The following is a 72,089-nucleotide window of genomic DNA, read 5'->3' as shown; positions in this document are numbered from 1 at the left end:
ACTCCCCTAAACACCCTATACGGCTCCTTCCTCCCGCCGCCGTCAGGTTACCTCATCCCTATATGTCACCTAATACTGCCCTGGCTAGTGCAGTGGCCAGCAAGGAGCACTAGCCTCACCTCTGCAGATAATAAACACAGGGGGAAATGACAGACACCAAAGGGACAAGGTCACAAAAACACAACACTTAGCTTTTCTCTGTTGCAAAACACCGCACGGCAGGATAAAGGCACCAGACAAGCAAACTCAGCAGAAGCAACACAGCACCCAGAGAGCTCCTTACTCCAGCTTGGTCACTGCAGATTGCTCTAACACGGACAGTCTGCTGATGCATCAGGTGACCTTTTAAAGGATGGTGGGAGTGGTCACCACTCACATCAGCTGACCCAGCGGCGATGCAATTACACCAGCTTGCCAGTGGGGAAAAACTGACATTTAACCCCCATTGGCCTGAAAGGAAAAAAGTTTTAACTTAGTGGAGCCAGAGCTGCCAAAAATCCAAAAATGGATCGTGACAGCCTTCTTCCCATAGTGTATTCTGGTATAAAAGAAATGTGATTCATCAGTCCAAGCCACCTTCTTCTATTGTCCAGCTTTGATAACCCCATTTCCTTTGCATGTGCTTTCAGTCATGGAGAGGGGTCATTATGGGCACCGTGACTGGTCTACAGCTACACAGCCACATACAGTGGGGAAAAAAAGTATTTAGTCAGCCACCAATTGTGCAAGTTCTCCCACTTAAAAATTTGAGAGAGGCCTGTAATCTATTATACCAGCATAATAGGGTTTGTCCAAGTTGGCATGAAAGTCTGCAGTAACAATGTTTGACTGCAGACTTTTGAATCCTCACAGCACATGCACTGTACAGTGTCAGGATTCTCTGGTACTGGCGGCAAAAGTAGGCAGTCATACAACCGCATGAGTGCGTTTTGCGTACATGCTGTCACCTGCCGGCTAGACGTGCTTGGCCTCGCTCAATTCATTCATATTGAGCAAAGCTGCGAACGTCTAGTTGGAATGTGGCTAGAAGTATGAAGTCACATACTTGTGGTCACATGACGGCCCACTCTCATTGCTGGAACCAGTGACAGTGTGTGGTGTGCACACTCCGATGATTCAGAAGTCTGTAGTCACACTGAGTGGTTTCAGATTTTCATCCCAGACTTGAACCTCTCTGCTTGATTGTCCCGGAGTGACTAGCCTCTTTTCCTAATTTGCATCAATGAGCATTGGGCACCCGTGACCCTGTTGCGAGTTTACCACTTGTCCTTCCTAGGACCACTTGTATAGATACTAACACTCCACAAGACCTACTTTTTGAACTGATGTCACCTACTTATCTAGCCATTATAATGTGGCCTTTGTCAAAGTTATTTTGATTTTTTCTTTCCTATTTCCAACTCATCAAACTCAAGAACGGACTGTCCACTTACTGCCTTATATCTTGCACCCTATGACAGGTGCCATTGTCACACGATAACCAAAGCTATTCGCTTCACCTGTCAGTGGTTTTATTATTATAGCTGCTCTGTGTATATCCTCGCTATTATTAACTCTTAAGGTGCTGTCACACTTAGCGATGCACCAGCTATCCCGACAACGATATGACATGGTCAGGATCGCTGGTGCATCGCTAAGTGGTCGCTAGTGAGCTGCCAAACAGGCAGATCTCAACAGCGACATCGCAGGGGTCGGCGGTCGTTACTTACCTGTCAGACGAGGCGATGAAGACGTCCTCCCGCCCGCGTCCACACGTCGCTCGTCGCCACAGCAGGAAGCCCAGCAGGAAGCTGACGACGAGAAACGGCCCAGGCCGTTCTCGCGCGATCAGCAATAACCAGCAGGGGAGCGGTCGGAGGTAAGTATCAGACATAGCAATATCGCTAGCAATATCACTGCTACGTCACAAAAACCAGTGACGTTATAGCGATATTGCTAGCGATCTCGCTTAGTGTGACAGGCCCTTTACTGCTTATTCCAACCACTCCTCTTCTGCCCTAGTTACATGCGAGTCCACAGTTGCTGCCAGCGCCATAACATTTTTGGTTTTGTTGTGAAGTATCGCTAAGCAATTATTTCACACGTTTTATATGAAAGAGTTGAGCTTAGTATAGCTAAATACGCCAGGCAATATTAAGTAGGGGATTGAAAAAGATGGCAAGCCAAGCAAATTTCATTAAGATTTAAAGCAGATCTTGTCAATGTTTAATGCATTGCAACTTATAGATTTACTAGTTTTCCTTCAAAGGTTAGCGTTCCCCCAAAGATCAAAGTGGATATACTGGAATAAATTATAGAAATCTCTTCTGTGGGACTGAAATCTCGTATCAAAATCAGACACCTCCAAAGAATATTAAAATATTTTACTGCTGCTTTGCCCAATGCTAGGAGAGATTCATGTCCTGACAGAGCGTTAAATTTTCATGAAAGCAGAATAAATTAATGTTTAGTGACAGGCACAGCAAGTTTATTTGACTTTGGAATATTAATTACCAAACTTTATATTAAAAAAAAAAAATCTCATTTCTTTCAGACCAAACTGGTTCTGATTTTTTTTCTTGAAGGTTGCCATGATTTATAACAAATGAATTGTTAAAATGTTATATTTGAGAAATTACATCAATTATTCGCTCATTAACATTCTAATCTTTGCATTGTGAAAAGAGCCCACAGTTATCCAGAAGGGGGTCCAGAGACATAAGAATCTTGGGGACATCTACTAAACAAAACAAGTTTTCTAATGGAAACTTTTTTTCAGGAAACATTTCTTGTTTGAGAAGTTTATTTTTGTTCCTGAAGAGGCTTTGATGCGTTTTGGATGTTTTTGGACAATGTCTAGTTTGGAGGTTTGGAGGGTTTTCTATCCGGAGACCCTTTAGAGAAGTGAAGGGCACTTTTTTTCTCCCACCGGGTATTTTTCAAACCTGGAGTGGAAGTAAAATGCTCAACAGATTGAAAACAAAGTGATTTTACAATAGAAATGAATAGGAAGAATATGTCAAGTGTGTTCTTGATCTATATTTCAGACATTGTTTGGCACAAACTCGCTCGAAGACTCAAACAACTCCAAGTGCACATACCCTAAAGGGGTACACATTAGAATAAAGTCATCCGAACCCATCAATATCAGGAGATGGTCTACCTTTCTTAATAAAGGACCCCACACGAATTAGAAAGCTGTTGGCTAAATGACCTCTCGCACAAAACATAGCATTTCTACAATTGGGAACATTGCCTTAATCAGTACGTGACTTGCTGATTAGCACTGGTGTATGAATGTATGAATCCTATACTATAAGGACACAATCTGCATGAATGCTAGATGCCCTCTCATGTTTAGTTTTCTCTGGGTTCTCTGTTATCCATCTACATCTAAAAAAACACGCTCACATCTACATTGTCATTTCGACTTTTCTATTCTGGCATAAGAAAGGTTAACCAAAAAAGAATCAAGGAACACCAAAATGTGTCACAAACTGCCAAAAACAAGCACAACAGACCTCAGTGACTATAACAGGAGCCATTGGATTCGGTTATAGCATGTCACAGAGTTACCGAAACAGTGTGGAGCCAGAAGACTGCAGCGTCTGATTGCTTCTACTCCTGCGCTGTGAAGAAGCACTTCTTCTTCATTTTAAATGGTGTTAATTCCTTTTGGCAGAACAGGGGTTAATCGGCCATGTTGGAAAACTGTGAGCTCACAGCTGACCTCAGTTAACCACTCACTTCCTCTTTATAATATGGGCTCTGATGCAAAAATCCATGTCAGAGCTAGCATTTGCTGTATGACTTCAGGAGGAAGAGGTGTTCATTTGAGAAGGAGCGTTGGAGGAGTTATCTGTGACTGTTGAGTGGTTTATAAGTGTGGTAATTCCCTTCCCTTCTCTACTTTTGTTTATTCCACATCCTCCACACCCCAGTGTATTCCTATGTTACATATGAGTGAATATTTTTAATGCCTGGAGTTTTCTGTTAACTCTTGTTTGTGTAGTCTTGTTTGGTGTACTGCAGTACACAGTAGCGCCCCTCTTCCCTGGGTGGGGGAAGAGAACAGACGGAGGGCTAACACAGGAGATAAGGCAAGGGCTGAGGCCCCTGCATCTTCACCTTCAGAAGTATCCCGGGGAATAGAGTGAGCTAGGGCGCACCCTAGTGGCAGGGTCAGGGAAGGAGCCCCTGGTCCCGAGCCACCTGACAGCTGTATCATGACATAGCGCCTGTTGTTTCAGCTGAAAAATACAACTGCTTGTGATCAGAACCTGTTTGAGCTCTTATAAAACATTAAAAACTAGCACCTGTATGCTTGTCTGAAATAAAGACATTGGATTGTCAACCCCATCGGGGACCGCACTGTATATGAAGAGTCATCGGTGCGGCAGAACATGTTATTACTAAACAAGCAACAGGAAGAAACATGATCATTTACTGAAGAGATGTATAAGGTTTACCCACCGGCCTCGATATGAACAGCAGCCAATAAGAGATCAGCTTTTATTTTGTAAAATAGGCCAGTTTTTCCAATTTGGTTCCAGAGCAGTCATTCACACTGTCACGCCTGTCATGGCCCCCGTCGCGCCCGCACATACTCACCGGCTTGCTCCAGCACTGCAGCCTCTCTCCTCCTCCCGTCTGCTGCGGTGTCCTCCTCTGACCGGCCCGCGGCCTGTGACGTCACTACAGGCCTTGCGCATGCGCCATAGGCCGCGTCCGTGTCTCCCTGCATCTTGCTCCGGTGGTGCCCTGCTCCTGGGTATTTCAGGCCGCCCTCCCATAATGGAGGTGCCAGACCGTCGTGTTAACTCTTGCACGCTAGGCTCCCTGTCTGTCTGCTTCCATTACCTTCCTGATCCTGTTGCCCTCTCTCTTCCTGCAGCCCTGCTCCGTCCTGCTGTCCGTACCTGCATCCAGTTGTCCTACTCCGGTCCTGTGTCCTTGCTCCATCCTGCTGTCCGTACCTGCTTACAGTTGTCCTACTCCGGTCCTGTGTCCTTGCTCCGTCCTGCTGTCCGTACCTGCTTCCAGTCATCCTACTCCAGTCTCTCCAAGCCGGCCCATCTTGGTACCGGCTCCCGTGGCATCCGAACCCCTGGGCCTGCTCCTAACGGACCCTGTATAGGGGTCAGTTTCACCTGGCTGCTCACCCGGGGGCCCCTCGGTGCCACGGTCCAGAGGGTCCACTCCTGGAATCTTGCCTCGCCAAGCGGGCACGCTAACACACACTGCCTAGACTACACTGCCATTACTAACGTGCTGCTCAGCCATGCAAACAACAGGCCTATTATGACGCCAAGGAGGCACCAGCACCTGGTGAACTCAGGAAAGAGCCAGGGCCCAGTTTCCAGGAGGCCCACTTAGCCCTTTGTGTACTGTATGTATGGAACAGGCATTTAAGAGGATGGAAATAGGGTGCTAATGGTGTCATGGCAAACAGGGGCCTACTGAAACCTACGAGTGTATAAGTCAGGGATGGAGAACCTCAGGTCCCAGGGCCATTTACGGCCCTTGATGACCTTTTATCAGGCCCCCCGGGCAGATTCTCAGGGACCGCATTCTGGGGCAGGGAGCTGTATTTTGATTGCCACAAACTCATTAATTTCTTCTTGCTCTGTTAGCACGCAGTGTTCACTAATGAACACTGAAGGGCATGCAATGAAAGATTATGTCCTGACACCAGTGCCAGAGTCAGGATGTAATTTGTGGGCGGAGTTTGTACGGCCCCCGAAGGATGGTATAAATATCCAAATGGCCCTTGGCAGAAAAAAGATTCTCCACCCCTGGTATAAGTGATCATAGGTTCAAATCCCTTTAGGGGAAGTAAGAAGCAAAAAATAAATAAATAAAAAAATAAAATACTGGTATATAAACTTTTAAAATTACCCTATTTTCCTGGAATATTAATAAATTCTTTAAAAAAAAAAGGTCCCCTCTACCTTCTATAGTTTGGCTAGACTTAATTGATAGGTCTCACTCTGTGCACATATAAGGAGAAACCCGCGAATGAAATAGTACCAGGATGAGAGGTCATGGTTAGCAATGAGCGGACCTTTGGATATTCAGGTTGGACCAGACCTTCGAACACTAAAACAGACTTCCCGGAGAAGTCCGCGGATGGATTTCAGCACCGGACATTAGGTGACTAGTATGAACCCTGAAATTGACAGTTCAGGTTCACTCATCTCTAGTCATGGTAGAAAAGCTGCTCCAGCACACACTTCTTCCTGCTCCCAGTTCTTTCTTAATGTTAGGTCAAGGAAAAGTGTCAGAGGGTGCCATTTTCAAGGGTTTTTCCCGTCTCATAAATTGCAACAGCCTTCTACCTTCCGATCTCTGTAATCAGAAGAATTTCAATTCTATAATATCCAAGCAATTATTTTTACTAATCTTCTATCATTTCTATTTATCTGTCTGTAGTCATTCTCGCTGCCTAGAATAGAGCCAGGAAAGAGATATATATATATCTATGTACCGTGTTAGCCAGTAGATAGAAGAATATTTAGAATTGAGAGTCCTCTTGTGGCAGAAGTAAAGAATTACTTTCAACATTTGCAAACAGTTTATGTATCCATGTCAAAACCAATATCGATAAAAGGAACAGTCCAGGCTTTCGACAAAAGTCTGAAGACAACTCCATATGACTGCAAAGTTCCACGTGACTGCAAATATGCAAATGGCATACATGTGGTCATGTGACCGCCCGCTCCTATCAGAAATACAGGGAATCATAACAGTGTGCGCACTGCAGACTTCTGTCCAAAGCCTGTACAGCCCCTTTAAGTTACTGAAAAACGAAAGTGCTAAAAAGTCAATGTGCACCTAGAATTAATGAGTAAATGCAGTCCAGAGAGTCACTGATATCCAGTTATGAGCTTACAGAGGACAGCCAGGTTTAAAAGAAAATTCATTTTGCAGTGAGTCATAACACACTGAGTAATTTCCTCCATTTTCAGTACTTTTGAGGGTACAAAGCATACATGTGTCCTTCAACCAGTAATGAAGTGGGCCATTCCAGAAGCAGTGCAGCCATAATGACTGTGCAGCACTGCGTCTTCACATCCCTGGACTGTGCTGCCTTGTAAGGGTAACAGTATGTGTTGGTTGCAGCCCCCCAGCTGGCAATGTATTCGGGGGCATCTGGCGCTTACTGCTTTAACTAATTAAGTACATATAATATTTGCCAGTAATTGATGGCACACGTTTCTGGTGACTTTAAAATCCTAGCATGTAACTACAACTGCCAACATCCAACATCGCTGAAGATCTGTTCCCAATTACCTGCTATGGTAACGGTTAAACATTGGCGTAATTAAAGTTCGCTGCCTGATGTTCTAATGTAAAACGCTTTTTCTTTTTACCATAAATTGGAACTATTAATATATTTTTGAGTTTAGAAATGATTTCCTTTAACTTTTTGTATAGTTTATAGAGAAGATGCACAAAATGATGTAATTCTGACATAATCCTACGGCAAGATGTTCATCTTTTTCATTAGGAACAGCAAATGGAAGATACTTTTCATTGCACATGATCTTGTCTTATATTTTTATGACAGAGTAGGTAGATTAAGCCATCATTTTTGCAGGATAAAAGAACTATCTGAGGATTTTCATCCATAGGAAACTGATGCCGATTACTACTGTGTACAATGTATATCTAATATATAAAACTGAATGTGTGTGTGTGTATGTATGTGTGTATGTCCAGGATTGGCATCTGCACCGTCGCAGCTCCAACCACAAAATTTTGCACAGTCACACGTCTGGACCCCGAGAGCGTCATAGGCTATGTCGTGAGGCGAAATTTTAACCCCGCGTGTTTCAATTCACCAAACAATTTGGCCTATTATTCATATAATTTCTATGGTGTTATTGTCCTTCTGTAAAGCTGGAAATAACACAATTTATTACCATGCCAACACAGACCACCCTCTGCCACAGACTGCAGGGGGAGCCCAGTATCACACAGGATAGGATTAGATACACAGCTCAGCAGTCAGTATCACACAGGATAGGATTAGATACACAGCTCAGCAGTCCATATCACACAGGATAGGAATAGATACACGGCTCAGCAGACAGTATCACACAGGATAGGATTAGATACTATTCTGTGTGCTGAGCTGTGTATCTAATCCTATCCTGTGTGATACTGTCTGCTGAGCCGTGTATCTATTCCTATCCTGTGTGATATGGACTGCTGAGCCGTGTATCTAATACTATTCTGTGTGCTGAGCTGTGTATTAGATACACGGCTCAGCAGACAATATCACACAGGATAGGATTAGATACACGGCTCAGCAGTCAGTATCACACAGGATAGGATTAGATACACGGCTCAGCAGTCAGTATCACACAAGATAAGATTAGATACAAGGCTGAGCAGTCAGTAACACACAATAGGATTAGGTACACAGCTCAGCAGTCAGTATCACACAGGATAGGGTTAGATACACGGCTCAGCATACGGTATCACACCGGATAGGATTAGATACACAACTCAGCAGTCAGTATCACACAGGATAGCATTAGAAACAAAGCTCAGCAGTCCATATCACACAGGATAGGAATAGATACACGGCTCAGCAGACAGTATCACACAGGATAGGATTAGATACACAGCTCAGCAGTCAGTATCACACAGGATAGGATTAGATACACGGCTGAGCAGTCAGTAACACACGATAGGATTAGATACACAGCTCAGCAGAAAGTATCACACAGGAGAGGATTAGGTACACAGCTCGGCAGACATTATCACACAGGATAGGATTAGATACACAGCTCAGAAACAGGATGTGCCAAAGGAGAGGACATTTTCATTCCCAGAATTCCACTCATTCCATCTGATTTGTTTTTTTTATTTTAAACGCCTCCAGTTTCCAGTTCAACTGCTACTTACAATGTTCATTAACAAGGCTCACGGACAGTCCTTGAAAGTAGTAGGGATCGATTTGCAATCTCCATGCTTTTCTCATGGTCAACTTTACGTGGTCTGTTCAAGAGTTGAAACTGCCAAAAATCTGTTCATCTTTGCACCGAAAGGAAAAACCAAAAATCTTGAATGAGTTGAAAATAAAATACTATCAATACTTGGGTAATCGTTTAGTTAATTTGTGTTGCAAATCTGTAGTGTTGAATATATGATGTGAAATGTTTTTATGTGCAATATAATCATTATAATTTGTTATAACTAACCACAGTTGGTTACTATGCCCAGGCAACGCCGGGCTCTTCAGCTAGTACCGTATAAAGCATGTCCTGCTGGTCTGTTCCCTGAGAGACAAGTGAGCTACATGCACAATGGATTATTTATTGGTCTCAACTAGTGATGAGCCAACGTGCTCAGAGAAGGTGTTTAAGGGCACGCTCAGGTGCTAACCAAGCGTCTTCGGTGTGCTTGAAAAATATGTCTCATGGCTGTTAGGCAGCCGCAACACACGCCGAAAACACAGCACAGGAACACCTTATCTGAGCACATTCGTTCATCACTAGTCTCAATCACACAGGTGACTTATTTCTAAACTTGCACTAGAAAAATAAATACAAAATCTGATTGCCTGTTCAAAGAGGTTGTACAGACTTTTAACCTCTTTATCCCCCAAGCTTCTTTTCACCTTCCTGACCAGGCCAATTTTATCAATTCTGGCCAGTGTCACTTTACGTGGTAATAACTCTGAAAACGCTTCGACATATTCCAGTGATTCGGAGATGTTTTTTTTCGTGACACATTGTACTTCATTTTAATGGTAAATTTTGGTCGATATGTATTGTGTTTATTTATGATAATACTAGCTGAAGAGCCCGGCACTGCCCAGGCATAGTAATTAACTGTGGTTAGTTATAACAAATTATAATTATCCTCATCCCATAGTCCCGTACCCATATACCCATCACACAAATCCTCCATCCCATAGTCCCGTGCCCATATACCCATCATACATATCCTCCATGCCATAGTCGAGCGCCCATATACCCCTCATACATATCCTCAATCCCATAGTCGAGTGCCCATATACCCCTCACACATCGTCCATCCCATAGTCCCATGCCCATAGACCCATCATACATATTCGCCATCCCATAGTCGAGTGCCCATATACCCATCACACATCCTTCATCTCATAGTCCCATGCCCATATACCCATCATACACATCCTCCATGCTATAGTCCCATGCCCATATACCCATCATACATATCCGCCATCCCATAGTCCCATGCCCATATACCCAGCATACATATCCTCCATCCCATAGTCAACCATTATGACATCATAATGAGTGGCGGGGCTTGCAACCTATGACGACATCAGCGTCGCCACGGCAACCATTATGACATCATAATGAGGGGCGGGGCTTGATACAGAAACTTTTTCCCCATTATGTAGATAGGGGCAAAATTGTTTGGTGAATTGGAACGCGCAGGGTTAAAATTTCGCCTCACAACATAGCTTAGGACACTCTCGGTGTCCAGACGTGTGACTGTGCCAACTTTTGTGGCTGTAGCTGCGACGGTGCGGATGCCAATCTCGGACATACACACATTGAGCTTTATATATTAGATTGAAAATTGACACAAAATTTGAAAATGTTGCAATTTTCAAACTTTGAATTTTATGCCCTGTGACAGAGTCACTGGTAATGTAATAGAGGGGAGATATGTTTCACTACGCCTAATAGCTTCAGTGATATAAAATCCAGAGTTTTAGCACAGTAAGTGTTGCAAGGGTTAAGTTAATGTATGTTGTGGGCTGCTTTTTAGGGGGACATTCATACAATGGGTGAGAGAGTGTCCCCCCATATCTCCACGTACAGAGCTGGCACCACTGTGTGCTGACAGGACCTTGGTGATGTCACAGTCATGTGATCAGTCACATGGTTGAGGAGTCACATGGTCTAGGCTTAAATGGCTGAAGGGAAAACTCTCAGTGTTCAGTGTTTGCCTGGAGAAGGAGCACTGCAGGAGAGTGCTGCATGGACTAGTGAACCTGTACAGTGTGTGTTCTGACAGCCGTGAGCAGGAGGAACCCCGCACACAGCAGGACTGTGTTTGTTCTGCCACCATTTTGTTTTGTTTTTCTGCGTTGCCCAGAGGGCTGTATTTTCCTTACTACACCTTGGTTTACGCTGCCTACAATAACCCAAAGGAAGTTCTTAAAGCTGCAGTGTACCCGTGTCTACCTCCGTGTGCAGCTGAGTGAGCCACTCTACCACAGCCCTTAAACCAGAGTGTTATGTCACACAAAATAGTTAAAAAATAACATTTACCACATGTCTACTTTACATCTTCATTTTTTAAACTTTTTTTTTGTTAGGAAGTTAGAAGGGTTATCATCAATTTCTTATTTTTCAAACAAAATTCACAAAGCCCATTTTTTTAGGGACTACATAACATTTGAAGTCACTCTGAGGGGCCTATGTGACAGAAAATACCGACGTGACACCATTCTTAAAACTGCAGCCGTCAAAGTGCTCAAAACCACATTTAAGTTATTATTAACCTTTCAGGTGCTTCACAGGAATTGGAACAAATGTGGAAGAAAATATTTAACATTTAATTTTTTTTTCACTAAAATTTTACTTTAGATCCAAATGCAATGTTGAAAGAAAAAAAATTAACGTTTTTCTTTTTCCCACAAAAATGTTGCATAAGCCCCAAATTTTGCATTTTCAAAAGGTAACAGGAGAAAATGAATTGTATAATTTGTTGTGCAATTTCTCCTGAGTACATCGATGCTCCATGTGGTGGAAAACGACTGTTTAGGCACATGTCATGGTTTGGAAGGGAAGGAGCGCCACTTGACTTTTGGAGCACAAAGTTTCCGGGAAAAGATAGCAGACGCCATGTTGCAAAGCCCTTGATGTGCCAACACATAGGCAACCCCCACAAGTGCTCCCATTTTCGAAACTACACTTCTTGATTTATTCAACTAGGGGAGTAGTAGTGAGCTTTCATGGGGATAGTGACAGAGAGGGGCCAAAAGATCACAGTATATGGTTACACAAACTCCTCCACTAATTAGAACTACTTCACCATCCAATTAAACAGTGCTCGTTTTTCCTTGCTCTGTCATCGCAAGGGTTATCCAGTTCGGTTGATCTCCTGGCGCTCTCCATCCTGAATTGTCTCAGCTGTTCTGTTGGCCATGCTCCCCTGGTATATATGCTCACCTCTTGCACTTGGGAATTGCCAATGATCGTTCACACTTCCTGATTTGTTGAAGGAGAGAAGTTCAATGTTTGGAGTTGGCAGTTACACAGTTGTTCAGGAGATTTCTGCGTGGTGTTGGTTTGCAAGTTTATCCTCATCCTCTCACATTTGGTTTCTCCTTCCTATTGTGCCCATTTCCCACTCTGTTTTGTTAGTGTATTTGTATGATTGCAGTTTTCTTTTATCCCTGTCTGGTTAGTGTTATCCTATACTCCTATACACTTCAGCCTCACACTTCCCTGGGTAGGGGAGGGAACAGATAAAGGTTAAGATAGGCGCATTGCAAGGCACGAGACCCCAACATCTCCACCTTCTGGGATTATCTGGGGAACAGGGTAAGCCGAGGGTGCCCCTTAGTTTGAGGTAGATGCCCACAGTAACTATGACATAAGCATTTTTAACCCTCAGGCGGGTCACAGAATTGTATAGCATTGGGCTGAGTCATCAGAAAATTACCATTCTTTTCCACTAAAATGTAGCTTTGGCCCTACGCTTTCAATTTTCAGAAGGGATAATAGGAAAAAATGGACCATACAATTTAATACGCAATTTCTCCCAAGTATGCTAATACCCAGTGGTCAAAAACTACTTTTGAAATATAGTGCAAAGCTCAGAAGGTAAAAAAGTGCGATATTGGAGTTCAGATTTTGCTGAAATGGTTTGAAGGTGCCATATTACATTGGTAAAGCCCCTGAGGAGCCAGAACAGCAGAATCCCTCCAGAAGTGACAACATTTTTCAAAGTACATCTTTCAATTAATTAATCTAAGGGTGCAGTGATCATAGTGACAAGACAGGTGTGTCACAATTTTTTACCATTGTGCAGTAAAAAAAAGAAAATGATATTTTTACCACAAAAATTTAGCTTTAGCCCCAGATTTTATATTTTCACTTGGGAAAAATGTCACTAAAATTCGTCAAACAATTCCTTAGTGATAACTTAGTGACTCAGTGGAATACAGTAGCAGCACCGTGGATGAGATCTGAACAAATGTCATGAACAAGATGTGAAAACTTTCCAAGCAAAAATTAACCAGCAACATTGTTGGTTAATTTTTTTTTTTTTTAATACACAGCCTGTCGATTCCAGATTTGTGTTGCCTGTTCGGGCACTGTCACAGAAATGCTCTTCTGGTCCTCTGCACATTGAGATCACAGGCTGTAGATATCAAAAGGTGTACAGAGATCTGAAGGTGACCAGAGAAGTCATCTCCGCGACAGGAGATGCACATATATTTGTATTTAGCACAAATATAATATACAAATATTTGTATATTATTATTTTACTTTTCCCCATGTTCGGCTGTGGAGTGTTTTTGCATTTCTGCAGCAGTTTCCCCATGTGTAAATACATTTGTAAGTCTGGGTTCACTTCTCGAAAATCTAGAAGTCTACAACATGCAACTTTGGTATATTTTTAGTTGGACAAGATAGCACAGTCTACTACCAAAAAAAAAAACAACAACAAGATTTTGAATGAATGAGTCTTCAACCTCCAATTTTTACTTTGTTCTTCCAAAATAAAGGACCAGAACTATACTACAAGAAAAGAAACACTGTTCAACAAGAACAACAAGCTTTATTATTTTCATAAAGCATAGAACTATATTGCATACACTTTTTAGTATTAATGCCATAAACAAGGAACAATCAGTAATACTGTTCTATGAAAGAACAAATAAAGATTCACAAAACATCTTGTCATTCAGACCGCCAACAAGCGGGAAGAGAGGAGCAGAGAAATCAATGGCACTCTCCATTAATGGTTGTGGAAGACTTAGGAACGAACATACGGACACACATCTGCCTCTGATGATCCATGTACTCCTTGTAATAACTGTAAAACATAAGATAAATATTACCTATCAAGCTTGTCGTGTGCTCCCTCACCATATTATGTACATTGGTGGTGATGGGCCATGGATACCTGGTACACATATGGTAAGTACGCCACTTAGGGTCTTTGTCTGTAGATCCTACAGTATATAATGTTCTTCATTGATGTTTCCTGGTCTCTTATTGGATCTTATCTGCTGCTATTCCAAATCAAGCTCAAATTTTGCTCTATTTGCACTTCAAAGCCATGGTAAGCCTTGATAAAATTCAATCTTGGCATACAAATTCCTTATATTCTAAAATGAGAATTAATACCTTGACAACCTCTTCAGTTCACTGTTGATTTCCAGATTATACGGTTCCAACTTTTGAGCCCTCAGAAGGAAGGTCCGTGCCTTCTCATACTCTCTCAACTCAAGACAAGCCTACGAGAGAACGAGAGCTAAACATTAATCCTCAGGTCATTGAAAAATACAGAGCAGAGTCAGGTAACTGCAGCAAGGAAAATCACTTCTGGTGATGTAACTTCCCATTTTAAAAGAGCAGCTAAATGTTTGGAGAACTTTTTATATGTTGTAGGCCCTTTAAACAGAAACTAATATTTTTTGGATAATATCAAAATATCCTTCAGCATAAAAAAATGTTATGACACTTTGCAAATCATGTTTGGCAATTTCCTTTCATTCCGGTAAAAAAAAAAAAAATTAAACATTTTGCATGCTAAATGGCTTCCGCACCCTGCTTTTTCCCAGTCTATTTACCTACCACGAGCTGCATTGATATCAAAGTATACTCATTTGGAGTACAGATAATTGCAGTGAAAGGCTCACCATCCAAGTATCGCTAAAGGGCCTGTCACACTACGGGATATCGCTAGCAATATAGATATGTCACTGGTTTTGTGACGCAGCAGCGATATCGCTATGTGTGATACTTACCTCCGACCGGCTCCCCCGCTGGTTATCGCTGATCGCACGAGAATGTCCTAGGCTGTTTCTCGTCGTCAGCTTCCTGCTGTGGCGACGAGCGACGCGTGGACGTCTTCATCGCCTCGTCTGATAAGCAGAGCACTCAAGGAGGAGGCAGGGGCTGACAGAATTTGCCATAAGCATCTGATACATACGGGTTTCACTATTATGCATGTTGTTAGGAACAGAGAGGTGGCCGTGCATGACTCTTTCACTTGCTCTCTACGTCTTCATTTTTGAGATCGATGTGGGTCCTAGCTTTGTACCTGTATATATCAGACATTTATGGCATAAACATCCCAGACGGTATAATCCCTTTGAAGGATATCCGTAAACCTGTTGACACCATGGTGGACAGCAGGTGCAGTTAACCCCTTGTAAAAACCCTGCAACAGAGGGTTGGGTGTGTCAGTTTGGTTTTACAAGTGTGCAAAGCAGGAGGCTCTGCAGAGCTTCACCTGTGTGAAGCAACACAAGGCCAAGCAGAGCCAAAAGGCCAGGCACCCCTCAGCATACACGGCGGTGCAGTCGCCCACGGCAACAAATCTCGGATGTGGACTGTCTTGTTTCCCGACTGTGATCCGGAAGATATCATGTGCTGTTTATTTCTGCGAGTTGAACATTAAATACGTTTTGCTTTGAACTTTCCTGGGTCACTGCCTCATCACTGCACAGTGTGGACACTACTGCACTACATATGGTTGGAGAATGCACGCAGTGTGAACTGACACATACCCCAAAGTGTGCTGCATGTCAGTGATCAAGCCTGCAACGCTACAGCTCAAGCCTGCTGGAAAAATGTAGGAGCTTTTGAGGCAGTCGTTTCTCACTCAGCAGCGGCAACAGGAGTAGCAGCTACAGTTTCAGCTGCAGCAGCAAGAGGCACTGCATTTGCAGTAGCAGCAGCAAGAGCTACTGTATCAGCAGCAGCAAAAAAGGAATGAGTTGATCTCGTATCAGATTGTGGCCCTGTGAGACACGCCCTCAACAGCAACCCTGAACTGTTCTGAGGCCCGGTACAAAGTCTGGACAGCGCTGAGGAAGAGGAGTCCTGAGGACGATATGGAAGCGTTCATCACGGTGTTTGAGCGCACAGCAGAGTGGGAGAGCCTGCCAGTGTCACAGTGGGCTGAAGTGGTGGCCCCTTTTCCTGACAGGAGATGCCCAGATGGCCTATGTGGACCTTGGTCGGGAGAATGGCCTGGACTATGAAAAGCTGAGAGATGAGATCCTTGCCCGAATGGGAGTTAATACGTATGTGCGGACTCAGCCGGTGTATCAATGGTCCTTTGCAGTCTCGACCCGCCAAGTCTCAGGCCTATGACATGTTGCAGCTGGTAAGGAGATGGTATCAGCCTGAGACCTTGACCCCGGCCCAGATGGTTGAGAGGGTGGTGGTCAACCGGCTCTACCAGCAGCCATACAGCGTTGGGTGGGACAAGGGGACCTGGGCACTCTGGACTAGGTGGCTGGACTAGTTGAGCAGTATATAGCCACTCAGGACTTTGTATGGGACACAGCTCCATTTCGGCTGTCACGTTGGTCCTCGCCAGCTCAAGAGCCTGGGAAAAGTCCACAAATCTCTGTTGGGGCTAACCAGGACTGAGCCAGTAATGAGGGGTTAACCCGAAGTAAGGTTGACAAAGGTCCCGTTTCCCCTAAAGTGGCCCCAAAGTATAGTTGTGCTGGCAGCGTAAAGGGCCTAGACATGTGGCTGCCAACTTCCCCCTTGACATGAGAACCCAAGGGCTGGGGGTATACTCGCCGTGTGTCTATGTATGCCCAGCCAGTTTGTACCGCCACTACAGGCACTGCCGGCAGCGAACCCCGTCTGTGCTAGGTGCTCATCAACGGGTACCAAACGGAGGCTCTCTTGGACTCGGGGAGCTTAGTGACTTTGGTCCATGGGTCCCTTGTTACCGGGACAACCAAAAAGGACAGAAAGTGGAGATGATGGGTATACATAGGGAACTCCGGGAGTACTCGACCGGAGGAGGTAACTTTTTCCACACCATGTGGAGACATTAGACATGTGGTGAGGACCATTCCATATGGAACTGTGTTGGGAAGAAACATGCCCTTGTTCTGGTCCCTGTGGGAAACCAGGGTTAACCCTCCCAAGGTAAATGTTCCGGGCGCATAACCCGAAGATCCCGAGTCAGGGATACCTGCCGGGGGGGGGTCGCCAACCTAGGGAAAGAGTGTAACCCCAATAGGTTTCCCTAGAGGTAATGGCAGGAGAGGTCGAGAGACCCCACCGATCCCTGCACGTATAAAAAAAAGCCTGGAGGAACTGGGAATGTGTGGACACAGTGGCGACTCCGGTCATACCAACGAGGAACACTCTGGCACCAGCCAAGGACACAGCCGAGGGTCAGGTTTAGATAGAGCTCTCATGAAGCGGCAGCAATGGGTTCTGGTGCAGCAGAATACGGAGGTATTCTCGGAGATGCTGGGGCAAATCGCAGTGATCCAGCATGACATAGTCATCGAGGAATCCGTACCGAGTGCCAGAAACCCGGTGCTTGGGTTACAGGCTAGGCCGCGGGGTTATCAAACCTCAAATAAACAAGGTCGTTGCCATCCAAAACTGGCCCAAATCTGCTGTCAGTCAGGAAAGTGGGTGTGTCTTCTGCAACGGAGAACGGGGAGGTGGTTAGTCACGTAACAAAGCGTGGAAGAGAAAAGCAAAGGGGAGGAATGCGCAAGTCACCCGATGATTCCGGACCCTACAAAACTTCTCAGTGGAGCATCGGGCAGGGAAGTCACAGGGACATGCGGATGCCCGGTCACAGGCCCCGTGTATGGTGACAAATGTTCAACCCCACAAGTTTGAACAGGAGGGGGGGGGTATGTGAGGCAGTGACTGGTGTCATATGCGAGGGTCGCTATGTGTCCCCCAGGATGCGCACAGAAGCGTATTGAGGCCGCGGGAGTGCATTGCAGTCACAGGCATACCTGTGACTGCAATGTAAAATAAAAGTAAGTGTTAGTCTTGGGCAAGCTATTTGTCCTAGACAGATTTAGGAAATCCTGCCATGGGCTTTTCATTTTTAAACGGACTACAGTATGGTAGTGGGGCGGTCCGTTTACATCCCGGCCAGGTTTTCCATGTGGCCTACGGCCACAGGTTCCTTGTAAGAAGCCCTGCAACTGAGAGTTGGGTGTGTCAGTTTGGTTTCGCAAGTGTGCAGAGCAGGAGTCTCTGCAGAGCTCCACCTATGTGAGACAACACAGGGCCAAGCGGAGCCAAAAGGCCTGGCACCCCTAGGCGTACACGGCAGTGCAGTCGACCAAGACAACCGGTCCCGGATGTGGACTGTCTTGTTTCCTGGCTGCGATCCTGAGGATATAATGTGCTGTTTATTTCTGTGAGTTGGATATTAAATACGTTTTGCTTTGAACTTTGCTGGGTCACTGCCTCATCACTGCACAGTGTGGACACCGCTGCACTACAGGTGGCATACGAAAGTTGTGTAGAGTGCACCAGATGCACTCTACACAACTTATGCATGTGAATCAGGTTGGCATACACGAGTAGTGTAGAGTTCATCAGGTTGACATAAGTGAGTAGTGTAGAGTGCATCAAGTTAACATATGCAAGTTGTGTACACTGCATCAGGTTGGCTTACATAAGTTGTGTAGAGTGCATCAGGTTGGCAAATCTGAGTTGTGTAAGTTAGAAATAAATTTAGTTGTCCATGGATGAGAGGTAGACTCTGAAACAGTCTTTCATACACAGACCAGGTTTTTGGGGCAGGTGTCACACTGATAAGTGGTGTCCTTTCTTATCCCCCTTCTGCAACACTTACACCTTTTTTGCAACCTTCGTCTCTTTTCAGTTTGAGGGACCTCACGGGGGAAAATGTTGCCCTGGTACAACATGGTCACCTTCAGTTCCGGAAGTACTGGAGTCTGCTCCTTCCTGACTTCCAAATATTACGGCCTTGATCACTACCTCCTGGAACTGAAAGACGGTCCCTGTCTGGCCTGTACATCGTGATAGCACAAAAGCGTTATACAATGCCATCTGTACGATTTGCACGGCGAGCTTCTTGTACCACACCTTAGCTTTTTTTATGGCACTGTATGGCTGGAGGACTTGATTAGAGAGATCAACTCCCCCCATATTCTTGTTGCACCCCGGGACACAGTCTGGTTTGGGGACCTGTGTAGAGGTACCTCATACAGTGTTGGTGGTGTTGCCATGACCATGTATAGTAGTCAACAAAAGGACATCCCTCTTGTCCTTGTACTTGACCACCAGCATGTTGTTGGTACATTGGGTTCTGCTATCATCCTTTCTGAGTAGTTGCACAATTAGCGTCCTAGGGAGGCCTCTTTGATATGTGCGCACAGTATAGCAAGCTGCAGTAGCTCGTACAGAGGGACTTGAAAAGTGGGATGCGGATATAAAAATTATCTACGTAGTGGTGATAACCTTGATCCAGCAGTGGGTGCAATAATTCCCACACAATTGCCCAACTCACTCCCAGGACAGAGGGGCATTCAGGGGGGCTGAATCCAGGTGTCCTTTCCTTTATAAACCGTAAACCCGTGTATTCCCTGAGGTACTCTCACGCAGCTTGTAGAGTTTAATTCTGTACCTGGCCGTCTTACTGGGCAGATATTCACTAAATTTGAGCCTCCCTTTGAAATGTATTAGGGACACATTCATGTAGATGTCCAGTACGTACACCTCAGGAAACTTGTTGCTGAAGTGCTCAATTACCAGCCGAACTTTGAAAAGTCGGTCAAAGTTGGGGGTCATTTCGGGGAGGACATTGTGCATTATCATTGTAAAGCAAAAATTTGTGGATGGCCTCAACGAACGTCTGAGGCATAGTCTTGTGGAACAGCAGAGTGTTGTATAAAACATCAACACTCCAATATTGCAGAATTTCTATGTGAAGAACAAGGCATGAAAACTTCATAATTTCTACGGCGTATACAGGGCTCCAGTTGGCAAATGATGAAGTGAGATTTTGGGATAAAAATTGTTGCGTGTACAAATTTGTCTGAGACACCATGATATCTACAAAGCTGTCAGAGAAAGACTTTGAAAAAATCGTAGTTCCTTACCGATAATGGTATTTCTCTGATCCCATGACGGCACCACGGGACAGGAAACCTACAGGTGAAAAAGGCGGTACCTCTCTCCCACATCAGTTGGTTTACAGAGCATTACACAGAACTTTCAGCTGCAACTCAAATGGTTATAAAAATCCAAAATGAATCAAATTACTCAACTTAAGCTTAATAGAGGCACCGTGTGGCTAAGTACTAAAGCTAACTAACTCACTCTAATGTGCACACCTGTGTGTGAAAAGGGAGGGGATGTACGGGTGCCGTCATGGGATCAGAGAAATACCGTTATCGGTAAGTACAGTAACTACGATTTTCTCTTTCCCCCCCATGACAGCACCACGGAGAGAATTACAAAGGTGAGGTCTGAAGAGGAGGTCAAGTCTAGACGGTAATGTTTGAAAAATGTAGAGGGGGAAGACCAAGTGGCCGCTCTACATATCTGGTCTATTGAAGCGCCGGCTTTCTCCGCCCAGGAGGATGCCACTGCCCTGGTTGAATGGGCCCTTACGTCCTCCGGGATGGCCGCCCCGCAGGAGAAGTAGGATAGGGTAATGGCCTCTCTTATCCACCTCGCCAGTGTGGCCTTCGATGCTTTTTGACCCTTCCGAGGACCCTGAAAACAGACAAACAGAGCCCAATCCTTCCTAAACTCCCTCGTGGTTGTTAAATATTGGACCAGGCATCTTTTTACGTCTATAGTGTGCAACACCTCTTCTGTTTTGTTTTTGGGATTGGGGCAGAAGGAGGGTAGGGAGATTTCCTGGGTCCTATGAAACTGTGAAGACACTTTGGGGAGATATGCTGGGTCGGTTTTAAGGATTACCCTATCCTCCAGAATTTGCGTGAAGGGTGCGTGGGCAGACAGAGCTTGCATGTCACTAATGCGGCGGGCCGAAGTTAAGGCTACTAGGAGGGAAGTCTTAAGCGACAATATTTTTAAGGGAGCCTTCTCTAGGGTTTCGAAGGGACATTCGGTTAGTGCGTTTAGCACCAGATTTAGATCCCAGGGTGGGGTGGTGTGTAGAGGGATCGGCCTGGACCTACTTGAGGCTCTAATGAATCTCCTAACCCATCTATTTTGGGCTAAGTCATGGTTATACAAAGCTCCCAAGGCCGCCACTTGTACTTTTAGGGTGCTGGTAGCTAACCCCTTTTCCAACCCCCTCTGTAGGAATTCTAGAATCTTGGCTACAGGGATTTCGCCCATTGGGTAAGAGCCTGACACTGACATGAACTTCTTCCACACTTTGCCATACGCTTTAGTGGTTACTGGCTTTCTACGTTTTAGTAGTGTGGATACCAAGTTTGACGAGAAGCCCTTGTTACTTAGGAGCTCCCTCTCAAAAGCCAAGCTGTCATATGTAGGTTTTTTATGTGGGGGTGATGCACTGGTCCCTGGGATAGCAGGTCTGGAGTTTCTGGTAGCACCCAGGGATCCGTTACGGACATTCTTCTCAGCCAGGAGAACCATATTCTCCGTGGCCAGAAGGGCGCTATTACCACTACCGTTGCCTTGTCTTCCCGTATTTTCCTCAGTACTAAGGGAATGAGAGATATTGGGGGGAAGGCGTAGGCCAGATGATAATCCCAGGGTATCGTGAAAGCGTCTAGCGCTACTGGGCCCCCCCGGTGATCGATCGAGCAGAAGGTTTCCAGCTTCCGGTTCTGACTGTTCGCAAATAAGTCTATTTGTGGCCGGCCCCAGAGTTTCACAATCTGATTGAAGATTAACTGGCTTAGTTCCCACTCCCCGTTTTGACGTGTCCTGCTTAAAAAGTCCGCTGTTTGATTTTCTGCGCCTTTTACGTGAAGGGCTGTCAGGGATTGTAGATTGTGCTCTGCCAGGTGGAAGATGGATTTTGTTACCTCCATCAGTGGTCAAGATCTGGTGCCCCCCTGGTGGTTTAGGTATGCCACCACTACCTGGTTATCTGAGAAGACCCTTGTGTGATGGGAACGAACGGAGTCCAGAAAATGAATGAGAGCTAGTTTTACTGCCAGCAGCTCCCTCATATTTGAGGAAGCGGACTTTCTTCCCTGGTACCAGGCCCCTTGTGCCACTTGGTTGTCTAGATGTGCACCCCACCCCCAGGGGCTTGCGCCTGTGGTTAGGATCTTTGTTGCTGGCAATGTCCAAGGAACCCCCTTGACTAGGATGGCTGGATCTGTCCACCACTTCAAGGAATGTTTTGTCTCTGGTGAGATGTTTAACTGCATGTCTAAATTCCCATGCAAGGAAGTGTTTGCGTCTAGTATTTCCCATTGTAAGTCCCGAGTATGGCTCTGAGCCCACTGAACTGCTGGCATGCAGGCTGTCATGGATCCTAACAGTGACATCGCCTTTCTTAGAGTAGTGTTTGGGGAGGTTATCATTTGGGACGTCATTTGTGTCATTTTTTGAACCTTTGTCTGCGGCAGGTAACATTTCTGTTCGATTGAATTTAGTGTTATCCCCAAATACTCCTGTACCTGACCTGGTATGAGTTTGGACTTGGGCAAGTTCAGCATCCACCCTAGGCTCAGTAGGGACATCATTACTATGTCCAATTGTTGTTTGCAGTGTTGAGAGGTAACCCCTATTATTAAGAGATCGTCCAGGTATGGGACTATCAGAATGTTTTGTTCCCTTATGTGGGCCATTACTTCCGACATTACCTTTGTAAATACCCTTGGAGCAATGGCTAGCCCGAAGGGGAGGGCTCTGAACTGATAATGTTTTAACTCCCCCTGAATCGTTACTGCCACTCTGAGGTATTTCCTGTGGTCTCTGTGAATAGGCACATGATAATATGCGTCCCTCAAGTCCAATACGGCCATGAAGCAAACTGGGGGAAGCATTTTTATACAAGATTTTATCGCCTCCATTTTGAAGTGATGGATTTCTAGAAATTTGTTCAGCCTTTTCAGATTTATGATCACCCTGTATGAACCGTCTGGTTTCTTGCGAAGGAAAAGAGGGGAGTAGAAGCCTTTGCCCCTGTCTTGGTAGGGGACTTCCTGTAATACGTTTTTCTCCTTTAGGTTCGCTATTTCTTGTTGTAGAGCCAGCTGCTCTTGTGACGACCTTTGAGGGGTTATTATGAAAGAGTTGTTTGGAAGGGAGATGAATTTTAGCCTCAGGCCTTCCTTTATTATGTCCAGTATCCAAGAACTTGCGGATATCTTCTCCCTGGCCTGGAGAAAGTATGATAATCTTCCCCCGACACGGGGAATACCTTCATTGTGGTTTCTTGCTGTCGGGATTTTTGTTAAACATATATCCCTTACTCTTGCTCCTTCTGTCCTCCCAACCTTCTTTGTTCCCTTTTGGGGGCTTCCGCTGCATAAACCTCCTGTTCCGAAAGGGACGTTTGTATGACTGGCTGGGGAACCCGGGAAAGGATTTTTTCTTGTCCCCGGCCTTGTCTAAGATGTCGTCCAGTGTTGGGCCAAACAAGAATTCCCCCTCGCATGGGATTGCGCACAATTTGGCTTTTGTCTGCAAATCTCCCGGCCAGCATTTCAGCCATAAGGCGCGTCTTGCGGCATTTGAAAAGGCCGCCAGTCTGGTTGAGTCTACCGACGCATCCGCCAGAAATGCTGCTGCTCCCTTCATTACAGAAACTGACCTCTGTATCGTTTCTCTCGGGACCTTCTCCTTTATTTGAGAATCTAAATGGTCCAGCCATACCATCAGGGCCCGTGCTGTACATGTGGCTGCTATGGCTGGCTTTAGCCCCCCTCCTGCTGCTTCCCAAGCGGTTTTTAAAAAGGTTTCAGCCTTCTTGTCCATTGGGTCCTTCAGGGTGCCCATGTCTTCGAAGGGCAGGGCAAACTTTTTAGAGGCCTTTGCGACTGCTATGTCTAACTTAGGAGCTTTGCTCCAAAAGGAGCAGGCCGGGTTGTCAAAGGGGTATTTCCTCTTTGGTGTTAGGAGGACTTTTTTGTCTGTTTTTTTCCACTCTCGCTTGATGAGGGAGTGGATTTTCTCATTAAATCGGGAAAGCCCTCCGTTTCTTTTGCTCTAGCCCTCCGAACATTATTTCTTGGGCCGGTCGTCTACCAGCCCCATAGTTGTCCTCACCGCCTTTACCAGGGCGTCAGTATCCTCAATGGGAAAGCAGCTGCGTCCCCCTTCTGATGAAGAGGATTATGAATCACTTGAGTCAGATAGTTCGTTTTCCGACTCACTGGTGCTCGACTCTGGGGATCTATGCCTGGACCGGCGTTTCTTTTTTGAGGTCCTGGCCCCCTTAAGGGTGTCTTCGACCTGAGTTTTCATTAACGTTCTGAGGTCTAAGGCAAATCCTGGGGATTCTTCCTGTATTGTCTGCTCTATGCAAGCCGCACAGAGCTTTTTCTCCCATTTAGGGGGTAGTTCCTCCATGCATTTAGCACATACCACATGTTTAGATTTGGTTGTGCATTTACGCCCCGTCTCAGGCGTAGGGATTATCTCCAATGCTGCATCCACTTCTGGCTGCGCCGCCATGGTGGAGCTTTGGCTGCGCCGCGATCTCGTGTGACCGCTGCTGCTGCGCTGCTGGGAAGAGTCACGCTGGCGCTGTTGGTGTTGGCGCTGTTCTTGCATTTGTTGAGGTCCCTGCTTCGGTCTGGATCGGTACCCGGATCCTGCGACGACTCCAGGTACGCGCTGTAGGTTCCCCGTCAGGGACAGGAAACCAACTGATGTGGGAGAGAGGTACCACCTTTTTCACCTGTAGGTTTCCTGTCCCTGAGGGCGGATCCCTCTCTCTCCGTGGTGCCGTCATGGGGGAAAGAGAAAGTCAATTTCTGTGAGGCCTGTGGTGTCAAACTGTCTTCCTGATTGCGCAACAAAACTAGGAATCTATGGCTCATAATTTTCCGAAGGAGAGGTCCATAGGGGGGACATCAACGGTGGGCACTAGGTCATTTTCTGCCCTTGGGCGTCTGCGTGGTGGTTTGGTATCACTTGAGAAAGAGGAGGAGGAAAAATAAAGGAAGGTGGCATCCTCTCCCTCATTATCAGTCTTGGAGACAAGGCAGGCGTGTCTCCTCAGCTGAATACTGTATTTGGGACTAGTGGGACTATTTTTCATGTGCGTGTACCAAATTTTATTTAAGTGTTTGGGTTCAGTGTTTGGTGTAACTTTAATTAAATTTAAAAAAGGAAAAATAAAATCATCCGATCGCACCAATCAGTGCTGGGGCTGGTGATGCTGCCGTTACCTACCACCAGCTTATGATCAATGGTATTACAGCACCGATCATAAGCTGGTTTCATTGCCTGAAACTGCTGTGAATTTAACAGCCAATCACAGCAATTGTTGTTGCCGACAACCCCCCTCCCCCCATTGTGGCATCGAGTCCTGGTGCCCTGCTGTCAGAAACAAAAAGCACCATCAAGTGATCACCGTTCGGTAAGTTATGGTGGTCACATGAACGCCATGACGTATATATATTTCATTGGTAGGGAAGTCCTTGCCTTGCATGATGTATAGATATTTCTAAAGTTGAAGGGGTTAAAGAAGATCTGTTAGGCTACTTTCAGACTTGCGTTAGGAGGCGCAGCGCAGGGCCGCCGCTAAGCTCCGCCCCCACCTCCTCCGGTCAGCTCCTCTTCTAGGCGCATGATGCCACATGCGACCGGCGTACCCTATATTTAGTGTTAGGTACGCTGGCCGTGTGCTGGTATGTTTTTGCCGGCGCATGCGCCTTTTGCGCTGCGCTGAGCGCACAAAAATGCAACACGGTGCGTTTGGCACACGTTGGCGTAGCGCAAAAAGGGCGCATGCGCCGGCAAAAACATACCAGCGCACGGCCAGCGTACCCAACGCTAAATATAGGGTACGCCGGTCGCATGCAGCGTCATGCGCCCAGAGGAGGAACTGACCAGAGGAGGCGTGGCCGGGGGGCGGAGGTTAGCGGCGGCCCTGCGCCTCCTAACGCAAGTCTGAAAGCAGCCTTACCAGGTCAAAAGTTTTTGCCCTTTTTAGATTCCCACTGCTCCTGAGCATTCGTTTTGTATTTTTCTTTTTAACATCCACCATGCGGTTCCAGAGATATGAGCCTTTATAGTTAGTACTAATTTTTATGGTCTTCACAAGGAGTCGGTGCTCACAGGATTCTTTGGGGCCTGTCTTTAGGCTGCTCTGCGTTATTTCCCTGTGAGCCACACCCACTTGTAAAGATTACAAAAAAGCACAAAGTAAACAGGCCTATATGTCTGAAAACGTAGGGCAGATGTAAAACAAAAACAAACAAAAAAAAAACGGCATTGGTTAGCCTTTTTGGTCCCAACACCACTCCGTAGCCTCTGTGACGTCACATGCGACCAGGCACTGTTAGTCATTTTTTTCCCTTCTACTGGTATCCAGGGACGCCACCGGCTGGGGCGCCCCTGGCTCTGTGCGGCTTCTCCGTACTCTTGTAATATCGCTGGCTGCAGGAACACATTCCGCCAGCCCATCCCAATCCACACGCTCGGACGGAACTCTGCAGTTCACAATCGGTGGCTTACCAGAATCAGGGCGAGTTATTGGCCGCATGGGCTTAAGTATACCTTTCATATACCCATACCTTGGGCATCGGATCTTGCGCACTGTCCATTAGGCTATGTGCACACGTAGTTTTTTTGGTGTGCGGATTTTGGAGAGAAAACCGCAGGTAAATCCGCAGGACAAAAGTCCTGCGGTTTATATGCGGTTTTTCCCTGCGGTTTTACACCTCATAATGGATGAGGTGTAAGGCTGTGTGCACACGCTGCGGATTTTGCTGCGGTTCCACAGCGGTTTTGGCCGCTGCGGACCCGCAGCAGTTTTTGCTGCGGTGTACAGTACCATGATTCCCTATGGGAATCAAAAACCGCAATGCAGACGGTGCGGATTTTTCCGCGCGGATTATCTGCGGTTTTCAATCCGCAGAAAGAATTGACATGTCAATTCTTTCTGCGGATTCTGCTGCGGTTTGCCATCTCCTCCATTGAGGAGATGAAAAACCGCAGGGCAAAACCGCAGAGCAATCCGCAGGTAAAACCGCAGGTATTTTGACCTGCGGTTTCACCTGCGGATTTTACAAAATCCGCGCGGATGAATCCGCACCTAATCCGCAGCGTGTGCACACAGCCTAAAACTGCAGCGTTTCTGCACCAAACAATTGACATGCTGCGGATTGTAAACCGCGGAAAAATCTGCAGCATGTGCACAGCGGTTTTTAATTTCCATAGGAAATAAAGGTACTGTACAGCGCAGCAGAATCTGCTGCGGACCTGCAGCAACGCTGCGGAACCGCAGCAGAATCCGCACCGTGTGCACATACCCTTAGACCTTTTAAACTGGTACATTCTAGTTGCCTCAACGAGTGGCAAGGTTATATTTTAAGAGACCGCTCATATGGCATGCCCCTCTGCTAACTATAGCAATGATATGCTACTTTTATTATTCTGATTTTAACCCTACACCCTTAGGCGCGGCATCTTTCATTGAATTGAATACTATAGTCCTTTGCTCAGTGACAGAATTGGCACAAAGTCTGTCTAGATATCAGCTGCTGAGGGTATTGTTTATTAGTGACCACCAGTGTATTTTATATTATCCATTTCAACAGGTCACAAAGATGAAAAATAATTTTCAGCCATTTTTGGTATGTTTGTGTGTCGATTTTTACACATTAGTATGGTATTCGTTTTTCCAGTATGCAAAAAATATTTCTAAGGTTCTTCTACCCAATAAAATACTAAAAAAAACAAAAAAAACAAACAACAATATAAAAAACAAACAAAACAAAAAAAACAGCACTGAAAGACACTGAGGGTATAATGTATTTTCATGCTTGTACCGTCCGTAATCCTGAAAATAATGCTAAACAAATGTTGAAAAGAATGAACATAAGCACTCCAATGTAAAAACTGCTTGCTGTGCATCTGTGCAGTCTTTTGAGCTTCATTTAACTGTTTCACATTTGTAAAGTCACATCATGGTTATAAGAATTGATCTTACCATCCTTCTAGCGGCTTCTGCTTTGAAGTCTCACTATTTTATTTTACACATACAAGTTAAAAAAAATATAAAAATGCAGTAAAAACAAAAGATTCTTCAGGAAAGCACCACCATTTTCCTATAGCGCAGACTTGGGCAAAGTGCGAACAAAACAGCCGTGGGGCTGGAAACCAGAGGTCCACGGGTCGCACGGTGCCCGTCCTCTCACTGTCTCCATCTGCGCTGCACCGCTGACTCCTTTGGTGGAGGAGGGGTCTCTTGCCACTTCCTCCACCAATCAGCATGTGAAACAGCTGACGTGGTGTCATCATTTCATTGCGTCAGCTGTGTACTGCAGAGAGTCAGCGCACAGGAGGAAAAGAGAGAGAAGCAGAGCGACGGGACCAAGGTGAGTATGTGGTGTTTTTTTTTTTTTTTGTTCCCCCATGTGTATGGGATGTCTGGGTGGGCATGGGGAGGCTATGGGTGTGACATGGTGCTACACGTGTGTGTGTGTGTGGGGGGGGTGACATGGTGCTGCACATGGGGGGGGGGGGGTGACATGGTGCTGCATATGGGGGTAAGATACTGCACATGGTGCTGCATAAGTTGGCGACATGCTGCACATGAGGAGGCTATGGGGGCGACATGCAGTGTATATATGAAGGATGTGTGGGGCTCCTGTAGTATATAGGGAGGCTGTGTGGGGCTCATGCTCTTTATAGGGAGGCTTTTTGGGGCTCATGCAGTATATATAGGGAGGCTGGGTGGGGCTCATGCTGTGTATGGGGAGGATGTGTGGGGCTTATGCAGTATATATAGGGAGGCTGTGTGGGGCTCATGCTCTTTATAGGGAGGCTGTGTGGGGCTCATGCTCTTTATAGGGAGGATGTATGGGGCTCATGCAGTGTATATAGAGAGGCTGTGTGGGGCTCATGCCATATATGGGGAGGCTGTGTGGGGCTCATGAAGTGTATATAGGGAGGCTGTGTGGGGCTCATGCAGTATATGGAAAGGCTGTGTGGGGCTCATGCAGTATATATAGGGAGGCTGTGTGGGGCTCATGCAGTATATATAGGGAGGCTGTGTGGGGCTCAAGCAGTGTACATAGGGAGGCTGTGTTGGGCTCATACAATATATATAGGGAGGCTGTGTGGGGCTCATGCTCTTTATAGGGAGGCTGTGTGGGGCTCATGCAGTGTATATAGGGAGGCCGTGTGGGGCTCATGCTGCATATGGGGGAGGCTGTGTGGGGCTCATGCCGCACATAAGGGCCTGTTGGGGGGCTCATAAGATATACAGAAGGGGCTGTACTCGGGTTCAAACGATATATAGGGGGAGGTCAGCATACTTAATTAAGCTCAATATTAAGTGATACAATTAATATTAATAAAATTATCAATAATATAATTATAATATACTGATATTAATATTGAGCAGAATTAATTTTGGTCTATTGGTTCGGCCCTCCACAACAGTCACGGTCTCTCATGTGGCCCCTTGGAAAAATTAATTGCTCACCCCTGCTATAAAGTCTTCTGCTTCAGAAATTCGACAGGTTCGCCCGAGTTTAAAAGATGTGGTGAGCACATACCCTTTGATGGAATCTGAGTGCACGTTTTTTTTCCCCTTAATGAACCCATTGACTCGAATCGAAGATTTTGACCTACAAATAGGACAGTCTGCCAAGGAGACAAACATAATGACATGCCCAGACATGAGTACGTGTTCTATCTATTACGTAAAAACAAGGATAGAACACGGTGGGGACAAAAAAAACACGTCTGAATAAGGCCTTAGGAAAAGCAAATTCAAAATTTTGTACAGCAGGCATTCATGAGAATTATTTTATCATCAATTTGTAGATTCTTTAAATTACCAACCAGACACATAAGCACCAATGTCATCTCTACCAATACATACCTGTCCACAGCGAAACAAAGCTTTTACGTTTTTACTGTCTATTGCTAAAGCCTTCTCTCCCCATTTCAGAGTTTTAGTAGGACGTTCCAGCTTCAGATATGCAAGTGCCAGATTTATGTACACAAGCAGACGAGCGGCATTAAGCTGGGGATTCTGGTCCTCTGAAGTAGCTTCACAAGACAGACATGAGGATGCCTGTTGTATGGGAAAATTCAATAATTTTACAAGTTAGCAGATAATAATGTTGTCCAGCGAATACAACTCCTCAGTGATCTACAAAAAAATCATCAACAAAAAGATTTTGGGTACTCCTCATAAAATCTGTTTCTTAAAGTCTTCATTGGAGAACACAGGAGACAATGAGTGTATGCTCATGCAGGTTACATCTGCTTAATGGAACCAATCTGTTAGGGTATGTGCACACGGTCCGGAAGTGGCAGCACATGTTCGCTGCATCCAAAGCGCTGCCGTCTATTGAACACAGGTGAATCTGCGTGTGTTCACTGAACCATACGGATTCACCGCGTCCAATACATTGTATGGGTGAAATTTATCTTAAGGAGACTTGCGTATCAGCAAGAGAAATTGACATGCCATGGTGTGGAGAGACGTGCCGCATATCCGTCTCCGTGGTTGACTCGCGGATGTCTCTGGACGTATAGTGGGCCATGGGATTTCTCGAAATTCCATCCACTATGCTGTAACATCTGGACGCTGCACAAGTGTACAGCGTCCAACCTGCAGCATTTACTGATCGTCTGCACATATCCTCACACATAGTAAGATCGTTAGCAAGGTCGCTGAAACATCACAGGTTTTGTGACGCAACAGCGACCTCGCCAGCGATCTCGCTACGTGTGACACATAGCGGCGACCGGCCCCCCACCGCGATATAGCTGATCATGCTCGAATGTCCTGGGCCATTTTTTGATCGTTGGTGTCCCGCTGGCCAGCATGCATCGCTGTGTTTGATGCCATAACAACGACGAGCGACCTCGTTGGCGACTCAGAACTCAGGGAAGAAGGCGAGATTTTGCTTTGTTTTTTCAACGCTCCCTCAGCTCCGATTGGTGGTCTCAAATTAGGATCTTTGTAGCATTTCCTTTTATAGGTCAGCTATCAATTATATGCAATCATAACATTTAACATGTACAGTTATAATAATCACGTGTCCCCGTGTCAGTAACTGTGGATCCACGAATAAATAGCGCACTAACGACTCAGACAGGGACGCTGAAGCAAACCATGTAGTGATAGTGGAGTAGTGGCCACCAATCGGAGCAGAGGGGTGTGGAAAAGGCAACGCTGAAGCTCGCCTATCAAGGTCTGAGTCGTCAGAATAGCTGCTGTGTGACAAGGTCCCAACGACCGCCAAGATAGTTATACGGATCGCCTTATCATTGCTGCGTCGTTGAGTAGATCTGCCTGTTTGACTGCTTACTAGCGACGTACCAGTGATCCTTACCAGGTTGTATCGTTGTAACGGGACCCTTAGAAGTAAAATAGATAAGGAATCAGTGTCCCAACAGAGACACAAGAAGAGAAGGGTGCTGTTCTCCCATTGAAGGCTATAAGAAAGATGCTACCTCGAGTAGCCAAAATCTTCTTTTCTCTATTGCTTCACTGGGGACACAGGAGACCATGAGATGTACAAAAAGTGTCCCAAAGGTGGGAAAACAGACAGAACCAGTAAAAGCAAGAAAACAGAATTTTGATTTAAATTTAAAGTGCTTGTCCAGCACCGCTCATTGTTCCATCGGGAGGTAACATGAGCTAATGACGTCATATCTACACAAATATGGTGGGATGCATGATTAGCGGATATCATTCTCATGTCTTATTTGACAGGCTATCAATGGTGGACGTACTGGTAATATCATAATGCGAGTAAGAATTTCAGGCCCCATTTAGTCCAAAATCGGCCCTGTAGGCAAGTGTAACCTGCTGAAGAAAAGCTTACTTTTTTTCTTAGTGTCAAACTTATTGTCAGTAGCATACTCTCATGGTATCCTGTGTCCCCCAATGAAGTGCGAAAAGGGGGATCCAATTCCTGTTTGAATAACACGATGGTCATGGATTGCTATCATTATAGAATAACTCTAAGGGCTGCTTCAGACGTCCGTGCAAATCGGTCTGAGCAAAGATTGCAATGCATGGAATGGCCGTAGGCCTCCTGACCCGAGCGTGACATATTCATGCATGTCTATGAGACTGTGACGCTCAGGTCGAGAGAGTCACGGCCAGTTCATGCTCATACTGTTTTGTATGAACAACTAAGTTAGCCCTTAGGCCAAGTTCAGAAAGTGTAGTAAAAATTGAGCCCATCATGTCTACAAATTGCAGATGTGATTGGCTGTGTGCTCGTACGGGTGCAGGAGCTGTATGCTATTCACATGCACTAGTCTGGTCTGTAAGTCAATCCACACTAGTTGTGATTTTTTTTCTCACACAGACCGGAGATTTGTGTGGAAAGTCATCCATGTGCACTGGATCAAAGGCTAACATTGGTCCATGCGCTGTTTGTTGAGAACATGGATAGCACACAAGGTCCAAAAATACGTTGTTGACCCTACCATTTGATGGTTTTCTTTGAGTGAAATAATACAAACTATAATCTATGTATTGTGTGCAAATGGTCTTTAAATGGTACATTAAAAAGAATGATAATTAAAAGTTGTCCAGGCTTGGGGAAAAAAAGTCTGCAGCCACTCTATGCCGTATCTTAACAGCATGTGGTGTGCACGCGGTCACAATTCTCGGATTTTCACATGCTATTCAGTGGTCACATGTAGACTAGGCTTATTCTGATTCTCAACAGAAATGAATTGGGACAAGCCAGATACAGCTGTGCTCAAAAGTTTACATACCCTGGCAGAATTTTTGTTTCTTGGCCTTTTTTCAGAGAATATGAATAATAACATCAAAACATTTTATCAACTGATGGTTAGTGGTTGGGTGAAGCCATTTATTGTCATGCTACTGTGTTTTCTCTTTTTAAATCATAAAAACAACCCAAAACATCCAAATGACCCTTATCAAAAGTTCACATACCCTATTTCTTAATACCGTGTATTGCCCCCTCTAACATCAATGACAGCTTGAAGTCTTTTGTGGTAATTGTGGATGAGGTTCTTTATTTTCTCAGATGGTAAAGCTGCCCACTCTTCTTGGCAAAAAGCCTCCAGTTCCTGTAAATTCCTGGGCTGTCTAGAATGAACTGCGCAATTGAGATCTCCCCAGAGTGGCTCAATGATATTGAGGTCAGGAGACTGAGATGGCCACTCCAGAACCTTCACTTTGTTCTGCTGTAGTCAATGACAGGTGAACTTGACCTTGTTTTGGATCGTTGTCACGTTGGAACGTCCCAAGTACGTCCCATGTGCAGGTTCGGGCTGATGATTGCAAATTTGCCTCCAGTATTTGCTGATAAGGTGCTGCATTCATCTTTCCTTCAACTTTGACCAAGTTTCCTGTGCCTTTGTAGCTCACACATCCCCAAAACATCAGCGATCCACCTTTGTGCTTTACAGTAGGAATGGTGTTCCTTTCTTCATAGGCCTTGTTGACCTCTTTCCAAATGTAGCGTTTATGGTTGTGGCCAAAAAGTTCAATTTTGGTCTCATCACTCCAAATCACCTTGTTCCAGAAGTTTTGAGGCTGGTCTCTGAGCTGTTTTGCATATTGTAGGCGAGATTCTTTGTGCATTTGCGCAGTAATGGCTTTCTTCTGGAGACTCGACCATTCAGCCCATTTTTCTTCAAGTGCCTCCTTATTGTGCATCTTGAAACAGCCACACTGCTAGTTTTCAGAGAGTCCAGTATTTCAGCTGATGTTTTTTGTGGGTTTTTCTTTGCATCCTGAACAATTTTCCTGGCAGTCGTGGATGAAAATTTTGTTAGTCTACCTGACCGTGGTTTTGTTTTTACAGAGCCCCTGATTTTCCATTTGTTAATCACAGTCTGAACACTGCTGACTGCCATTATCAATTCCTTGGATATCTTTTTGTATCCCTTTCCTGTTTTATACAGTTCAACTAACTTTTCCCGTAGATCCGTTGACAATTCTTTTGCTTCCCCCATAACTCACAATCCTGAAATATCAGTGGCTGGATGAAAGATGCAAGAGTCTGTTTGGATCCCAGAAACTCACTTAGCGTTTATGCACACACACTGATTACAAGCAAACAGGTCACAGCTGAAGATGTTACTTTTAGTAGCCATTCAAACCCATTTGTGTCAACTTCTGTGCATGTTATCAGGCTAAAAATCACCAAGGTATGTAAACTTTTGATCAGGGTCATATGGATGTTTTGGGATGTCATTATGATTTAAAAAGGGAAAACACAGTAGTATGACAATAAATGGCTTCACCCAACTACTAACCATGAGTGGAGAAAAAGTTATGGTGCCATCATTCATATTTTCTGTGAAAAAAGGAAAAGAAAGCAAAAATTCTGCCGGGGTATGTAAAATTTTGAGCACAACTGTAAGACTAGTCAGCACGTGACTGCAAGCATACACAATGTCATGTGACCACCCACGCAGAATGGGAATAGCCCCTTCCCAATCACTAGATTTCCCCCCATATAAAATATCAAGAGCTATTCTCACCTCTGGTGCCATTTTAGAGACATGCGCTTAGCCTCCCGGGGTTCACGTGACATTATGTCACGACTGCCCTGCAGCCAATCAGAGGCCACTTCACTCTCACCTTCTTCAGGCTAAGCTGGGATCCAAAGGAAGTCAGAGAGCAGCCACAGCCCTCAGTTCTTTTCTCCGTTTCGTCCCAAGGAAGTGAGTGAAGCGGCTGCTGAATATGTCACTGCAAACCTTGCTGCATAACAGCATGCGCTTCACTCACTTCCTTGGGATGAAACGGAGAAAAGACGAACCGAGAGCTGCGGCTCTCTCTGACTTCCTCCATATGTCAGTTTTGTCTGAAGGAAACACTAATTGGCTGCAGGATTGTCCGAGTAGTGGACGACCCCTTTAATGACACTAAATTACGACAGAACAGTGAACATTTCTTGTGATGCTGCATGGCAGCTGAAACATGCGCCAACTTCCGTGAGATGCACACAACCCTTAATGAATTTGTCATATCTGACATCACGGTTTGCGGACACTGGTGTACAAAACACTTGTCTTAGTGCACAGAGGACCATTTATCCTTGTAGCCATCCTACTGAAAGTACAGTTCGGCTTACCCGCCTATACCGATCTTTGGCATCATAAAACCTGTTCTGTTTGAAGAGGTAATTTCCAAACTGCCTTTCGGTAGTAGCAATTTTCAGGACCTTTTCAAGGGGAAAACTCGACTGCTGGTGCTGAAAAAAAAAAAAAAAAAAGAAGAGTCTCTTCCCCTCTTATACAACCATTAATGAAATTAATTATAATTATACTATAATGTTGTGATTTCTTATAACGCTTACCAAAGGTAAATCACAAAATGAATCAGATTCTGCTGTGTCCATAAAGTCCAGCATCTCAATCTCAAAGAGAACAGTAGCAGCTGGGGGTATGAGGGGAGGAAATCCCAATGTCCCATATGCATAGTCAGGGGAATAAAGGAACCGAGACAGTTCTCCACGCTGCATGCTCAACACACTGACCTCCATACCTAAAAGGGTGACATCTGCAAGAGAAAAAAAAAAAAAATAATAATGACCAATATTACAGACGTCAATTATAAATTACAGTTCACAGAAATTTGTGCCGTGTGACGTGCATAACACTATTATGTCCAGTGGGGATCTGCTTGTCACTGCGCACGCGCAGAATTTTAGAGCAGATTCCCGTGACGCTGGCACACCCTGAAACATCAATAAGAGTGCGTGAACTTCGATTGACAATACGTCGATCCCTTGACTGAAAGAAAAAGAAGTGCCACCCCTAAGACTGAAAGAGAAGGTACTATGTAACTATACAAAGTAATTTTTGGAGATGATTACGGCGCCATTTTGATCCAAAACAACGTGTTGATGATGCACAACGCATCACTAACAACACACTGGGGACAGTTTAGTTGCTAAAAATGACTTCACAGGTTTCCTTTAATGTACTGTGATCTACGAAGAACAGAATGTACGTCAATTATGCTATCCTCATGCTACTGATCTATGATCCTGCAATCATACTTTCTATCATTCCTCGCTTGTTCCACAATTAAATATTTACTATGCAGAACTAGATTTCTATCAGGATCATTTATCAATAAATTGCTCCGTTATCTAAATATTTAGGGGGCAGTACAGTGGCTCAGTGGTTAGCACTGCACCCTGGGGGTCCCGAGTTCAAATCCCACCAAGGACAACATCAACAAGGAGTTTGTATGTTCTCCCCCGGTTCCCTCCCACACTCCAAAGACATACTGATAGGAAATTTAGATATGTGAGCCCCAATGGGGACAGTGATGTGAATGCATGGTAGAGCGCTATGAAATATGATGGCGCTATATATGGAATGTCGATACTGCTGACACAAGAAAATGCTGTGAAAAAAAATTACGGTAACTCCATCATTGTTTTTCTGGGGTTTTGCTTTTATGCAATTCATTGTGCGGAAAGCCACACCAAACTTGTATAAATTTTATTTTATTCTTTATTGGTTGAAAAAATATTCTGTGAAAATTTTGTGAAAAGCTGCAGTTTTTATTCATACAATTTTAGGTTCATATAATATTTTGATCACTTTTTATTTTAGTTCCTCTGCCATGTGCAGCAGCTGAAAGTCTTAGTTACTCACCGGTTAACGGTATTTTTCAGAGTCCATGACAGCACCACCTGAGAGAGGGGATCCGCCCTTTAGGAACAGGAAACCTACAGATACAAAAAGGGTGGCACCTCTCCCACGCATCAGTTGGATTACAGAGCACAAGAGGACTTTCAAGGTTAATGCATGGTTTATGTACAGTATTCTTTACAATTATAAACTTTTATCACCAGTGAGCATATACAAGAGAAAGACGTGCACACCCAAATTAAACTAAAGGGAGGGAATATACGGGTGCTGTCATGGACTCCGAAAAATACCGTTAACCGGTGAGTAACTAAGACTTTATTCGGTCGTCCATGACAGCACCACCTGAGAGATTTACAGAGAGTAATATCAGCTTTAGGGAAGGACTACAGCCTGCAGCACCCTTATACCAAAAGAGAGGTCTGTAGAAGCACCCAGGTCTAGTCTATAATGACTATAAAAGGTGCTCGGAGAGGACCAAGTAGCCGCCTTACATATCTGGTCAATGGAGACTTCTGATCTTTAGACCCATGAGGTCGCCATGGCCCTGGTGGAATGCGCCCTCAGCTTCCCGGGTGGCGACCTGCCCTTTGAGGTGTATGCTATTGAAATCGCCTCTCTAATCCATCTGGCTAGTGTATTTTTCGATGCTCTACAACCTTTCCTGGGGCCTTGATGAGAGATAAATAGGGCATTATCTTTCTTCCAGGGATCGGTGACTGTCAGATATTCTATGAGGCCTCTCCTAACATCCAGGGTGTGTAGTTTCTTTTCCTTCTCGTTAGTTGGATTAGGGAGGAAGGATGGGAGAACTATTTCCTGTGTCCTATGGAAACTAGAAACTACCTTCGGCAAGTACGCTGGATCAGGTCTAAGTATCACCCTATCCTCTTTGAACTGTAAATAAGGAGGACGCCTAGATAAAGCCTGGATATCGCTCCCCCAAGGACTTTTTGATGTAATAAGACCTCGCTCTGTAGTTTCCTTGTATGAAACTGGGCCCACCGGACTGCCGGGATACAGGCCGAAAGCGAGGAAGACGACGAGGAGGCCGAGGAGTTGTCACCTTTCCTAGGGGCGACTGAGGCCTCCGAGCCTGAACCACTAGCCTCTCTTCTCCTAGAAGGTTCACTTTGAGGTAAGACTTTAATTTCTGCCCTGATCATCTCTCTCAGGTTTGAAGTGAAGTCAGGTGTCTCTTCCGCTACCTGCATAAACGGGGGAGAGTATAAGGGCCTGACAATCTACCCCTGGACTCCCTGTCTTTATTAACCCCTACCGTCTGCCGTATGCATGGCTGGCATAGTTTTTTAGGGTGGCCATCTGGTAGGGGGGAACTACAGAGGGCACATTCCCTGTGCTTCTGTTTTCCCGTAGCTTTCTTCACCTGCAAAAAACATAAGGGAACACTGCATCAGGGTACATTCACGGAGATCTCTTACCCATGCAGATGAAGCAGGTACCGGATCACGGAGGGAGGCAGGGGGATCCTTTCTGGAGGAACTTTCGCGGCTTTGGTCGCTTGTTCGTCTCTGCTTCTTCTGCTGGCCACTCGTATGCGGTTTTGTCGTGGCCTGTTTTTGCGGGCGCTCCTGCGCCTCGTCCTGCTGGTCTATGGGGGCTTCCGTCGTATCCATCGCTGGGGCCTTCGGAAGCACCCCAGCGGCGTCCCCATCTGCCTTTTATGGCCTCCTGGTGTCCGGGTCAGCAGGTATCTGGCCAAAGCACCACCCACCCGGGATCCTTTCGCACACTCCCTCCCCCATGCTCCGGCCCCCCCCCGCCTCATCCAGGCCGCTGCGCGACCCCCGGACAGGCGTGCACCCGCGGCGCGCGGCGGAGGCCGGCCGGCACCCGACTTCCGGTATCGGCGCTTTCGGCTCCGCCCCTTCCGCCGCGTCACTTCCGCCGCTCACCAGAGCCCTGCGGGAGCGCGCGCGAAGGAGCCGCGCAGCGCCCCTGCTCGGAATGCCTCCTAGCCCCACGCGCACGCCGCCATGACCGCCGCCAGGGGCCAGCATCGACCGGGAGGACCGGGCACGGGGAAGCGCAGCCGGAACCCGGGGCATACATACCAGGTGCTGGCGTTCCGGAGACGGCATCCACCGGACCCCTGCTCCACCTGCTTCGTTCACTGTCGTGGTGACCTACCCGGCCCCACCGTGGCGCTTCCAGGGACCCCGCACTGACCGAGGTAGGAGACCCCCTCGCTACCTGGGTCGGTCAGCCGGCCTGGGTATTTAATGACGACTCCATGACGGACGATCTGTAGAGAGTCCTGTCCTCTAGGAACAGGAAAACCAACTGATGCGTGGGAGAGGTGCCACCCTTTTTGTATCTGTAGGTTTCCTGTTCCTAAAGGGCGGATCCCCTCTCTCAGGTGGTGCTGTCATGGACGACCGAATAAAAGTGGAAATTTTTTCATTTTTGTTTTTACATTTTAATTCGGGAATGTGAGCGTGCGATCACTGGATGACCTATTCAAAGCTCCCAAACACTACAGCATTGCAGTGTATTGTGAAATTGACAGGGGTCTTCTGTAGTCCCCGGTTACCATGGCAATCAATTGGCATGCGTCATGGGGGCGGTGATGGCCGCTATGTTGTAAAAAGGCATCTTTCACACTTGACAGCATCATGTAAGGTGTTAAAGTGTTATCTCAGATCGCATCAGCTACTCTTTAGGTGGCGGCTGTATAATACAGCCTGAGCTGGCTCCATATGGGAATGTGTGGGGGCCATCGCCAACGATTTATAGAATTGTGGATTGTTTATGTGATTTAATAAGTTAAAATAGCATTTATTTGTGGGCCAATTCTGTTAGCACGCAGCAAACAACAAAATGTTCTTACATGACTGCAGAATCCGGCTGCGCAGTGTCGCTCGCAGCCTGTTACTATGGAGATGCATGGGTCTGCAGAGGACCTGTATTCACAAAAAGAAATCTGACGGTTTGTAATAGATGCATTGGGACAATTAAACAAAAATATTGGTTGCACTGACAGAAATATCCTTTAGTGGGATAAAAAACAAGTACATACTTACATTGGACAGTCTATGTAAGCCTTCATTTCTTACATACTAGCTTCATATAGCCTTTGTGGATATCAGACCAGTCACATCCAGAAGCTGCAGACACAACTGGCTCGGTGTGCATCTCACAGACGGGTTCAGGACCTGCCTGCCATTTCATGCGCTATGTAAAACACACCAGAGAACTGCATGCTGCAATTTTTTCCATGTAAACCTCCAAATACTTTAATGGGAATCTGTCAGCAGGCATTGTAATATAGAGCAGCACAGTGTAATAATAATAATAATAAATTTTATTTTTATAGCGCCGACATATTCCGCAGCACTTTACATTTCAGAGGGGATTTGTACAGACAATAGACATTACAGCATAACAATAATCACATACAGTAGATTATAACAAATACCAAGAGGAAAGAGGGCCCTGCTCGCAAGCTTACAGTCTATGAGGAAAGAGGTAGACACGAAAGGTGGGTGGTAACAGTTGCCCTGATTGTATGGACCAGCCATAATGTTAAGTGTGTGACAGTACAGACACAGAGGGCTAATGGATGCATAAAGCATGTGGGAACATGATGCAGGAAATCTGGTTATGGTAAAACTTTTGGCTGTGCCACAAAGGGATAGATTAGGTTAATGTGTTGAGGCGATAGGCCAGTCTGAATAAATGTGTTTTCAGGGCACGCTTAAAATTGTGGGGATTGGGGACTAATCGTATTGACCTGGGAAGTGCATTCCAAAGAATTGGCGCGGCACGTGTAAAGTCTTGGAGACGGGAGTGGGAGGTTCTGACTATTGAGGATACTAACCTCAGGTCATCAGCAGAACGGAGGGCGCGGGTAGGGTGGTATACTGAAACAAGGGAGGAGATGTAGGGTGGTGCTGAGCCATAGAGGGCTTTGTGGGTGAGGGTAATAAGTTTATACTGAATTCTGGAGTGGATGGGTAGCCAGTGTAATGACTGGCACAAGGTAGAGGCATCGGTGTAACGATTGGTGAGGAATATGATCCTGGCTGCAGCATTCAAGACAGATTGGAGAGGGGAGAGTTTGGTAAGAGGGAGACCGATTAGAAGAGAGATACAATAGTCAAGACGAGAATGAATAAGAGAAACAGTAAGAGTTTTTGCAGAGTCAAAAGTAAGAAAAGGTCGAATTCTAGAAATGTTTTTGAGGTGCAGATGACAAGAGCGAGCCAGTGATCGAATGTGGGGGGCAAAGGAAAGCTCGGAATCAAGTATGACCCCAAGACAGCGGGCCTGTTGCTGGGGAGTAATAGTGGAGCCACCCACAGAAATAGCAATGTCGGGTATAGGTACATTAGTAGAGGGAGGAAACACCAGGAGTTCAGTTTTTGACAGGTTCAGTTTCAGATATAGTGAGGACATGATATTAGACACAGCGTTTAGACAATCGCCGGTGTTTTCTAGAAAGGCTGGCGTGATGTCAGGAGAAGAAGCGTATAATTGGGTGTCATCAGCATAGAGATGGTACTGGAAACCAAATCTACTGATTGTTTGACCAATAGGGGCAGTGTACAAGGAGAAGAGGAGGGGGCCTAGAACCGATCCTTGGGGGACCCCAACAGTAAGGGGAAGGTGAGAGGAGGAGGAACCGGCAAAAGATACAGTAAAGGAGCGGTCAGAGAGATAGGAGGAGAACCAGGAGAGAACGGTGTCCTTGAGGCCAATGGAACGGAGCATAGTGAGGAGGAGCTGATGATCCACAGTGTCGAATGCTACAGAGAGATCCAAGAGAATTAGCATGGAGTAATGACCATTTGATTTAGCTGTTAGCAGATCATTAGAGACTTTAGTGAGGGCAGTCTCAGTGGAGTGTAAAGAGCGGAAACCGGATTGGAGAGGGTCGAGAACAGAGTTTTCTGAGAGATAGCGGATAAGACGGGAGTGGACCAGGCGTTCCAGGAGTTTAGAGATGAAGGGAAGATTAGAGACAGGTCTATAGTTAGCGGCACAGTTTTGGTCGAGGGATGGTTTTTTAAGTAGTGGATGTATGATGTAGGGACAGAGAGCCTGATTTCAGTGATGTGTCACTTACTGGGCAGCTTGGTGCAGTTTTGATAGAATCCCTGTTCCTTTTGCTGTAGATGAAGCAGTGCTCAGAATGCTGAGCTGTATATAGCCCCACCCAAACCCCGATTGGTAGATTCTGTGCACACAGTGCATTGTCAGTAAGCAGCCAATCAGTAGCGCGGGCGGGGCAACACAGATTAGCCCGACTTGCCTGCACATGACACCTAGTCAGGGACAGATTCTCTCCTGTATTAAATCCACAGCAAACTGCTGAGCATGTGACACATGCCTGGAATTAGAACCTCTGTTCTTACCTCAGGCTGCTGCCAGATTAAACGGCAAAAACCTGCTGACAGCCATTGTGCACACGGAAAGCACACTGACCCGAAAATTCAGCTGAATGACAGAGGCCCAAGTCCCCTAATACAGGAGACATCAGGTGTCGCTACACAGCACAATGTTCTACAGATACTCGTGACTACATTACATTCTGGTCTCACCTTCACCAAGCTTCATCAGCCGAGGGTTACGTAGAAAACAATTGGTTTCAAAGGGTCTGTCCAAATGTTCCAAATATCCAGAAAATTTCACTGCAGAGATAAAAAGGCCAAATCGTGACTATGGCTCCGCTTTAGAACATGTTACATAACACAGAAACAGCACCAACAACAAGTGCATTTGGTTATTGGAGAACACTGTACTAAGAGGGGAGGCTCGGCAGAAATGAGTACACCGCCTTTCAACAGTAAGATTTTAATCAATGTTACTGAGAACAGCTTCCGAATTTTAAGACGACTAAATTTCACAGAACTTTTTTTTTTTTTTTTTTTTTAACCCATTTGCGACCGCTAACGTGTCCCCGACTTTGATGCAGGCTCATACATCGAGCCTGTATCTTTCCCAGTAAATGATGGCTTTAACCCGTTAGTAACAAAGCCAAATTTAACCTTACTGACCAGGTCAGTTTTTTTTTTGTTTTGTTTTTTTAATTCTGACCAGCGTCACTTTAGGAAGTAATAACTCTTGAATGCTTCAACGTATTCCCGGTGATTATGATATTGTTTATTTATGACACATTGCACTTTACATTAGTGGTAAATTTAGGGCAATAAGTCTTGTGATTGTGAAAATATCAGAATTTTAATGAAAAATGTTTAAAAATTCGCAATTTTCAAACTCTCTATTCGTAAACCAGTTAGTCAAGCTGTACAAGATAGTTAATAAATAACATTTCCCATATGTCTGCTTCATATTTGAATCATTTTTCAAACATTATTTTATTTTGTTAAAAGGGTTAAAAGTTGAACAGATGTCTTTTTTTCAAGAAATTTTTAAAAACGGTTTCTTTAGGGACATATTCAGATTTAAATGGACTTTGAGAGGCCTATATATTGAAAACTCTCAAAAAGTGATAACATTTTAACCCCTTCACCCCCAAGGGTGGTTTGCACGTTCATGACCGGGCCAATTTTTACAATTCTGACCACTGTACCTTTATGAGGTCATAACTCTGGAACGCTTCCATGGATCCCGGTGATTCTGACATTGTTTTCTCGTGACATATTGTACTTCATGTTAGTGGTAAAATTTCATTCAAATAACTTGTGTTTATTTGTGAGAAAAACGGAAATTTGGCGAAAATTTTGAAAATTTCGCAATTTTCCAACTTTGAATTTTTATGCTCTTAAATCACAGAGATACGGCACACAAAAAACTTGATAACTTACATTTCCCACATGTTTACTTTACATCAGCACAAAATTTTTTTTTTGTTAGGAAGTTATAAGGGTTAAAAGTTGACCAGCGATTTCTCATTTTTACAACACCATTTTATTTTTAGGACCACATCACATTTGAAGCCACTTTGAGGGGTCTATATGATAGAAAATACCCAAAAGTGACACCATTCTAAAAACTGCACCCCTTAAGGTGCTCAAAACCACATTTAAGAAGTTTATTAACCCTTTAGGTGCGTCACAGGAATTTTTTTGAATATTTAAAAAAAAAAATGAACATCTAACTTTTTTTCATAAAAAAAATACTTCAGGTTCAATTTTTTTTATTTTACCAAGGGTAACAGGAGAAATTGGACAGAAAAAGTTATTGTGCAATTTGTCCTGAGTACGCTGATACCTGATATGTGGGGGGGAACGACTGTTTCGGCGCATGGCAGAGCTCAGAATGGAAGGAGCGCCGTTTGACTTTTTCAATGCAAAATTGGCTGGAATTCAGATTGGACGCCATGTCACGTTTGGAGAGTCCCTGATGTACCCTAATCAGTGGAAACCCCCTACAAGTGACCCCATTTTGGAAACTAGACCCCCCAAGGAACTTATCTAGATATGTGGTGAGAACTTTGAACCCACAAGGGCTTTACAGAAGTTTATAACGTACAGCGGTACAATTAAAAAATCATATTTTTTCCACAAAAATGATCTTTTCACCCTCAATTCTTATTTTTCCAAGGGTAACAGGACCCTAAAAGTTATTGTGCAATTTGTCCTGAGTACGCTGATACCCCACATGTGGGGGTAAACCACTATTTGGGCGCATGGCAGAGCTCGGAAGGGAAGCAGCGCCATTTGACGTTTTTGGCTGGAATTGAGATCGGACACCATGTCGCGATTGGAAAACCCCTGATGTACCTAAACAGTGGAACCCCCCCACAAATGACACCATTTTGTAAACTAGACCCCCCAAGGAACTTATCTAGATGTGTGGTGAGCACTTTGAACCCCCCAGTTCTTCACAGAAGTTTATAACGCCCGGGCGTGAAAATAAAAAATTCGTATTTTTTCCACAAACATGATCAATTAGTCCCCAATTTTTTTTATTTTCCCAAGGGTAACAGGAGAAATTGAACCCCAAAAGTTGTTGTCCAATTTGTCCTGAGTACGCTGACACCCCATATGTGGGAGAAAACTACTGTATGGACACACGTCAGGGCTCGGAAGGGAAGTAGTGACGTTTTGGAATGCAGACTTTGATGGAATGGTCTGCGGGTGTCATGTTGCCTTTGGAGAGCCCCTAATGTACCTAAACAGTGGAAACCCCCACAAATGACCCCATTTTGGAAACGAGACCCCCCACGGAACTTATCTAGATGTGTGGTGAGCACTTTGAACCCCCAAGTGCTTCACAGAAGTTTATAATACTCGGACGTGAAAATAAAAAAATCATTTTTTTCCACAAAAATGATATTTTTGCCCCCAATTTTTATTTTCCTAAGGGTAACAGGAGAAATTGGACCCCAAAAATTGTTTTGCAATTTGTCCTGAGTAGGCTGATACCCTACATGTGGGGGTAAAACACTGTTTGGGTGCATGGCAGAGCTTGGAAGGGAAGGAACACCATTTGACTTTTTCAACTCAGAATTGGCTGGAATTGAGATCAGACGCCATGTTGCATTTGGAGAGCCCCTGATGTGCCCAAACAGTGGAAACCCCCAATTCTAACTCCAACCCGAACCCCAACACACCCCTAACCCTAGCCCTAACCCTAATGGAAAAATGGAAATAAATACATTTTTTTTATTTTATTATTTTTCCCTAGCTAAGGGGGTGATAACGGGGGTTTGATTTACAATTTATGGCGTTTTTTATGTTTGGCAGCTGTCGCACGCTGGGGGGGTGCGTTTACACCGTTCCACGTGCGGTAAAATTGATAAAGCGGTTTTATTATTCGGGTCAGTACGGTTACAGCGATACCTCATTTAGGTCGTTTTTTTATGTTTTGTCGGTTTTATGCAATGAAAACTATTTTATATAAAAAATAATTATTTTTGCATCGCTTTATTCTGCGAGCTATAACTTTTTTATTTTTTCGCTGATGATGCTGTATGGCGGCTCGTTTTTTGCGGGCCAAATGACGTTTTCAGCGGTACCATGGATATTTAGATGTGTCTTTTTGATCGCACGTTATTACACTTTTTGTTTGGCGGTATGATAAAAAACAAAGCAAAAAATGATTTATTATTTTTATTTTTTAAGGGGTTCGCTAAAGGGGTTAACTAATGGGTCAGTTTTATAGGGCGGGTCGATACGGACGCGGCGATACCTAATATGTGTACTTTTATTGTTTTGGTTTTTTTTTTATTTCCAAAAAATGGATTTATTGGGGGAATATTTTTTTTTTTTCTAATTTATTTGGCGTTTTTTAATTATTTTAACACTTTTTTTAATTTTTTTTAACTTTATTAAATAGTCCCAGGTGGGACATCACTGTCCTGTGACAGATCGCTAATCTGTCACATCACAGATCACTGCGATCTGTCACAGGCAGTGCAGAAGGCTTCCTCATGCCTGCGCTTTGCAGGCACTGAGGAAGCCAGCTTCCTGCAGGCCCCCGAAGGCCCCCGTCGCCATCTTGGATTCGGGGGCCTGCAGGAAAGGAGCCCCCCGCAGCAGCGCTGCACATTGCGCTGCCGTGGGGGGCTCAGGGAAGCACGGAGGGAGCCCCCTCCCTGCCGATGCTTCCCTTTAAACCCCGGTACACTGCGATCATGTTTGATCGCGGTGTGCAAGGGGTTAACGTGTCGGGGGCGGTCCGTGACCACCCCTGACATATTGTGCCGGGTGTCAGCTGTGATAATCAGCTGACACCTGGCCGCGATCAGCGGCGCTCACCACGTGGGCGCCGCTGATCGCAGTAGACGTACTATCCCGTCCATGGGCATAGGGGCCCAGGTCCCATGGACGGGATAGTACGTCGGATGGCAGGAAGGGGTTAAAAACCGCACCCCTCAAATACCTCTAACCTTTCAGGTGCTACTCAGGAATTAATGCTAAGTGGAGAGAAAAAAAATTGAATTTGTCCACTAAAATGTTGCTTAAGGCTGGTTTCAGACTAGCGCATCTTACATGCAGCGCACGGCGCCGCTAAGCCCCGCCCCGTCATTTCCTCCTACTATCGCACACGGCTGCATGCGATCTGCGCACCCTATCTTTAGCACTTTTGAAGGTGCGCCGAACACACCATGTTGCATTTTGGTGCGCTCGGCGCACCTTCAAAAGTGGGCAGCGTACACAAAAATCCTACTAGCGCACGGTATGCGCACCCTATGCAAAAGATAGGGTGTGCAGATCGCATGCAGCCGTGTGCGATAGTAGGAGGAAATGACCGGATGGGGCTGGCGGGGGGGCGGGGCTTAGCGGTGCCATGCGCTGCATGTAAAATGCACTAGTCTGAAACCAGCCTTAGCCCCAATTTTTACAAGGAATAGCAGGAGCTAATGGACCTCACAATTTGTTATCCAGTATCTACAGATCAAACCGGTACCCCATGTGTGGTCAGAAACCTCAATTTGGACAAATGGCACAGCAGTCAAGTAGACTGTAGGCGCCATGTTGCATTTGTAGGACTCCTCAGGTGCCTAAACAGAAGAAACCCCCCACACGTGACCCCATTTTAGCAACTACACCCCTGAAGGGTGTACACAGAAGTGCTACACAGAATTTGATAACATTAGGTTGTCATATTGAAAATTTTCATGAAAAATGCTGCTTTAGCCCCAAAGTTTTCACTTTTGAAAAAGGTGACATGAAAAACTGAACCCTACAATTTGTTACCCACTTTCTTATGAGCGTGGTGATATCTGACATGTAGTCAAAAATTACTGTTGGACATAAGGCAGGGCTCAGAAGGGAAGAAGTAATATTTGGAATTTGAAATGTTAATTTGGCTGGAATAGACTACAGACACCATGTCTCATTTACAGAGCCCCCTGAGGCACCAAAACAGCAGAAACCCCCACAACTGCCAACATCTTGGAAACTAGACCTCTCAAGGAATTCATCTAGTGGTGTACTGAACATTTTTAATTTACAGGTGATTTGTAACAACTTTATAAAATTTAGATGTGAAAACAAAAAAACAGGATTTTTAGTAGCTTACCGTAAAATCTGTTTCCCTGAGCCTTCATTGGGGGACACAGGAACCAAGGGGTGTATGCTGCTGCCACTAGGAGGCTGACACTATGCAGAAAAAAAAAAAATGTTAGCTCCTCCTCCGCAGTGTACACCCCACCGACAGGAAGTAGGATGTTCAGTTAGTGAGAAAGCAGTAGGGGAAGCAATCTGTAACAATATAAAAACTACAGATACACAAATCCACACTGTAACAATATTATACAGTAAACCGAGCTGTTCAACTTGGGAGGGTGCTGTGTCCCCCAATGAAGGTTCAGAGAAACAGATTTTACGGTAAGCAACTAAAAATCCTGTTTTCTCTATCGCTTCATTGGGGGACACAGGAACCATGGGACGTCCCAAAGCAGTCCCCAAGGGGAGGGAACAGCAAATAACTCCATCCGGACGAGGAAGTCACCCTCGTCACCTGCAAGGTCTTTTTTACCCCGATCAGCACTTGCCGAAGCTAGGCATGGGCTTTGAAAATCTTATGGACCTGTGGGGAACATATCATGGCACTGCAAAGGTGCCCGACGAAGACCCTGAGTACCGTCAGGAGGACACACACTGCCCGGGCAGAGTGCGTCGTACTGAAAAGAATGCAGTCCTTCCTGATGCCGACCAGTTTCCTCGAACAGAAGTCTAACCTGAAGGCCCGAGGAACTCTACACTTCAAGCCAGAGAAGTACCGTTGCTGTGGCCAAGTAGCCTGATGAGAGGGCGTCATGAAGGGAAAGTCCGAGGCGGATGAAAGAAAGGGAATTCAGAATGACGGAGAGTGGATCCTTGATCCACGAGAAGTGCACCACAGCTGTTACAGACTCTGTAAGACCCCAGGAGTGGTTGAGAGTCTGAAAGAGAAAGATACCAACTAAAACCGGGTAATGAACCCGTTCGTGCAAAAGCGGACATCGCCAAAGCCTTGAAGAATCAGGAACTGGATAAGAGCTTCATTGAATAAGGAAAAATCCTGCGATTCACAGAAGGTAAATGTTGAACGAAGAAATTTCCTTCCTGAAAAACAAGGATGGGCTCAATCCTAGATCTCTAAACGTCATGCAGAGGAAGAGGCACCGAAGAAACGACGAGGTTGAGATTGAGGAAGGGGAGCGCTTGTCCTTCCGGTGATCTCTTTAATAATTTGGTCTATTGGAGCTACACGGAAGGAACGGAAAATTGGTGAGGGACCTAGATGGGCATAATTTCGCTCATGAACAGAAAGCCAACTGGACCCTTAGATGGGAACGATTAGGCGAAAAACTGTCTCCCTGCAAGGAAAAATTTTTTGGACAGTAGGAACGGTCAAATCTACCGACCGGTCTCCAGAAAGAATTCTCTGAGCAAACTAGGCCGCGCGTCCATAGAACTTCGCCACACTAGAGGAAGCTAAGGCAGGACACGCTATAGCGGCGGGTGCTTTGAAGGTTGATCCTGCTAACTACTGTGTGAATTCGACGTTGGTATCCCTGAGAGCAGAACGTCTGGGCGAGGAAAGGCCGTAGCGGAGAACTTGGAACCGGAGGGTTCGTAGTCGCAGAAGTAGTCTAATTTGTGAAGCGCTCAGGAGAAAAAGATATACCGAGGCGCCTCCTTATTTGGAAACGGCTGAAGTCCGTTCCATGAGAATATGACAAGACCTGAGAGCAGGCCCTGAGAACCTGTTAAGAACCGAACACTGAAAACATACTGAATGGAACCAGGGGATAACCTGGATCTCATCGCTGCAATGTAGGCACCGGTTGGCTATGTAGAGACAACTGATCGCTCAATTAAGCAGGTAGACTGAAAACTACTGAATGCCCCTTCAGACTGAGATCAAGGGGAAGATAAACCCCACATACAGGGATGAGGGCGAATATAGAAAAAATTAGCCTAGCAAGACTAATAACGAACAGTCGAGCCAGGAAAGTCCACGGCAAAACATGAAGTATGGCAAATGCAAAGAAATTTGGCTCTAGGTAGCCAAAGTAGACCCCAGAAAGACAACTAGGCTGATGAAAGGAAGGTCAAATTCTTATGACGATGTAAACGGCCGAATCCATCCTGGACCCTCCGGAGAGGATTGCAGAGTGTAGAACCACGTGCCTAAGTCTAAGACAACACGCGCCCGAAGAACACAGAGAAAAAAAATACAATTCCGGCTGAAATAAGAAACATGTTATCACCATACTGAGCCTTAGATCAAAGACCAGAGCAGCTTTCTACCCTGGTCGATACTTGCGCAGAGTGAGATCCCACTCCTGTCTGAGGTGAGATACTTGCCCCAGTCACGGCCAAAAGTCACATCTGTGATCCGCTGGGGGGCTTTATCCGGTGTCTGTAAGAAAGCAGGTAAGTTCCGACAAATAAGGAGCTTAGGTAATGTGGTAGCTCGAAGGCCCTTGGGACATACTAGAACCTATAAACTACTATTAGCCAAACCTTAATGATAGGCGTAACACACCGGGCAGTAAAGCTAGACTGCAGACTGTACTGTAACTGGACAGAAGGTGGGACAAAACTCTTGTGGAGTAACTCACCCCTAGGGTCCAGATCATGCTACAGTAAACCTCGACCATCCGTACCCGACACGAGAGTGTCTGACCTACCTGAAGGTGGAGTCTACAGATAAGTTGCTACTGAGATCCGCCCTGTGGTACAGAGATCCCCTCCGTTTGGACCTGGTAGCCTTTGACGTTTAACTGCTAATAGACCACAGATGTTATTGACTATGAAATAAGCAGCTGAAACATGTCTTAGACTCACATGAAAGAGACTTGAAAGCACAGCTGCAGCCCGCTGGAGGTAATAAATGCCGTCACCTCATCTAGAGTGGTGATTATATGGGAGCTAGACAGACGCTGCAAAGGACCCTGAGGAACGTGAGAGAGGACGCTCCTGACTCATCTGCCAATGGGACAGTAGAGCCGGGCCAGTATAGTCGCTCGACCTCGGGTACGGTTGAATTACCGAAAAGATGGAGTGCATTGACAAAGCATGTCTGGTAGAGCAGGGTTCCCCAACTCCAGTCCTCAAGGCCCACCAACAGATCACGTTTTCAGGATTTCCTTAGTATTGCTCAGGTGATGCAATTATCACCTTACTAATACTAAGGAAATCCTGAAAACATGATCTGTTGGTGGGCCTTGAGGACTGGAGTTGGGGAACCCTGCGGTAGAGGACTATCCAATTGCTCGATAAGGATAGAATACTGCTGCAATAGGACGCGAGGAACTTGAATACGAGAGCGTGTGACTCACCTGAATACGGTACTGAACACCAGTACCACTGGAGCAGTCAACCTCGGACACGTCTCCACAGTAATACGGCCATTTCAACCACTATACCTGGTAGGTGTTGTGTCTCAAGCCTGGATAGCGGATAGAGCATAGCTGCCAACGGCTCTAAGTAACCTGTGAACAAATCAGCGTGGAGAGAACCCGGAGAAGGATATAGGAGACAGCCGCTCTGTGTTGCGGTGTGGTCTAGGCACCTGACGACATTAGGCAGAATAACGGCTTCTGTGTTGTGGTCTGGGCCTGGGATAGAATAATGGCTTCACGTGTGGTTAGCCGTACCACGCAGTCTGTATTAAAGATCATTCTGACCAGTCAATTCTTTTGACAGTAGAACAGTAGGCATGGAATCAGAGTGAGACTAAACTCTACTCTCTGTTGTGCGACAGGGTTCCAACTACTGGATCTGCGAGTTGTGGTCAGCTTCTTTATCCACTGAGCCACCGCAGAAAATTGCCGGGTCACACAGCTTTGACTTCTTATCCAGCTGGAAATCCGTCCCAAACACTGCAGAAGTGAAGGGACGGCAACAGCTCATCATTCTGCTTAGAGCAGTGTGATGCCAGCGTCCAGATTGCTTGCGAGCAGGAGATATGGAAGCATTTGCTATGCCGAGGCTCCCGAATCATTATGTGTGAAGCAATGGTCGAGTCCTGCTCTGCCGAGAATCAATGTACGGATCTGCGATCGCAGAAACCACAACAGCTGTGAGACAAAGTCAGATCTCCGAGGCAAGACGTGCGAGAGAAAACTTCTACCAGGCAGACGCCATATGACAAGTTTGAACATGTCCAATGTACGTGGGCTGACGTAGAGTGGATCGTGACACAGAAGACAGTCGCAAGGGGTAACTAATACACCATCGACTGCATGGCTCGTGTGCTATGATACTGGACGTACTATTCCATTAGAGACTGAGCGGCAGAAGATTACCATTACGCCAGTGAATTTTGTGCATGACCCCGGACCTGCGAGTGCAGCCTAGTTTCCCATTCGGGTCTCAGCCCAGGCTCATGCTGCTTATCGGTCACATCTGACGAATGCGGTCACGCTCAGCCTAGAATGGCCGGTGGCACTGGGTTACGATTGCCTAGGGCTGCACGGCTCTAGAGAACTACCGGCTGTAGATCACCATTACCCCAGTGACTACACGACACCCAGGCACAATTACGTTAGCGACTGTACGGCTCTGGAGCACTGTTACGTCGGTGAACGCACGTTTCCAGAGCACTATTACGCTAGTGACTGCCCGGTTATATTACTATTATAGTACGGCTAGAGGTACTTATTACACTAATGGCTGCACTGTTTACATGAGAGACTGCATCACTATAGCACAATTCCCATCAGTTTCCACAGGAAAGATGGATTCAATGCGCCATCACTAGCCTGCGGATAGCGAGGCCCAGCTTAATTTTTCTATAAGTGGAATATGCTCCGCACTGTACCTGTTTAGGCCGAGCGGAGATGGGCAGGAAAGGCTGTACCTGCCCGGAGAAGGAACTAACCGGGTCCCACGCTGGAAGACGACGATCGCCTCTGTTGCCGGAAGGTTGGGGGACTGAGAAGATGGAGGCAGCCTGAGAGGAGCAGTGCAGAAAAGCGCGAGCTTTCACTGAGGGGCCGAGGAAGGGAGAATAGGCGTAATTAACCACACTGTTAGCAGGCCAAAGATGGCGCAGTCTAAAGACATTAGGCAGGCTAGGGGGAGTGGGCGGGGCCGTGTGCAACCTCAGGGACGCAGGACAGAGGGAGAGAGTGGTGGGCGAACCCGAAATGGGCGGGAAAAAAAGCCCGACCGAGGATGAAGGCGGGGGCGAGGCCGCGACGCCGAACAAGGCCCAAATTGAAGCCGGGGCCTGGAGTAACTGCGGCGGCTGCCGGGGAACGCGGGGCAGCGCGGAGCTGCCGCGGCGACCGCTCCCGACATGGATCCCTGCATGAAGCCTGGCTGCAGAGATGAATTAGTTAAGTGCAGCCGGGAGGGCAGAAGCCCTTAGTAAAGAAAGGCGCAGAGAGAGGAGGGGGAAAGCCAGCATGGAGGCCTTGTACCTAACTGCCACAGGGAGTGAAGGAGCCGTGATTCCTCGCTCTTTTTGTGTGAGGAAACCTGAGGAAAGAGAGGTACCTCATTGTTCAGTGAAGTAAAGACGTCCGTGAATTTTCTTAGGACGTCCGCGTCTCCTCCAAACCGACAGGCTCTGGTGGGCGAGTGGGTGGGGGACGGGGGACCAGGACCATTCTGGATCGCCTGACACATCCGTGTTAGGGGGCTCTTGGTCCTGTGTGGAGAGCCATGAGGATATGAGATGTGTCTATTCACTCTGTATCTCTCCCTGTAAAACCTTAAAAAGAAACGACGCACACTGAGGTAGATATGGGTCTAATGAAAGACCCGTGTCCACCTCCTACTGACACTAAGCTAAACTGAACATCCTACTTCCTGTCGGTGGGGTGTACACTGCAGAGGAGGAGCTAACTTTTTTTCTGCATAGTGTCAGCCTCCTAGTGGCAGCAGCATACACCCCATGGTTCCTGTGTCCTCCAATGAAGCGATAGAAAAATTACATTTTTTTCCACTAAAATACTGTTTTAGCGCCAAATTTATAATTTACATGAGGGTAATAGGAGAAAATGGACCCCATAGTTTGTTATGCAATTTTTACCGAACATGACAGTACTACATATGTGGTTGCACACTACTGATTGAGCACACGGCAGAGATCGGATGGGAAGGAGTGTTACTTGGCTTTTAGAACTCAGATACAGTGGGGAAAAAAACATTTAGTCAGCCACCAATTGTGCAAGTTCTCCCACTTAAAAAGATGAGAGAGGCCTGTAATTGACATCATAGGTAGACCACAACTATGAGAGACAAAATGAGAAAACAAAATCCAGAAAATCACCTTGTCTGATTTGGCAAGATTTATTTTACAAATTATGGTGGAAAATAAGTATTTGGTCACCTAAAAACATGCAAGATATCTGGCTCTCACAGATCTGTAACTTCTTCTTTAAGAGGCTCCTCTGTCCTCCATTCATTACCTGCAGTAATGGCACCTGTTTGAATTTGTTATCAGTATAAAAGACTCCTGTCCACAACCTCAAAACAGTCACACTCCAAACGCCACTATGGTGAAGACCAAAGAGCTGTCGAAGGACACCAGAAACAAAATTGTAACCCTGCACCAGGCTGGGAAGACTGAATCTGCAATAAGCAAGCAGCTTGGTGTGATGAAATCAACTGTGGGAGCAATAATAAGAAGACATACAAGACCACTGATAATCTCCCTCGATCTGGGGCTCTACGCAAGATCTCACCCCATGAAGTCAAAATGATCACAAGAACGGTGAGCAAAAATCCCAAAACAACACGGGGGGACCTAGTCAATGACCTGCATAGAGCTGAGACCACCATAACAAAAGCTACCATCAGTAACACACTACGCCACCAGGGACTCAGATCCTGCAGTGCCAGACGTGTCCCCCTGCTTAAGCTAGTACACGTCCGGGCCCATCTGAAGTTTGCTACAGAGCATTTGAATTATCCAGAAGAGTATTGGGAGAATGTCATATGGTCTGATGAAACCAAAGTAGAACTGTTTGGTAGAAACAAAACTCATCGTATTTGGAGGAGACAGAATACTGAGTTACATCCAAAGATACACCATACCTACTGTGAAGCATAGGAGTGACAACATCATGCTTTGGGGCTGCTTCTTTGCAAAGGGACCAGGACGACTGATCTGTGTACATGAAAAAATGAATGGGGCCATGTATCGTGAGATTTTGAGCACAAACCTCCTTCCATCAGCAAGGGCATTGAAGATGAAACTTGGATGGGTCTTTCAGCATGATAATGATCCCAAGCACACCACCATGGCAACGAAGGAGTGGCTTCGTGAGAAGCATACGAAGGTCCTGGAGTGGCCTAGCCAGTCTCCAGATCTCAACCAAAACAGAAAAACTTTGGAGGGATTTGAAAGTCTGTGTTGCACAGTGACAGGCCCAAAACATCACTGCTATAGAGATCTGCATGGAGGAATGGGCCAACATACCACCAACAGTGTGTGCCAACCTTGTGAAGACTTACAGAAAATGTTTATCAATGGTAAAGAATGAAACTGCTAGCACAGCCGGTGGGGGAGGTGCCTCAAGTAGGTTCCCAAACCCTTAATCATAGTATAGAAGACTTGGCACATTCTGATGGATGAGGTGACCTGACGGACCAGCGGTGGACACCGCATCCTAGGACACGGCCCCACTCACTCTTTGATACGTCAGTAGCCGAATCCTGGCTACCTACATTACTACCATACCACAAATATTGATCACCACTCTATTGTATGTGTCAAATCACACATCCTACTATTTCATATAGTACACTGATGAAGGTCTTGAAAGACCAAAATGTTTGTTGTGACTACTGTATGTATTTCACATTAAATCCCTTCACCTCATCTATCAGAGTGTGCCAAGTCTTCTATGTTACAGAAAACGTTTGACCTCTGTCATTGCCAAAAAGATATACAACAAAATATTGAGATGAACTTTTGTTAATGACCAAATACTTATTTTCCACGATAATTTGCAAAATAAATCTTGCCAAATCAGACAAGATTTTTTGGGGATTTGTTTTCTCATTTTGTCTCTCATAGTTGTGGTCTACCTATAATGTCAATTACAGGCCTCTCTCATCTTTTTAAGTGGGAGAACTTGCACAATTCATGGCTGACTAAATACTTTTTTCCCCCATTGCACAGTTTGAATAGATTGTAGGCGCCATTAGCCAAGCCCCTGAGGTGCCAGATCACCAAAACCCCCCTCAAGGTGAGTGACCCGATATTGGAGACTTCACAGCTTAAGGAACTTATCTAGTGGTGTAGTGAGTATTTAGAACCCACAGATGCCTCACATAATTTTATATCATTGGAACATGGAAATATGACATTTTAGTGGTAAAAATTAACATTTTTTTTTTTTTTTTTTATTTGCTGCAAATTTGACAGTCACACAAGGTTTAAAGGATACCTGTCAGCAGGATTGTGCACAGAAAGGCCAGAGTCACACACAACGTATAAAAATACGGTCCGTATTTTACAGTCGTAGCACGCAGAAATGTTCCCTGAACAGTGATCCGTATGTCATCCGTTGGCAAGGCATGGCTGCGTTTTTTGCGCGTCCGTATGCTGAGATTTTCTCGCCAGCTTGCAAAATAGACATATAATGGAGCCCAATGACAGGTTAAAACGCAAACAAAAGAAATATAATATATATATATATATATATATATATATATATATATATATATATACACACACACACACATCACTGAGACACACATATCTATATACAGTATATGTCAGAGTTCTACATAGCGTAATAGCCGCTAAATCAATTGCCGGCTTCTGGAAAATCATTACAAAACTTGACATGAAATGACACATGGCTTACATACAGTAAACCATTTCATTTATTTTTTTATATATCTTTGACTAATAATTAGATTACGGTATGTGTGTAGAATTTGGGACATGTAGGTGTTAAATTAACGGGTAAATTCGTTGTAAAAAATTGCGTAGGCTCCTGCCGTAATTTCTCCGCCAGAGAGTGAGGGCAGATATTAATAGCCTAGAGAGGGACCATTGCTTTTGCCCCCCCGGCTAAAGAAAATCTGCCCCCAGCCACCCCAGAAAAGGCGCATCTATAAGATGCGCCTTTTCTGGCACTTAGTCTCTATATTTCCATTGCCTTTAGCGGTTGCTCATGGGTTAATGTCACCTTGCTATTGAAAGGTGACATTAAGCCGGGTTAATAATGGAGAGGTGTCAATAAGACACCTATCCGTTATTAACCCTAGAATAGTAAAGGGTTAAAAAAAGACACGCACATTAAAAATTCTTTTAATGAAATAATCACACAAGTTTTTTGACAACATTTATTAATCTGCTTATCCAAAAAAAGCCCTTGCTCTTTAAAAAAAATAAAAAAGCAACAATATACTGTACATATCTCTCCGCCGTTCAGTCAGGTCCCCCGCTGCAATCCATCACAAGGGGTTAACTAGTTTACAACGGGGACAGGTGCTAATGCGACCGGCCATGCTGAAAACCACTGCCGAATGAATGACTTCATCTCTGTGCAGCCTTCCCAGCTGACCGGAGATGAACTAATAAGCGTTGGAAAGTTTCTGAACTTTATCCCACGCTCATCAGTTCACCTCAGGACAGCCAGGGACTCCGCGCAGCCCTCACTGACTACCGCTGACGTGTTTATATTCCAAAACCAGGAGTGGACCTTACAGAGAAAACTATAATTGAAAGACTGACACCTGTTCTGTGTTTTGGAGACACTCTTGGTTTTGGCATAGAAATACTCATGAAAAACTGATCAAAAATACTGATGTGTGAATGAGGCCTAACCTACAGACAGTGTCAGGTCGGCGCCGTTATACTGATTAACATGATACCTCAATGAAATCCGTCTTGTGATTGTTGTTCCAATCTTTATTTTCAGTTTTGAGTTAATGAGATTCTCGTGCTCCGGGAAAGTCTGTGGGCGGGGGCTTCATGTGGTGCTCTGATTAGGTATTCATCAGTATGCCTTCTGACAGGTCACTGATCCCTCAGTCATCTGCTCCCTCTTTTACATACTGAATATTATATATACAGTATATTGAGAAAAAAAAAAAATCACCTGCAGCAGGCAGGCATCGATGGCGCCACAGTAACCAAATTATTTTCAGGTCAGAAGCCAAAGAGGGCAAGATATTACTACCTTTACTGCTTGCTCACACTGCCGTATAACACGGCCGAGTGCTCTCTAATGTTCTATCGGACAGCACTCGATGCAATGTTATAGTGCAGAGCTGTGATTATTTTCTCATGCCGATTCGGCATAAGAAAATAATCACAGCATGCAAAGTGAATTTGATGATCAGATCGCACGCCCTCACTCTGTTTATGAGTGCGAGTGAAACATTGGACTGCACTTATATGTCATCCAAGTGCAGTCTGATGTAATTGGACAGTCAATGGAGAAATTAAGTTGTACGTCTTCTCCACACCTGTGCTGCGATTCTTGCATGAGAGAATCGACGCCTGTGTGAATGCGCCCTTAGGCTGGCTTCACGTCACATTTTAGCCAGAAGTCAGTAGTACCATCCAGTACCTTCATTTGAAGCCCAGAAAAATTGGTTTCAGGGGTAACTCTTGACTTTAATAAAGGAGACGGAGTCACTTTGTGCTCTGTCTGACCTCACTTTCAGCATTGTCCACCTTTTTGAGGTGGCACAAAACCATTGTTGACTGCATGGAGACACTGCTGAAAATGGGTAAGGAACTGTCTGATTCATTAAAGGGAATCTGTCATCTATTTTTTCGACTATCAGCTGCTGGCACCATTCTATAATGCTGTAGATAAGCCCCCAATGTAACCTGAGAGAGAAGAAAAACAAATTATATTATACTCACCCAGGGGCAGTCTGGGTCCGGTTTTGGTCCGATGGGTGTCGCGGTCCGGTGCCTCCCATCTTCTAGTGGTGACGGCCTCTTCTTTGCTTCCCGTCGCGGCTCCGGCGCACTGCTCTGCCCTGTTGCAGTGCGCAGGCGCCGGGAAACGTCAGAGAGCTCCGGTGGCTGAGCACTGCAGTACTTTACTCTGCCCTCAACAGGGCAGAGCAGTGCGCCTGCGCCGGAGCCATGATGGGAAGCAAAGAAGAGGATGTCATTGTTAGAAGATGGGAGGTGCCGGACTGCGACACCCTCCGGACCCGAACTTCATTCTTCTTCTCTTTCAGGTGATATCGGGGGCTTATCTACAGCGTTACAGAATGCTGTAGATAAGCCCCTGATAGCGGTGCCGGAAGCTGATAGTCGAAAAATGGGGTGAGAGATTCCCTTTAAGGCCAAAGGCCCCAGTGACGCGTCCTCCTGACTCCCACTTTTCAATGCTTCTGACGGAAACCCCAACGGCTCTCCACTGGTGCGGGCTAATCCGTGATGTGAGCCCGGCCCGAGTCTGTCCTCAGTAGATGCGGCCTCACTTACTAATCACTGTAGCATCTGGAGGAACCTTCTCTCCACTTCCGGCTCGGATCAACTCTTTTAAAACTCCTCTGTCTCCCGATATGTCCTCCATGTTCTGTGCCAGCCTCTCAAATACAGACTAGGAGGAAGACATAGGACAGAGTAGGTGAACATAGGGTGGAATTACTTTATAAGGCCACGTTCACACATTCAGTATTTGGTCAGTATTTTACCTCAGTATGGAGCCAAAACCAGGAGAGGAACAATCAGAGGGAAAGTATGATAGAAACCCGTCACCTCTCCTGGTTTTGGCTCCATACTGAGGTAAAATACTGAGCGTGTGAACGTGGCCTAACTCAAAGGAACAGCAGAGGATTCAACATTTTCTTAACTAGACCGCCTCAGCTCCCCCGACATAGCCGCACCTTTCCCATAGCAACCGCATTACAGCAACCAATGGAAACTACATGATACAAGCTCCGCAGCGCCCCAGCAGATGAGCCGCCACCCCTGCGCTCCGCTCTCACCAATCCAGGCCCGGCTCTGCCCCGCGGGCCGCCACTGTTCCTCGGGGTTTCCTCACGATCACTGCCTCTGACCTCCATTACTGCGCTTCCCGCCACCACGTGACCTCGCCGATCCCCGGCCCGGCGTCCACCATTATGCAGACTGCAGGGGGCGCCGTCTCAGCCCCAGAGAGTGGGGGAGGGGCGCACTGCTCCGGCCGGAGAACCTGCGGCCACAGGTCTGCTGCTCTCCGGGAAGGTGAGAGTGGTCTGCTGGGTGCAGTCTAGGTGTGTCATGTATAGGGTGTCAGTAATGCATGGGCTGTCATATACATAATATCACACTGCACATGACATACATATAGAGGTCTATCATATATTACACCCTGTACATAGATATATTACACTTTATACACCGTGTTTCTTTACAGATCACAGTCTCTGGGGCTGATCACATGTCTGATTTTTGTTTTTTTTTCCTTGGACCGAATGATCTATTTAAAAAACAAAACGAAAGCAGAGCCTTGTCTGATTTTGATTTGAGGATCAGCAATGTAAATCTATGGACCAGGAAAAAAGAATCGGACTGTCATCTGAGTGCCGTCTGTTTTTCATGGAGTGTCAGGAAGGGGGAGGTCGAGAAACTTTTTTTTTCCTCCCCATACAAGAAAAACCGATGTCGCTTGGACCAAGCTCAGATCAAAGTTAGCTCAGCGTCTGATCACAATAATCGGTCCGTTATTCTCATGTACGAACCCTAAGGGCTCATGGAGACATCTGTGCAAATCAAGCTGAGTACAGGCCGATGATGCCGGACTGACTACAGTACTGCCGACCCGAGCATGACTTATTCATGTATTACTATGACGTTGTCACGCTCCGGTCGGGAGCGCCGCGTCCAATTTCTGCATTGTGACTGGTTCTCGGACCGATCTGAAGAAACGTCTGAATGAGCGCTAAGGATGGGGAGAGAACCGCCCAGTAGAAGGAAGAGGAACCAGGCACAGGGGAGAGATTGCTTTTACCGTATTTATTTATTTTTTTAATAGTAGTAGAGCACTGTGGAAACACAATCGTAGGTGGGCATTAAACATGGTGGGCATTAGATGGGTTGTCCACTACTAGGACAACCCCTTCTTGATCAAATTGTCTGGCCCCCATAAAATAATAACTTATATTCACCTCCCGTGCAGGCGCAGTTCCCGCGGTGTTAGCTGTCGCTCTCCCCGGGGCTCTCGTGCGGTGTTGTGACTTGTGACGCCGACGTCCAATCAGAGGTGGCATCATTGTCCCTGCCTTCAGACAAATCATACACGAAGAGGAAGTCCGGGCTGCAACTGAAAAATGACGTAGGGTCCCCCTATGATTAATAACCAGCAAGGCTAGGCAGACAGCTGCAGGTTGATATTAATAGCCTAGGAAGGGGTGATGGATATTGGCCCCATCCCAAACTAAAACTACCAGCTCTCACTTGCCCCACAAAATGTGCATCCATAATATACGCCAATTATGGCACTTAGCCTCGCTCTTCCCACTTGCCCTCGTGCGGTCACAAGTGGAGTGATAGTTGGGGGGTTGATGTCACCTTTGTATTGTCAGGGGACATCAAGCTTAGAGGTTAGCAATGCCTATTATTAATCCCATAGTGATTTTGCATAAAAAAAAACTCAGAATAAAGTCCTTTTAATTGAAATAATGACACAGACTCCTTTAATGAAACTCAGTTCAACTCACGGCGAGTGGCGTGAGAAAAGTTCTGACGGTGCTGGCATGAGTGAGTTGAACGTAGTTCATTTGCTGTGAACTCCCACGACCTTTCTGTTGGCACTGCGAGCGTGTGAACTTGCTCACGGTAACGTCAGTGAGGTGAAAGGAGTTCACCACAAGGCGCTGAGCGAGCACGCACAGCGTCCTTTCTGGATGGCAGGCTGTAAAGTCGCATCATGCAACAATGCAGCCTGCCATCTAGATGTAGCAGAGCTAGACGTGTCGCGGGACAACTGTATTATTATTTTCTCTGCGGACAGGTGAGGAATATGGTTGTTTATTTTAATTTTGTTGCATGAGACATTGGCTTTAGAGAACTGGAAGTTGACGTGAGTATATGTGTTTTGGGAAATGTAGATTCATTACAGGAATGTGTCATTATTTCAAAGGACTTTATTCTGGGTGTGAATATTTTTTATAATATCACTATAGGGTTAGTAACAATAATAATAATTTTATTTCTAAAGCGCAAACATCTTCCGCAGCACTTTACATTTTAGAGGGGACGTGTACAAACAATAAAAGACATTACAACCTAAGAATAATCACATAGTTCAACAGATACCAAGAGGAATGAGGACCCTGCTCGCAAGCTTACAATCTATGAGGAAATAGGGGAGACACAAAAGGTGGATGGTAACACTTGCTTTCATTGTTCAGATCAGCCATAATGTAAGAAATCGGGTGTTCATGTAATGCCACATGAATCGGTTATCAGCCAGAATATGTAAAAGTACAGACCCAGAGGGCTATTAAATGCATAAACCGTGTGAGAACATGATGCGAGGAACCTGGTTATGGTGAAAGTTTTGAATGGGCAACAAAAGGATAGTTAAATAAATGTGTTGAGGCGGTAGGCCAGTATGAAAAAAATGAGTTTTTAGGGCATGCATACAACTGTCAGTATTGTGGTTTGATCGAATTATCCTGGGTAGTGCATTCCAAAGAATTGGCACAGCACGCGGGAAGTCTTGGAGATGGGAGTGGGAGATTCTGATTATTGAGGATGTTAACCTCAGGTCATTAGCAGAACGGAGGGCACGGGTAGACTGAGACGAGGGAGGATATGTAGGGTGATGCTGAACTGTGAAGTGCTTTGTGGGTGAGAGTGATACGTTTATATTGAATTCTGGAGTGGATGGGTAACCAGTGCAATGACTGGCACAAGTTAGAGGCATCGTTGTAACGGTTGGTGAGGAATATGATCCTGGCTGCAGTCTTATAGACTCCTCTCCATTACTAACCCCTGGTCTTGATGTCACATGACAATACAAAGGTGACATTAACCCCAATACTATCACCCCACTTGCCACCACACCAAGGGAAGTTGGAAGAGCGAGGCTAGGTGCCAGAATTATGGATGTTCCATTTCTGAGGTGGCTGAGAGCTGATGTTTTTAGTCTGGGAAGGGGCAATATCCATGGCTCCTTCCTAGGCTATTAATATCAGCCTGCAGCTGTAGTTATAGGGGAACCCTACGTAATTTTTTTTTTGTTTGAGGTCCCCCATTTTAATAACCAGTAAAGGCTTAGTATACAGCTGTGAGCTGATATTAATTGCCTGGGAAGTTACATGGGTATTACCCTCTCCCCATGATATAAACATCTGCCCCCAGCTGTCCGCTTTCCCTCTGCTGGTTAATAAAATGTTGGAGGATCCCATGCCTTTTTTTAGAAAGGAATTTATTTAGCAAAACATACACAGTAAAGTACACTACACACTCAAAGCATATATATATATCTCACTCACACATACATATATATAGAGAGAGAGAGATAGATATCTTGAAGAATATTTCCTTTAAAAACGATGTGTAAAAGACTGAGAATTTCTCTATGTAAAAGTTCGTACTAAATCGCATTGCAATCGGATAGAAATCACACTGCATTCAGATGTAAATTGGCTGCTAGCAGTTAAAAATCGAATTGTACGAGCATGAAAAGCGCATGACATTTGCATGACACTCGTCTGACTTTTCATGAACAAAATAGAAATGATTTTAAAAACGTAGTTGGAGCGCCCCACCAGGGCCTAGCGGGGTACTCGGTACCGGGCCCGTTGATCTCAATGGGAGTTGTCACGGAAGCTGAGACCCGGTCCGTGGCCCTGGGGCTCCATGGCAAAAAGGGGATGAATGAACAATGAAATAAAGTTTATGAATAGTTAGTGACGCCACCTGTGGTGTTCGGCAAGTGAGGTGTTTTGCCGACACTGCATGCAGATCCTCTGGGACTGGTGGTGGGTTGCAGCCAAGATGGTGAAACTCCCCACAGATGGAGCTGTAGTCCCAGGGCAGTGTAGATGTAGCAATGGAGGAGAGGCACAGGCGGTGTAGAGGCCGGTGCCCAGATGTAGTAGTGCGGGGTGTAGTGATGCGAGAATAAGTGGAGGACACCAGGGCATGTAGTTCCAAAGCTTTACACACAGTCTGCAGTTCACACAGATGCCTGCCTCCGTGCTGTGTCTTCCGGGTCCTGGGCTCAGTCATCCTCCAGGCAAGATAGGATGCTCCCTTCCAACACTCCGCCAACATGTACCTTTCTGAACGTCTCCTCTATAGCGCCTTTGAGTGAAGTACTCCTAGTACTAAGTAAAGGTACTGTCACACTAAGCGATATCGCTAGCAATATCGCTATAACTTTTGACGTTATAGCGATATTGCTAGCGACATCGCTGTGTCTGATACTTACCTACGACCCGCTCCCCCTCTGGTTATCGCTGATCGCGCGAGAACATCAGGACTCTTTCTCGTCGTCAGCTTCCTGTGGCGCTTCCTGTGGAGAGACGAGCGTGGAGCCGGGCAGGAGGACGTCAGGATCGCCTAGTGTGACAGTTAAGTAGCGACCCCCGTCCCCAGCGATGTCGCTGGTGAGATCTGCCTGTGTGGCAGCTCACTAGCGACCACTTAGCGATGTACCAGCGATCCTGACCGCGTCATATCGCTGGTCGGGATCGCTGGTACATCGCTAAGTGTGACAGTACCTTTACACTGGAGTGCCTCCTGACAGATGTTCCCAAGAACTCTATTTGTACGGCAGACAGTTGTAGCCTGCTTCGGGGACTCCTTACTCCTGAGTCCCGGCTCACTATCCAAGTTGCTGTTGTGCCCCCTATTCTTAGATGGGAGTAGTGCATTTACAGCCCACTACTCCACCGGTGTCTGCTGCAGGACCTTCAGTATCCATACAACCTCGGGGACCGGGCCCCGGCCTTGTGCTTAGAACTTCTAGGCAAGGTTCTTCCTCTAACCCACGTCCTCTGTGTTCCCTTTTACTCCTTCATTCCGTACTAATCCCTCTCTCTCATAGAAGTTCAGGTTTCAGTCCAATGTCTTTCTCCTTCTTTCCTTTCCTGTGCCAGCTGGCTCAAATCACTGAGGCAGCTGTAGCACTCCTTCCTCCATCCCTCTTCCAGGGATCCTCACTCCTCTCCGAGTGACTCTCTCTCTCCCACTCTCTGACTGACTGACTCTTCCCGCTCTTTATGTATTCTCAACTCCACCCGCCTCCCAGCACGTTTCGTGTTCCAAGCAGGGAACCACCAAAGGTGCTTTGCAACTCTCCAAGCAAAGAGCCGCAATGTGGCTTTGCTACACTACTTTGTGGTGAGGGGTGCAGGTGTTGGAGCGTGGTTAGGAGTTCCCACCTTACCTGGATGCTGGGGCACCACACCTCAGGAGGAGGTGCAGTACCTCTGTGGCGACTGAAGCCTCAGGGGCGCCACATAGTGTGATCACGACCTTAGGATATGATCACACTGAGTTTACTGAGGGCTTTGGAGCAAGTCTGCTTCAGGAAACTCCTAAAAAGAATTCTTCCTTTTCAATTCTATTGAAAATCGGCTCGCTTATACATTCAGTCTTTTGATAGTTTTTAATTAGTTGCAGGTTTTCAAATGCTTTAAGTGTTAAAAAAGTCACCTGAGGATTCTTCAGGAGTTTTCTTCAATGAGGCTGCTTCATTCATTGCAATAGAAGTCAATGGAAAGGTTGCAAAAACTCCACAAATACCCCTGGTGTCTTTTTCAGCATTTTTGTAAGTTTTTTTAGGCGTTTTCTGCTCATAAAACACTAGCGTTTTATTAATTGCTTAGGCTACTTTCACACATCAGGTTTTCGGCTTCAGGCGCGATCCGGCGTCGTGCCGGAGCGCCGGATCCAGCAAATATTTCGTAAAACCGGATGTGACGGATCCGTTTTTCTGCCGGATCCGTCTTGTTCTTCACAGACAAAACCGGATCCGGTTCATCCGGTTTTTGTTCCGTTTTTCGACGGATTATGCCGGATCCGGTTTTTAAAATTGACCCTTGTGGCCTTCTGAACGGGATTGGCTACTGAAAAACTATATATAGCGTGTTCCTACAGCCCTTCTTTGACAGGTTGGAGAGGAGAAAGTGCAGGTTGGAGAGAAGAGCAAGTTACTGGCGAAGATGGATGTTGTCATTGGAAATATTTTGAAGAATTTGGCGGATTTTACAGCGGAGGCGAATTGTTTGAGGGTGATTGTTCTGGAGAAGGAGAGAGCGAGACAGCAGCGCATCAGGCATCGTAGACGACGTTTGTGGATCCACCCCATCACAGCCAAGAGAATGACGCGTGGGGTCCATTCTACACTCTGCATAGACCTTAGACGAAACCCGGAGAAATTTTTTGGATATGTTAGGATGAAAATGGAGAATTTTGATTACTTGGTGGAGCGCATTGCACACCTCATAAGAAAAGCGGACACCTATTGCCGCTTCTCTGTTTCACCCGCAGAGCGTCTGATGGTGACTTTAAGGTAAGCCACATTTATTGGATGTGCTCGCATCAGAGCACACTTTCACTGCAATCTTGTTGGTGGTAGTTTGTATCTCCAAGTGTTATAGCTGAGTTTTGGTATGTAATGCTGTGATTTAAAACTAATTGATTGTTTTTTAATTCCCCACAGATTTCTTGCAACTGGAGAATCCCTTTCGTCACTGCATTTCCAGTACAGACTCGGGATTTCCACCATATCTGGAATAGTGAAGTACACATGCCGTGCACTGTGGGACTCCTTAGCTGAAGAGTTTTTACCAGAGCCCACAACAGAGAGGTGGATTGAAATTTCAGAAAAGTTTCTACAGATATGTCAGTTTCCCAACTGCTTGGGCGCTGTGGACGGGAAACATATCCGCATTGTAAAGCCAGCCGGATCGGGATCGGAATATTTCAATTACAAGAAATATTTTTCCATTGTCCTCATGGCCATCGCTGACGCGGAATACAAATTTATTGCTGTTGATATTGGGGCCTATGGCCGCTCCAATGACTCTCAAGTTTTCAAACTGTCTGCCATGGGGCGTAAACTGTATGGAAACACCTTCCAGTTCCCACCCCCTAGACCACTGCCGTAAACATCTGGTCCACCTATGCCATTTGTCTGTGTAGGGGATGAAGCCTTCCAGCTGTCAGAACACTGTCATGGAATGCCTAGGTTACTTTAGGCAAAAACCCCAGGACCCCTGTGATGTCCCTCCGACTAGGGGAACCCTGTCTGTCCGTCTATCCAGGGTTTACACTGAAGGTGTGCCTGCCTGAGCCTCCACCCTGTCCCTGTCTCCTGTCCAGCCCTAAGCTGAACCCACCTCCCTCCACCCAGTGAGGGGACCAGACACCAGACCCCACAAATACGTATGGACAGGGGTAAAAGAAAACACCACACAGTAAATACACAAGGGAATACAATAATGTGCAAGGGCAACCAAATATATATATAACAGATTGGAGAAAGAACCACTGAGGGATATACTGCACCAGATATCAGACGCTCCAACACCACCACTGCTGACCGGTATTGCTAGCACTAGGCTAAAGCTATAGTCGGCAACGCCCATAGTCAGGACGAACTATTTAAAGACCTAGGGCGTGGCCCAGCCCTCAGCCAGCATGACAACCTGGTTAACCCTATCCCGACTGGAACAGAATACCCAACAGGGTATTACCGCTGTCTGCCGGACACCCTGGTGTGAACAGTGTCCGACATGACAGTACCCCGCCTTCTACGAGGGACCTCCGGAACCTCACCATGTCGAGGACCTGGCTTGTCCGGATGGCGACGATGGAACATAGTAACCAGTCGATCAGCATGAATGTCAGAGGCCGTCACCCATGTCCTCTCCTCAGGACCATAGCCACGCCAGTGGACCAGGTACTGTAGAGTGCGACGCACAACCCTAGAGTCCACCACTTTGGACACCTCAAATTCCAACGCGCCATCCACCAAGACGGGAGGTGGTGGCCCGGGGGAACCATCCACCAAACCCACGACCTTCTTTAGCAATGCTTTGTGAAATACATTATGAATCTTATACACAGCCGGCAACTCCAAACGAAATGCCACGGGGTTGATCACTGCGGAGATTCTAAATGGGCCAATGAACCTGGGACCCAACTTAAGTGACGGTATCTTGAGCTTAATGTTCCTAGTAGATAACCACACCCAATCACCCACACACAGGTCCGGACCTGGCACACGTCTGCAGTCAGCCACCCGTTTGTACCTGGAACCCACCTTCAACAAGCGCTGCTTGACTCTCCTCCAAACAGTCGACAATTGAGCTCCCAACTGGTCCTCCTCAGGGACGCCAACTGAGCACCCCTGACGCAAGGTGCAAAATTGAGGATGTTGACCATACACACAAAAAAAAGGAGATTCCCCAGATGATTCCTGGCAATGGTTGTTTATTGCGAATTCTGCCAGAGGAAGAAACGCTGACCACTCTTCCTGATTGTCGGAAATAAAGCAGCGCAAGTATTGCTCCAGGTTTTGGTTCATCCGCTCAGTCTGTCCATTCGACTGAGGGTGGAAAGCCGATGAATGAGATAATTTGATTCCAAGGCGAGAACAAAAAGCTCTCCAAAACTTTGCCACAAACTGCGTACCTCGATCAGACACAATGTCAGACGGGACACCATGAAGTCTGACCACCTCGCGAATAAATATCTGAGCAAGAGTCTTAGCATTGGGCAAAGACGGTAAAGCAACGAAATGTGACATTTTGGAGAACCTATCAACAATTACCAAAATGACCGAGTTCCCTGCCGAGGCGGGCAAGTCAGTAATAAAATCCATGGAAATCTCAGTCCATGGCTTACTGGGCACCCCGAGAGGCTGCAAGCTACCAGCGGGACGGGAACGAGGAGTCTTGGCCCGTGCGCACGTGTTACAGGCAGCCACATATGAGGCCACATCCTGCCGGATTTTAGGCCACCAAAAACGACGCCATACCAGTTCCAGAGTGCTCTTAACCCCTGGATGACCTGCCAGTACCGTGTCGTGATGTTCGCCCAACACTCTAGAGCGTAGATGTAGCGGCACAAAAGATTTATTAGCAGGCAACCCCGGCGGTACCACCTCCTGAGCCTCCGCAATCTCTGCCTCAATCTCTGTCGTGATGGCAGATACCACCACACCCTTTTGGAGAATAGGCACCGGCTCTTCACATAACTCTCCACCAGGAAAACACCTGGATAAAGCGTCTGCCTTAACATTCTTCGACCCAGGGCGATAGGTAACAATGAAGTTGAACCGGGTGAAGAATAATGCCCAGCGAGCCTGTCTGTAGGACAGGCGCTTAGCAGATTCTAAATAAAGCAAATTCTTATGGTCGGTTATCACAGTAATCTGATGAACAGCCCCCTCCAAGAAGTGTCGCCACTCCTCAAATGCCAATTTGATGGCCAATAGTTCCCTGTTGCCAATATCATAATTACGCTCCGCAGGCGACAGCTTCTTGGAGAAGAAGGCACACGGATGCAACTTGGCCCAAGAAGGGCCCTGAGACAGTACAGCCCCCACTCCAACCTCCGACGCATCCACCTCCACGACAAACGGTAAGGAGACATCGGGCTGCACCAGAATGGGCGCTGAGGCAAAACTATTCTTGAGGAATTCAAACGCCTGTACCGCAGGCTCAGACCAGTCAGAAAAGTCGGTACCCTTCTTAGTCATGTCAGTCAGTGGTTTGGCAATCATAGAGAAGTTCTTAATAAATTTCCTATAGTAATTGGAGAAGCCAAGAAATCGCTGAAGCGCCTTAAGATTATCAGGCCGATCCCAATGTAGTACCGCCTGCACCTTTGCGGTGTCCATCTTAAAACCTGAGGCGGAGATTATATAACCCAAGAACGGTAGCTCCTGTACGAAAAACACACATTTTTCAAGCTTGACATAGAGCCTGTTCTCTCTGAGCAACTGCAGAACCTGTCTAACATGCTCTATATGTGTATCATGGTCGCGAGAGAAAATGAGGATGTCGTCAAGATAAATTATAACGAACCGCCCCAACAACTGAGAGAAGACATCATTAATGAAGTGTTGAAAGACCGCCGGTGCCATAGTCAACCCAAACGGCATTACCAAACTCTCAAAGTGACCCTCAGGGGTATTGAACGCTGTCTTCCACTCATCCCCCTGACGGACTCTTATAAGATTGTACGCCCCCCTGAGGTCCAGTTTGGAGAACCACCTGGCACCAACCACTTGGTTGAATAAATCGGGTATAAGTGGCATAGGGTAAGGATCACGGACCGTAATCTGGTTGAGTTCTCTGAAATCCAGACACGGGCGTAAACCGCCATCCTTCTTTTTAACAAAGAAGAAGCCAGCAGCCAGAGGAGAAGAGGAAGGTCTAATATGACCCTTGCTCAGGCTATCCGCAATGTATTCCTTGAGAGCTAGCCTCTCGGGACCTGAGATATTAAACATTCTAGCTTTAGGTAACTTGGCCCCTGGTTTCAACCTAATAGCACAGTCATAGGGGCGATGCGGTGGTAGTTCCGAACAACCCTTCTCAGAAAATACATCAGCATAATCCAGCAACGGCTCCGGGATACTGGGGGTCAAAGCGGAAATACATGTAGCCAGGCACCTCTCCTGACACTCCCTGCTCCACTGAATTATGTCCTGGGTCTTCCAATCAATAACAGGATTATGCATTGACAACCATGGAAAGCCCAGAACCATCTGAGCCGGTAAGTTACTAAGCACCTTACAAGTTACCCGCTCTGAGTGTAATACTCCGATGTGGAGTTGTATATCCAACACACACTCTGTGATCTCCCCTTGAGACAACGGGGAAGCATTGATGGTAACCACCCGGATGGGGTTCGGCAATTTCTCCACCGGAAATCCCGCTGTATGCGCGAACCTCTCATCAATGAGATTGGCAGCTGAGCCACTATCAATAAATACTGTAATAGAGAGCATTTGCCCCCCAAGTACCACCCTAGCAGGGAGCATACACTGGGAAACCATGACAGAGGATACACAAAGGCTCAGACTAGACTCCTCCAAACCCTCTGAGCCTATCAGTTTTCCGCCGGCGCGCCCTTCTTAGGTACCAGGGGGCAAGCGTTAATAAAATGTCCTCCTTTGCCACAAAAAAAACAGAGCCCCTGCCTTCTGTGCCAAGGACGTTTAGGCTTGTTACTCGGTGACTGTGCTATACCAGCGATCTGCATGGGTTCCACGGATTCACCCGCGGCAACCTCACCGACCACTCCCCCACCTCCCGGAGGCAACGAAACCAGCGCCCCCTGACGGAGACGTCGGTCTATGCGTACTACAAGTGCCAAAGCAGCCTTCAGAGAGGCGGGAGTCTCGTACATTAGGAGAGTCTGTTTAACCCTTCCAGAAACCCCATGCAAAAATTGACTTCTAAGCGCAGGGTCATTCCACTGCGTGTCCACCGCCCAGCGCCGGAATTCCGTGCAGTAATCCTCAGCTGGTCGATCACCCTGTAGCAGTGAGCGTATCTTAGACTCTGCTAAGTTTAATCTATCTGGATCGTCATAGATCTGAAGGGAGTGAAAAGGCCCAAGCCTGTGGGTCACCACTCAGCAAAGAAATCACCAAGCCCACGCGTTGAGCCTCATTACCTGAGGAATGTGGACGCATACGGAAATACAATTTGCATGATTCACGAAACACCGTGAACTTACCACGATCACCAGCAAATCGTTCAGGAAGGGGAAACTTGGGCTCAGCTGCCCTGGCTGCAGCCTCAGCAGGTACTGCAGGAGCTGACAGGCCTTGTTGCTGGACCGCCCCCCTGAGTTCAGTGACCTGTATGGATAGAGCCTCCAGCTGCTTGGTTAGGGAAAGTATAGGATCCATAGTAAGTAACCCCTATATTCCCTTTTTTTTTTTTTTTCACTTTATTATTTGGGCTGACTATAATGTCATGGAATGCCTAGGTTACTTTAGGCAAAAACCCCAGGACCCCTGTGATGTCCCTCAGACTAGGGGAACCCTGTCTGTCCCTCTACCCAGGGTTTACACTGAAGGTGTGCCTGCCTGAGCCTCCACCCTGTCCCTGTCTCCTGTCCAGCCCTAAGCTGAACCCACCTCCCTCCACTCAGTGAGGGGACCAGACACCAGACCCCACAAATACGTATGGACAGGGGTAAAAGAAAACACCACACAGTAAATACACAAGGGAATACAATAATGTGCAAGGGCAACCAAATATATATATAACAGATTGGAGAAAGAACCACTGAGGGATATACTGCACCAGATATCAGACGCTCCAACACCACCACTGCTGACCGGTATTGCTAGCACTAGGCTAAAGCTATAGTCGGCGACGCCCATAGTCAGGACGAACTATTTAAAGACCTAGGGCGTGGCCCAGCCCTCAGCCAGCATGACAACCTGGTTAACCCTATCCCGACTGGAACAGAATACCCAACAGGGTATTACCGCTGTCTGCCGGACACCCTGGTGTGAACAGTGTCCGACATGACAAACACCTTTTGAAACCGTACTCTAGCAGAGGATTGTCAAGAACAAAACGCATTTTTAATTACCGCCTCACAAGAGCAAGA

At 46.0% G+C, this 72,089-nt stretch overlaps 1 protein-coding gene across 1 annotated transcript; it reads right to left on the bottom strand.

Annotated features, from left to right (window-relative positions):
- Window positions 1-13,762: 13,762 nt before the first annotated feature.
- FKBP6 (FKBP prolyl isomerase family member 6 (inactive)) lies at window positions 13,763-59,747 on the bottom strand. Its single transcript, XM_073565746.1, has 8 exons — window positions 59,492-59,747; window positions 58,986-59,103; window positions 42,257-42,346; window positions 35,387-35,589; window positions 35,162-35,281; window positions 29,956-30,150; window positions 14,355-14,464; window positions 13,763-14,040 (listed from the first exon to the last, which is right to left on the bottom strand). Exons 1-8 carry the CDS (start codon window positions 59,567-59,569, stop codon window positions 13,947-13,949), a joined length of 1,008 nt encoding a protein of 335 aa, XP_073421847.1. The 5' UTR covers window positions 59,570-59,747; the 3' UTR covers window positions 13,763-13,946.
- Between the last annotated feature and the right edge of the window lie 12,342 nt (window positions 59,748-72,089).

Source organism: Dendrobates tinctorius, unplaced genomic scaffold (genome assembly GCF_039654945.1).
Source record: "Dendrobates tinctorius isolate UK_male_01 unplaced genomic scaffold, ASM3965494v1 ptg000016l, whole genome shotgun sequence".
Lineage (NCBI taxonomy): Eukaryota > Metazoa > Chordata > Amphibia > Anura > Dendrobatidae > Dendrobates > Dendrobates tinctorius.
This window is presented reverse-complemented; position numbering and strand designations above follow the sequence as displayed.

Coding starts and splice junctions, on each gene's coding strand:
- FKBP6 (XM_073565746.1), bottom strand. CDS start 59,569: ATGGAGGTCAGAGGCAGTGATCGTGAGGAAACCCCGAGGAACAGTGGC. Junction 42,347..58,985: donor TCCAGATGCTACAGTGATTA/GTAAGTGAGGCC, acceptor TTATCTCTGCAG/TGAAATTTTCTGGATATTTG. Junction 14,465..29,955: donor CTTTGTTTCGCTGTGGACAG/GTATGTATTGGT, acceptor GTTCTCTCGTAG/GCTTGTCTTGAGTTGAGAGA.